At 39.9% G+C, this 72,089-nt stretch overlaps 2 protein-coding genes across 4 annotated transcripts; both read right to left on the bottom strand.

Moving 5' to 3' along the window:
• Positions 1-20,982: 20,982 nt before the first annotated feature.
• On the bottom strand, positions 20,983-21,218 carry LOC107512110 (40S ribosomal protein S27-like). The gene is given in 2 exon segments (XM_036223549.1): positions 20,983-21,159; positions 21,162-21,218. Coding segments are annotated over 2 exon segments (234 nt in total).
• Positions 21,219-38,023: 16,805 nt separating this feature from the next.
• TFAP2B (transcription factor AP-2 beta) lies at positions 38,024-67,299 on the bottom strand. Of its 3 annotated transcripts, XM_016147311.2 has the most exons (9): positions 63,961-65,124; positions 62,295-62,753; positions 57,413-57,473; positions 49,586-49,805; positions 47,924-48,042; positions 45,668-45,809; positions 42,617-42,876; positions 41,503-41,565; positions 38,024-40,282 (listed from the first exon to the last, which is right to left on the bottom strand). In XM_016147311.2, exons 1-8 carry the CDS (start codon positions 63,985-63,987, stop codon positions 41,504-41,506), a joined length of 1,350 nt encoding a protein of 449 aa, XP_016002797.1. In that variant the 5' UTR covers positions 63,988-65,124; the 3' UTR covers positions 38,024-40,282; position 41,503. The 3 variants fall into 3 exon arrangements, with proteins under 3 accessions (XP_016002797.1, XP_016002799.1, XP_016002798.1); XM_016147313.2 differs by lacking the exon at positions 63,961-65,124 and adding an exon at positions 67,030-67,299 and having other exon boundaries at positions 38,024-42,876; XM_016147312.2 differs by having other exon boundaries at positions 38,024-42,876; positions 63,961-65,121.
• Between the last annotated feature and the right edge of the window lie 4,790 nt (positions 67,300-72,089).

The raw sequence follows: 72,089 nt of genomic DNA, 5'->3' as shown, positions 1-72,089 counted from the left end.
CTTAGAACTAACATAGAATTTGCTTAACATTTTAATTGTATTATTTTAAGAAGTACAATGTCTTCCAAATGTTCCATTACTCTGCATTTTTTTCATTCAGTATTGCTGTTCATGCATATGTGCTTCTCAGGGTCCTTGGCACAATTTTGTGTACCTCAAAACATGTGCAGATGGTTACATTTTAGTTTTTCATTCTGCACATATAAGAACTTTCATGTGTTTAATGTAGAGCAAGGCTTAGCATGTCAAGTTGTTTTGTGTGACAAATAGTTGTATATAAATAAATTCATCAGATACACTCTAAAACAAAACAGAAATGTTTAACTCCTCAGAAATAGGGTATCAGAAATCCAGGAGTCTTTCTTCCATTTGGCAGATGACTTTATAAGATTCAGGTTCACTATTGGCAAAGTAGTTATATCTTCATGGTTTAGACAAATACCATATAATCTCTGCTCAGATTTAAAATGCATGCCAGTATAATATACATTTGCAAATCTGTCTTAGAAATCTTCTGCTACAGATCAGATGCCTTGTTACTGAGAAATCAAAGTTCTTTAAATAGAGGTTGAAAATGAGGCAGAAGTTAATTTTTGCAGTACAGAGCTAATTGTGTGTTTTATTTTCATTTAACAGATTAAATATAGTTCTACCCTTTGCTTGGATTCCTTTTCTGTTCCTTATAAAAACAACAGTGTCAGAGTATACACGAGGATTCTACTTAATTTTTTAAAAAGTCACACAAAAAAGAAAGTAAGGAACAATGAAAACAAGACAATTTATAGGATTCTAGTTACTGGCATTTAACAAAAGGCATTTCTAAAGAATTTTTAGGGAGCTATTTTATAGTTCTCACAGTGGATGCTATATATCCCTTTATTTTTACACTGTATTTATTTTAAAATCAAACATGTACAAGAGAACCTGTAAAAAAAGGAAACCAGAAAAGAGAAGAAATGGATGACTGCCTTTGTGACATATTTTCTCCCTCAGCCTTGCATATTTGCATTAAAGTGATTGTGAATAATGTACATTTGACCAGTGCTGTCTGCAGAACTAATGCCTATTAAAGGGATGGGAAGTAGCATATGTTGTGCCTAGGGCAGAGAAAGTCCAATCACCCCCACTGTGAGAGTCTCCAACTAAAATGCAGGACAGCCTGGGATTTATCCTAAATGAACCCAGCAGGGAGAAACAGGACACAGTTCCTGGGTCCACATTTAAGCTTCTGAACTAAGAGTTTTATTAGGGTTTGCTTCCAAAAATAACACATAATCTCTATCACTTCATTCACACAGAAAATAGAATTTTCTCCTTTGTCTTATCTACCCATCCTACAAATTTTCAAGGAAAATCATCACAGCAAGAAATCGGACACAAGCACTCAGTTGTTACACAATCAGGATGTATGTTCTTTATTACCATTTTAGCCACATTCTCCTCTGCTTGAGCTATTCTCCAGCAGTATGTGACAAGGCACAGTTTCATCAGTAATTGCAAAATGTTTTAGGTTTGTAGTTTCACTTTTATGTTCTTGCACTCTACTAGAAATGCTTTGCTATTTAAATATTTTGCAAAGCTTCTCAGTCCTGTTACATAATCTTCCTCTGACCTCTAGCATCGTCCTGATTCAAAGTAGCTTTCTTTCTACCTGTGTTAACTTGATAGCTGAGAAACAGCAATTAAAAAAAAAAATGGATGACAATAACAAAATCAGCTGAACTAGGAAAATAGAAGTTGCCAAATTGTGTTTAGATCAGTAGGATTGCCTTTAACCTCATTAGGTGCAGAATTAGAGAGAGAAAAATAAGAAAGGAGGGAGGGAGGGAGGAAGAGAGGGAGGGAGGGAGGGAGGGAGGGAGAGAGAGAGGGAGGGAGGGAGGTTAGGAAAATGTATTTTCAGATCATCCATTTGGTATTTATGTAATCTAAAAGAGGGAGGGAGTAAAAATAAAATACAATTGGAAAACCTGTAAACTGCATCACAGAATGATATGAAATAGTCTATGTAATGATGAGAATAATAAAATTGATGTAATCTAGCTTACCTTTTCTCCTGCTTAGTGTTTAATTTTTATTCAAATTCCTGTGAAGATACTGTCATGTTTCAGAATGGAAGAAAGCTCCAAACCGTTGATTTTAGTTTGGCCTACTCTTTGGGAGTGGGAGGGTGGCAAGGACTGCCCTGTTTTGACAGTTTATAAGAACTTCATTCTTCAAATGATTAGCTATTATGGAGGGTTTGACATTCACAGAAATTATTTTGGGTGTTTAATTTTATTTCTTTAGGATCACAGACTGAGTTTTACAGATCAAAGATCTCCTTCGCCCTACCACTGACTTCACCCTCCTGGTTTACCAGATGCCCATGATGATTGGTTTCAGGAAGCTGGGGATCTTTAATTTTTTCCCATGATTTCAGTCTTCTCTACTGTCACCCAAAGATGTTCTCTCATAGTGTACAATCACAGTAGTTCCTGAGATCAACAAAACCTGCTCAAGAGAAATTTCATTTGGGGCCATGCTTCAACATCTTAGATTTAGAAGACATTAATCCTCTATAAAGATTAAGGAGCAGCTTCAATGCACTCTATAATGTTATAAGCATTTATAAATTATAGAGAAGGAAGTTAATGAATGGGCTATCTCCAAAACATGCTACCAGAAAAGTAATGTAAAAATTGCCTGACATTAGTCTATCAGAGACTCAAAATACTGATTGTTTGATAAATTAATTGAAGCAGATAAATCTTCATCTTATACATCAATATTTTCTATTATAACCTTACTCTGTCATTGATAAACCAGGGGTTTGGGGAAGGTAAGTATCATTCATTCACTCATTTTTTTCCCAATTATTTATCAGGTACCTGTTATATGCTATATGCTGACATAGATGAAGTTAGAGGCCTGTTTCCACTAAAATTAAAGCGAGTGCTGGAGACAGACAATTTACAATATACTGTGATCATGCTATGACAAACTAATACAAGGTTTTATGTGGGAGTGCAAAGTAGAGAATGCAAAAAAAAAGGATAAACTTTAATTATTTTTTAGAAGAGCTTTTCAGCTTTTATTACCAAATGTACACATGCTTTACTATCCTGCTCCATGAAAGCTACCCTTATTAATGTTGTTTTACCAATAATTAATAATATAGCTTATTCCTTTCTTAGCCACTCAGAGCTCAACACTGCAAGTAAATTGAGGGGCTGCTGAGCTATTCTCTAGAGAGCTTCATAGCACTCTCCTTTTTATGCTTGCTTTCAGAGGCTTTGGTCATCTCACATTTTGCTGCTCAGGCTGAGAGAAGTTTGTGTTGTGATGTATTACATTTGTCATCATGTGCCCCAAAACCCCCTCCTATTCTTGCATTGCTTTACTGCATCACAAAGCCTAAAATCCATGAATCTTGCTGTCTTTCAATTGCCCCCTTCTGTAACACTGTGACTTATATAAAATTAAAGCTAATAATTCATACCAAAAAGGATAAAAATTATAGAGTAACTGTCTTTCTCCCAGATTCCATAGTGACATTTTTAAACCCCAAATCAAACATTTTAAGCAGTACCCTTTGTGAGGCAGAATTAAGACTGTGTGTGGCTCAGTCAGGGGCCCTGGGTTCTAGTTTCACCTCTGCTATAGATCCAAGACGAGCATAAGTCCCCTCTGGAACACAATTCCCTCATTTCTAAATGGAAGAGGCATGGAGTGCAAGATGCCCTAACATTAATGTCAACTCCAATATTCTATGAATGAATTGGAAAATAAGTTAGATGAAGTTTTTGTTCTTTTAATATTCGAGCCCTTCATCTGTCCAAACTGCTTCAAGAACATTTTTAGGTAAGATTTCATATATCATTCTAACATATGCAAATAGCTGATAAATAGGATATATTCCACTTTTCTGAACTAAAAATTCTGAATACCAGAGAGGTTAAGTGACTTTTCTAAGAATATACAGTGACTGAGCAAAGGAAAATGGAATCAATCCTTATTTCTCAAATTTTAAATAAGAAATCAATATATTACATAAGAAAAAGACATTTTTTTCCATAATTTCCTCTGATTCAGTTAATAATCTGCCCCTCAGTATGCTTTGGTAAAATACTTTGCTTTCTGGCAGGTAAAGTAGTTTTATTGGCCGAAATGCAGTGTTAAAGGAACTAGATGTTCATTAGAGCACCAAATGGACCACACAGAAGGAACAGATTGATGCTCCAATTTCTATATTTGATGGTGGCAGTCACCCTGGCTAGCAGAAAAGCTAGGCCAGAGGTATCTAAATATTCGCTCCTCTCTCTTCCCCTCTGAATGCTAAATATATTGATATCACCATTTGGTCTGCATGCTTGGACGTTTCCCTGAATTGGTTGGCAAAGCAACTATATGGCTTCGCAAAGACGAATCTATGTACTCTTAGAGTTTCTCTAGCCCTCAATGGAACACTGAGAAAGGTCAGAATTATTTTAAATTTCACAACTTTATGACCATAGAATCCAAAGTTCCAAGACCTTAGATTCCAAAGAGGTAACACAGATAATCTTCCAAAAGTTCCATATCTCTTGTCTCCATCCTGTTTTCTGCATATTTTCAAAGTACATGCAATCAGTTAAAAACTGCACCAGGAAAAGATTTGTAATAATGCTATATTAACTTGTGAGTAGGAAATCAGGGTTGGATACAATATATTTCTTGACATCCTGCCTACGTATCAACTAGGTCCTTTCATAGTCACTTTTTCCTTGAGTTGTAATTCAGTCATCTAGAAAAAATAACTACCTAGTATTTGGAAGTTTAATTTTTTAAAACATATTTCCAGTGGCAATTATCATGTCACTTTTGTCAAATGTAATCATTTTGTAACTAGTTCAAACCTCAGAGACTATTTTATCGTTTGTGATTCACCTGCTGTCCAGTGCTTTTGATCTTGCCAAATCCCCAACTCCTAATCTGTACTAAGATTAAAGTTTGGTACTGGTCACTGTGATGTCTGTCTGCAAGTGGAGACAGCCGAGCAATAAATAAATTCAAAAGAATGAACTCTCTACAATCCAATTTTCCTCAGGCAAACAAAACAATAAGACATACAGGTAATCAAATATATTAATTCTTTTATGTTGAAAGCATGTAGGGTCTTCATTTGAAGTGTGATTCTATATTCATTCCAAGAACAGAAAACAAAAAGAATTTTAAGGTTTGCTTGTGTTGAAGTTATTTAACAAGGTTTCACTTTTAGAAACAAAAAATTTTATGTAATTACTTAATAAATATTATATAGAGATTACTATGTGCTGCATACTATTCTAAATAACTTTATAAAATTTTATTTAATCCTCATAATAACTTCATCTGGTTCTATAATTATCCCCATCTTTTATATATATAAGGAGACTGAGAAAGAACTTAAGTAATTTTCTGAAGATCAACTAACCAGGAAGTGAAGGAGCTGGGATTCAAACACAGGTAGTGTGGCTCCAGAATCTACATTCTTAATTCTCAATGAGGTGATTTAAATATTGATAAGCTAATGTAAAAATTGGAAGCATTTTATTTCCAGTGAAAAATGGGCATTATTTAATTTACTGAACCCTGGAGTCATGCTTTCTCATGACTCTTTTTCAAATATTTGAGAGAATATTCTGAGAAAATAGCTATTGTTTTTCAAAAATAATTCTGTAGTCTTTCTCCAAACCTATAATTCATGCAACTTTTGCCATTAATTTTTAGAAACTAAAGAATAATTGGGGAAGATGATTTTCTAGGGAAAGAAAATGGAGAGCCAATTATTATTGTTTATCATCTTAATTTACGTGGTTGCAATAAGGAAATACAAGAGACTGCAACAGAAATTGAAACAGCTCTGTACAGCATACAAACCAAATCCTAATTCTACCATTCTGGGACCCCGAGCTATTTGTTCAGGCTGAGCTTTAATCTTTCTTTTGTAAAATATCTTTAAAATACCTACCTCACATTGATATTGTATGAACTTAATGAAATAATATATAAAGTGCTTAGCAAAATTTCTGGCACTAATAAGCCCTCCACAGATACTCAGACTATCCTCATTGTAGAAACTAGCACTCTCTAGTTTATAAATACTGAAGGAGAATTATTAAGCTTTTAAAGATGCAGTTGAAGAAAACAGTTATTCGATCATTTCGTAAATATTTATCAAACACTTACTATGTTCCAAGGACTATTACTGTTTCAAACACAATAGGCTAGAATTCCAGAGGGTTAAAAAGTCCCATGGGTATTTGTTTCAATGTTTCATTAGAAATAAATGTGTAAATGGATAGTGCCACCATCTCTGCTGTTTCTTTGAAAGAACACACTATTTAGTTTGACAAGAATAGAGTATTTTATGATTACTTTAACTATTCCTTGACATTATGGGAAAATTTTTTCTAAATAGTTACACAGCTGAATAAAGGCATAATACTTGATCTTGAGTAGCAACTACAAAGTGTTCAAAAATAACAGGCCAATGAGGACTCAACACCATTCAATTAATGGTCATTTCAGGTAAGCTGTCCCTAAAGATCAACGCCAAAAGATCCAAACTCCTTTGTAATACACAATGTCTAAATCTGATCATTGGTATTAAGACAGTGCCTTTCTAGTTGAGTGTCCTTTGCTAAAAACTCGAAAACAGTCATTTTCTTTTAAAAAATGATCAAGATTTGTTTCTTGAATTTCTAATACAATTATTAATGAACTTCCAACTCCAGAGGGAAGTACCTCAGACTTGAGAGCTGTTTCTTCTAGTTCTCTGATCTGCCCCTGAGGTAAGAGGCAACTTCTGCCTATATCAGCTACCTGTATAAAAAAAAAAAAGACACACTTTGATTCTTCTTAGGCTGTGACTCCTTCCATTCATAGCTACTGTGCCTGTTCACAGAGCTGAACACTATTAACAGTTCAACTCTTCTCCTCAGTATCTTTCCACTTCTCTCTTATTTCAAGAAATACAGCCCACTTGGTTGGTTCCCAGCAGTTGTGCACATCATCATTCCACAAGTAGCTATCAGGCACCTAGTATGTGTTCCATGCTGAGTACTATGAAGAAACCACAACAGTGCCAAAAACAAAAGGCTATATTCTACCTGGAAGATAAGACTTAAACAGATAAAGCTTTCTAATAACAATGCAAGAGGGAACATAATTAAGGACCACTGCACACCAATGTTGCCTGGTTCATGGTTCTACTCTGGTCCTCTCCAAAGTTCCCCTCACTCAAGATCTCCCCATTGACACACCTACAGCTGAACATTCCTCATTATTTCATCAATAACAGTCCCTCCAAACAGGAAGTTGCTGCTTTGCAACACTTTATATTCTATCCAGATTTCTTTCATAATATAATCTCTCTCAGAGTTGCACCAGGGTTTCCAGTGTCTTCATCTGAACTCCAAAATGAGATCTCTAGAATCTATTTCTGCTGCTAAATCTGTCAGTATTTCCACAGATGGCTTGGAAGTTTAGACTTTGGTTGTACAATCTCATTTAAGATAAGAAGATCTTAACAGGAAACCCCCACTCTCTCACACACACACACATGCATAAATGAATTTTGTCTACTCAATGCAGAAAATATAAAAATATCAAAAAAAAAATCTAAAATTTTAGAACCAAGATGGGACACAGCAATTATCTGGAATAATCTTTTAAGAAAATTATTAGCCCTATTTTACAGAAGTTCTGAGGTTCAACAAGAATGGGGTTTATCTGAGTTTACAGAGCTCGAGGATATTTGTAAGTAAACATACTTATTTTTCTCTTATTTGTACTATGAACATATTTAATATTCAGAAGAATTTTTCACTTACCATATAAAAGTTAAATGTTTCAGGCATAATTTTTGTCAATCCACTTTTTCTTCTACATCTCATAAAACTATTTCCCTGCTATTTCTCTCCAGACAAAATTACTGGTTTCTTACATCACATCTGAATTCAAATGAATTCAATTAAGCCAATATTTAATGAATAATTATGCTAAGCCCTAAAAGAAATGCTCATTCTATAGATATTAAATCCCTAGGTCTGAAATATATGATGAATGAAAGAGTTGACAATTTGTAAGTGAATGTGAAGATACAAGCAGTCATTCTGAATGGTTCAGAGCATGTCTCTATTTACCATCTGGTCTGAGATCCTATAACGATTAGTTCATTAAGAATGCTTTTGAGGATTGGACTATATGTAGGAATTACTAAAGATAAACATAGACATTCCCAAGCCCTCTGATCACTACCCTCTGGAAACTTAAATTCCAATTATGGAGACATGATCAAATTACTTTGAACATCAGAAAATAGTAATAGCTTACAATTAAATACTACATTGAGTTTACAGACTGGCAAGTGTTATATAAAAACAGAAAAATTGAAATGAATAAGGTCTGGAGCTTCTGAGAAGGCTCCAGGGAATCAAAGGGACTTGAGTTTAATTCCTCTACAGGCAGAATGAGAATAGGGAGAAGGGAGAGTAACATACAAGAAAGCTGCATGGTCTAAATCAGAAAGTTTGGGCGGCTACTGTTCTATGAATAGTCCCTTTGGGCTGGCTACTTTTCTGTGAATGGTCCATGGATCTAGTCATGTTTCAAACCCTAGAACTTTCCTTTAGAGTGAAATAATTGCTTCAGTGTTTTACATCTAATGGGTCCTAACTGGAATATCTATGGAGCTCTCCATGGACTCAAAATCTAATTAAGGAGAGAATCTTTAAAAAAAGAAGAAAGAAGAGATGGGGAGCAGCAGTATAGAAAGTCAATACAGACTCCACAGGCTTTAAAGATTTTTAAAGGTTTTTTTTTTTTTTTTTTTTTTTAAGGCAGTGGAATTATCCTGTATAATTCGGTAGATCCACATTGTTATACATGTGTCAAAGACCACAGAATGTACAACACAAGTAGTAAACCCTAAACTATAGACTTTTGTTAATAATATTATATAATATTGATGTATCATTTGTAACAAATGTACCACATTAGTGCAAGATGCTAATAGGGGATACCGTGTATATGTAGAGGGGTAAAAGGGTGTATAGGAACTCCATACTTCCCACTTAATTTTTCTCTAAATTGAAAATTGCTCTAAAAAATAAGTCTATTAATAACTTTTTAAAGTTTTCACTGTCGATACTCACTAAACATAATTTTGGACTCCTTCCACTGCATCGGTAATGTTTGAAAAAGAATTCCACTGATATATTCCTAATTTGTCTTCTAGTCTTCCAAACAGAGTGGTCTTGGCAACCAACAGGAATTCTTCTTATAAAAAGTTCACACTAAAATGTCTGTCCTTCATTATACTGTCTGTATTCAAGAGGTAAATAATTGTCCCAACTTTGCGAACATACCAGTAAGTGATATTGTGAATGGGGCAGTGGGCTCATAAATGTCATCAGGACATGCAGCCTCGCTGGATCTCTCCCATCCAAAAAAATGCCTTCAGTTCAGCAGAATAGGTATCTATTCTCTGATCTAAAAATGAAATGTTCATTTTATTTTCTGTGTTATAAAAGTAATTCATGTTTATGTGGAAAATTTAGAAAGCATAGAAAAGTTTTTTAATTGTCTATTATTCTGTTTAAATATATTTCATTCTAGAATTTCTCCATATATATTTTAATTAACAGTATTTTAAATATTTTACTATATATTTGATCATAATTGGCAGAGTTGTGGTGATTTTTTAAATTATAATAATCTAAATAAAATGCTTGAAACTCCATTTTTTCTGATCTTGTCTCCAGTTTCCTGATACTGCCTCCATATTTCACTTATGAGTAAAATAGCACAAAGCAAATCATAGGATATTCTATGATTAAAAAGCAAATATAACAGCTCTCTGAAACTTCTAAAGCCAACTTTTCAGCAATATAAAAACTCTACAGCTGAAACCACATCTCTATTACCAGGAATTGGCTTCCTGAATCGGTTGAAAAAAATATTGTTTTGTGACTAGAATATTTCTTTCTTTACTATATAAAGGCACTTGAACCAGAGTACAAATTTGGAACATAGCATTACTTCATTATTAGTGACTACCATATATTTTAAACCTCTAAAAAATTATATTACCTGAATATAAAATATGACACAATGAACGAGCTTTTGAATGAACCAATGGTGGCCCACTACAGAAACAAATTAAAATGCAGCAAGACCATTATGTATCACAGTGCACCAGGCTCTAGGACAACTCCTGCAAAACTGCCTGCACTAAAGGCCTTTAGTGAGAACATAGCCAGGAATAAGAATTCTCTCCCAAGGTAGGCCAGTTTTCAGTACGGTAGAGACATAAAAAGCAAAACTCATAAATGTATAAAGAAACAAAGAATTAAATGATCAAAATGTTAAAGAATATAAAAAGCCATGGAAGACCAAAAAGAAATGTGAATTATATTCACACAGCCAAAACCATCCCTCTGAATGGACTCTCATCTGTAGAACATTCCCTCAAAAGGGTATTTCTTAGGAAAATGCAGGAAACTGCTCTTTCACCATGGAGTCTCTAGATGAAGGGATGAAAGGAATCTGGCTCTGTTGGCCTTTCTCTCACATTAGTATTGGTAAAGAGGAGGCAGGATGGCTCTGAGGTATGGCACGGTGTGAGCTCAATGAAGCAGGAAAGCAGCAGAAGACCTGGGTCTAACTGTTCTATTCATGTGACCACAGGAAAGTGAAGTCAACTCTTTGAGCCTCCTTTCTGTTATTTTCAAAGTATTTATTGTGCCTCATTTTTCTCCATTATTTCAAAATTCCTTAACTTTCTTCACTTTTCTTTTAGCCATAGTGAACTATTCATAGTTCCAGAAAGGACCATGTTCTATATTTTGTTTTTATATCTACTATCCCACTGCTGGAAATGCTCCCTGTACCCTTCTCATGCCTCCTCACTCACTTGGCTAATAACTATTTATGATTCACATTTCAGATTAGATATTACAGCATTCAGGAAAATCTCTCTGATGCACTGATACTGGCCTACATGCACCTCTTATGCATCTCCATCTCTGTAGCAAAATCTCACCTCATTCTCCACTGAAAATACCTATGAACTTGGCATAAACTAAGCACTAAAAAAGAAAAATTCATATATATGCACACATGTTTATATAGAGGAAAGAAAAAAGGAAAGGAAGGGAAGGGAAGGGAAGGGAAGGGAAAGGAAGGCCAAAAGTGAGGAAGAGATGGAGTGTCAGGAGAAATAAAACCTGCCCTTTTTTCTTCACAGGGCTGTTATAAGGATGAAACAAGACAATGTTTATGAAAGCACTACAAAAATTATATGTATCAAATGAAATGGAACTTTTCCTATTCTCTAGGAATTTGGAAATTTCTGCCCACTCTAAGCTGAAGACAATGGATGACCTAACTAACCATAAATAACATATTTATATATATATATATATCTCTATACCTATACCCATATCTATACTGTATCTATATCTAGTCTCTTATGTTAAAGCACTATTCCAAATACTCTGAATACATCAGTGAACAAAACAAAGACCACCATCCTTGCAGAGCTTCCATTCATAAGAAAAAGATAGGCAATAAAAAAAATTATTAATAGAAATTTTACATATATTAACCAGGATAAGAATAGTGGGGGAAATTTTTTAAAAAGAAGAAAATGAGATCAGCATTAAGTCTACAGGAGTGACAGGGGTCTGTGGGTTTGTAATTTTCAAGGGATGATCAGGGCAGTTTTTGTTGCATAGACAGTCTTTGAGAAAAGTCCAAAGAAGAAAAGAGAGTCACATGGATAACCAGGGGGAAGATAATCCCAGGCAGAGAAAACAGTCAGTGCAGAAGTCCCAAGGATTCTACTCATTTGTCATGACTGGAGAAAGAAAGAAGGCCACTGGGGCTAGATCAGGGGACTGAAAGGTATAAGTAGTAAGAGATGAGCAGCAAGGGGAAGAGGGCCAATCACATGATGTTTTGTAAGCCATTAAAAGAATTGTCTTCTACTGTGACTTGGAGTCACTACAGGGTTTAGAGCAGAGAAGGAACATTATCTGAGTTATATTTTTAAAAGGGTCACTCTTTTTATTGCTTTTTACTCATTTTCACTGCTGTATTAAAAATAAATTATAGAGGGGCAAGGGTAGCTGCAGGTAATCAGAGGAGGACATTGCAGTAATTCAGGTAAAAAGTGGCAGTGCCTTGGACCAAAGTGATAGCATTAGAGATGGTAAGAAGGGTTAGATTCTAAATATATTTGGAAGGTGGAGCTAACAAGATACCCTGATCTATTCCAAGTCTTTAATTCTGCTGAAAGTGAAAGACCTGAAACATCTTGAAAAGACTGGCCAAGATGGCTACCTGGCAGCTGCAAAGGTATGTAGAGAGCAAGAGGTTACTCTTAAAATGGTACTAACAGTTTACTTCCGCAGGGGACCCTTCAAAAGAACCCTCTGTATGACAGCAACAGTTTTGACTCCTGAAGTGACAGAGGGTAGACAGCAGCCAAGAAAATCTACAAATAGTACCAGGTAAATTAAAAGGCATTTGTCCCTTTCTTATCATCCCTTTCCTATGCTCTGCAGAAGTCAGAAGCAGCTTAATGAGTAGGGGAAGAAAAATAGATAAGAAAGGTGGAGCGACAGTCTAAGGAAACTAGTTTCTGGTCTGCAGACTCACAGATCAGCCCTGAATCAGAAGGCAGGGAAGTTTGAATTGGATGAAAGACTGATATTTTATATTGGACTGAACTTCAATACCTAACAATCAGATGAATGACTGGGAATGAATGGGATCTACTCAAGATGCAGACAAACTGTAAAGAAGGGAGATTTAGCAGAACATGTTTGAAAACAATAGAAGAAAATTTAAAAAAAAAAAAACATTTTCTATTCATATCCCTATCAATTCAAGGTGGTTTACTAAACTAGTTGGTTACATACATTTATATTAAATAGCAACTAGCACATTCTGAATAATTACTATGTTCCATGTCCTTGTCTAAGCACTTTTATGTACTACATTTTTTTTAACCTACCAGGAGGGTACTATTGTTATTCCTAGCTTACAAATGAGAAAACTATAGAACAGAGAAATTAAATAATTTACCCAGGGTCAAATAGCTACTAAGTCACATTCTCTATGTAGATGTCTCTGGTTGATGCCTTTCTTAATTGGCTCAGGCTGCTAGGATAGAACACCATTAAATAGGTTTTGAGATCAATTTAAATTTGTGAGGAGGGGTATTACCCCCACACCAACAAGCAATTCTCAGACACCAGCAGGGTATCCAAGAAGTCAAGTCAACTCAATTCAATTCTGACACTATCTACCCATAGATAGCATTAGGTTCCACAGGCTAAAGGCTTAACCCTACAATACTACAACCCCAACCCATTTCAGATGCCAGTCACAAACCCATATTGTTACCTGTACTTCTGTCCAAATAGCTACAGATTGGAGGTTCCCATGACCTCCTCCTTGGGTTGGATTAATTTACTAGAGTGGCTCAAAGAACTGAGAAACATTTTACTTACTTGACTATTTATTACAAAAGGATATAACTTAAGAACAGACAGATGGTATGAGGAAAGGCTGCAGAGCTTCTGTACCCTCTTTAGGCACACCACCTTCCCCACATCTCCATGTGTTCACCAACCTGGAAGCTCTCCCAGCCCAGTCCTTCAGGGTTTTTGTGGAACTTCATTAGGTGAGCATGATTGATTAAGTCACTGGCCACTGGCCACTGATTCAATCTCCAGCCCCTCTCTCCTCTCCGGAGGTCAGTGAGAGGAACTAAAACTTCCAATCCTCTAGTTAGATGGTTGGTTCACCCAGCAACCAGCCCTCATCCTGAGGTTGTACAAGGGCTTCTAAAAGTCATCTCTTTAACATAACAAAAGATACTTTTATAGCTCTTATCACAGGAAATTCCACGGGTTTTGAGCCAGGAACTTTGGAAGACCAACTATATATGAGAAATATATTTTGGTCATCTGAATGACCAAGTATATATTTCTTACAAATCACAACTTCACAACCATAAACTGAGTGGTTTATAAACAGAAATTTATTTCTCACAGTTCTGGAAGCTATAAAGTCCAAGATAAAGATACTGGCAGACTTTGTGTTTGGTTCATAGATGGCCTTCTTCTCCCTGATGGCAGAAGGGCCCAAGGGAGCTCTCTAGGGTCTCTTTTATAAATGTATTAATGCCATTCACGAAGCCTCCACTCCCATAACCTAATCACCTCTGAAAGGCCTCACCTCCAATATCATCACACTGAGGGTAATTTATGTTTCAACATACAAATTTGGTGGCTGGGGGGATGGCGGGGGGGCATGATGAACACAAACTTTCATTCTATATCAATGCCCCAAATATATTTTGTTTGGTTCAAACAGCATTTTTGTCTGTTTTATGTTGAATGACTTTTAACTGGGTACAACTATTCAGGTCAGCACAGTCCCACTACTCCTAAATGTCTTACATGCCTATATGCCTGCCAATTCATTAATTTACTTTACCTACCTAGCTCATACTGCCCGTTGGGTTTGCAACTTCTGCCAATCATCCTAATCTCATTCCTGTCCCTTATCCTGTCCTTTACCCATCTGCTTATACTTATCCTTCTCAATCTGGAACATTCTCCATAGCTTCTTTTACAGACAAACTCCATACTCAAATCTTGCTAGAGACCTAGACTGAAGGCATACCAAATTAATCTCAGTAAACAGTAAACGTTTAAATCCTTTCAATTCCAACAATATTTGCTAGTTGTAGATTATCCTCTTGCTCATTTGCTCCATTAATACATACCTTGTCTTCCCCTTCCCCCCAATCAGAGTATAAATGTAGAGTGACGGCTTTTTGGATGTCTCAGCTTTGCTAGGCTATGGTCTCTTTTATTCAGTGAAATACTACCTACATATTGCTGTAAAGAGATTTTGTAGATCTTCTCGGCATCCCTAATTAGTTGAAGTTAAGTAAAGTATTCTGGATAATCTACATGAGCCTAAGTTAATTATTTGGGAGGCCTTAAAAAAAAAAGAGTGAAAATTCGAGGGGGAGGCAGGAAAGGAAGGAGAGGGAGGGAGAGAGAAAGGAAAGAAGGAAGGAAGGGAGGGAGGGAGGGACACACAGACAGAAAGAGAAATATTCTACCCATGGACAACAGCTTTGCCCTGTGCCCATAGAGCTCTGCCCACTCATGAGCTTGCCCTATAGATTTTGAACTTGCTTAAGCCAACCCTCACATTCACATAACGATTCTTTGTTTTAGACACACACACACGCACACATGCAAACCCATCCTACTGATTCTACTTCTCTAGCTGAAATCTGACTGATAGAGTAAGTGTAAAGAACCATCCTTTCTTTTTGAAACTCCTACCATACATAACATACACACACATACATATATATAAACTCACATTTGGGTACCTAGCTAATACCACTGAATAAACCAAAGACACTAAAATTGTGACAAAGTATTACCAGCATGGAAAAATATGCAGAATAAATTGAATAAACAACTGCTGAGCAACAACAACAACAAAAAATGATAAGAGTAAACCAGTATAAATCATGAACCCTGGAAAAAGAAAATTTTGAGATGAATTCATTAAGGTTAGACTGGTAAGGATAATGACAGAGAACGAAATGAGAAAAACACGAAACAGTCAGTACAAGTAAACAGTAAACTATATGTATGTCCATATATTTATTCAAACAGAGTTCCAAATAATTAAAATGCAATAAACATGTATTTTATCTAAGTTCCCAATATTTTTAGTTCATTCTATCAAGCTGTCATAGTGATAGCAATAATTGATGTTTACCATTTTAATATTAAAGTTTTCTCACTAATGGTATTAGATATAAATGACTTTGATTTGTGATTTTCCCCCAACACTGTGCTTGTAAAATGCATGACATGATTATGTATGAAATGGGAATTGAAAATTCCCTTAATATCCATGAGCATGTATTTATTCAGTCTTTAAAATTTAGAATTATGTAGGTTGCCTAGGCACTAGATCTGAACATTCAAGTATAAATGATTACATATATATGGTAATTGTCCCATATATGAAGGAATTACAGGGAGCAGGGACAGGAGCAGTGAGTACAGAAGTTCAAGGTTATAACTCTCTGGACATGCCACTATCTACAGAGTATGCACATTTTTAAAATATTCTAAAGCTTATAGTTAGTATGTTATGACTCATACTTGGCATATAACATCACTAAAACCAAAGGACATGCTTTTGGTTTGAAAATTGGTTTCTTGTGTCAGTTAAAATTGAGAAACACATTTGCTACTCCATGCCAACTTTATCCCCCCCCCCACTAGTATGTAAGTTATTCAACCAAATGAAACTATGTAGATCAAGCTTAACTTTTCATCAAGTTATAAACCCTGAGTTCAAGATGTTAGTCTTTTCATTATATTATTTTAGGAGCTAGAGAAGAACTCCTGCCCCCAAAACATTAAATTTAATTCGAATTCAATTTAGCAAATATATATGAAGTGCCTACTATTTTCTAGGTGTTGACAAATGTGAATACAACATAGTTGTTGCCCTCAAGAAAATCACAGTATAATGGAAGCAACAGTTATGAAATAATGTGACGAGTATAATAATAGAGATCTAAACAGAGTATTTTAGAACCAAAAAGTAGTCCCCTAACCTGGAAACAACTGGAGTGTCAGGAGTGACTTTCCAAAGTGGTTATCCCTGAACTGAGTCTCAAAAAGTGAGAAGATAGTCAAGCAAAGAAAAGGGAAGAAGCCCTTACAATAGGGGGAAGGAGGGGAACATGAGTAAAGAGCAGAGCCAGCATGCTGGATTTATGCTACTAAATAATTCAGACTTGTTGGACCACGAGGAGTGAGATGAAGAGGGGCAAAGGGTAATAAATATCAGCATTTAAGTCCATATTGATATAAGTCCATACAGAATTATACATATGAGGGATAATGAAACTTTTCTGACTGAATAGACGTCCTTGGCATCTGAAAGTGTAGAGAAAGGGAAAACCAGTACCAAAAGGAAAAACAATAAAGACAAACATCGCTCCTTTGTAATTTTGGTTAGGCGGGTCCTAAGCAGCTGTAGAGACAGATAAACAACTTCTCCACTAACATCAAAAATACAATATCCACATATGATTAAGTTTGTCTAAAACATAAACGGTGAAGCCACAGACACACTCAGACAATCTCGAAAATATCAGTAATGTTACGATGAAGTCCAAATATTATTTTGACGGCTATATTCATTCTCATTACAGAAAAAATAGTCCAGGATATATAATATCTCATACTCCTAAGTCATTACAGTGGTACATATCTCCCTAGGCATTACATTCCCTAATTATTTTCTGTGAAAACAATGACAATGCATGTGACAAATAATGCTTTCCTTTAAGAGACCTTAACTGTTACATTTGATGTTACTAGTCTGGAAATTACCCCTGACAGGAAAATCTACTTGTTATCATCATAAATTCTAGTAACAGTCTAATGATGGATAGAACTGCACAAACATAATGACATGACACTCTTTACAAGTGATTTCATTGGAGAGCAAATCTACGTCTGATAAGTAAGAATGTGCAATAATTTTGCTCTTACCTTCTAACTATCTTCCAGATTGGTCGGTTTCGAATAGGTATAAGATTTTCTTAAGGAAAATATACAACATAGGCAAGCATTATAACCTAGTAAAGTGGAAGGCCTTGGGGGTCGCACAGACCTGGATTAAAATCCATCCTCAGCCTCTATCAGCCCTGCAACCTAAGAGATAAATTTAACTTCCTAAACCAGTAGATAATGAAAGAGATAACATTTCATAAGGCTCCTCAAAAGTCCCAGGAGGATTAAGTCCCAGTCGCCCCCGGGGTTACTAAACAATAATGCATCCTACTGTATCCTTGAATTCACTCACCGCATTCCCTGTATCAGCCCCATCTCCAGAACTCTGGCTCCCTGAAATGAAAATGTCCAAACAAAATACTTCTATCCAAACTTTTGTCACAGGCTCTGCTCTCAGAAGAACCCAACTAAGAGAGTAGCTTAGAGCAGTTGAAGCCTGTGGCCCTTAACCATAAAGTAAAGTCAAGAGTTTCTGGTCTCTCACCAAACCAAATAGGTCCCCAAGGAAACTAGGTCTTTCAAAGGGCTAGAAGAGAAAGAGTACTTCCAAATTAGATACTTCTCATGCCTTTCAGGGACTTCTTGTTTCTGCCAGATGTTTTCTCCAAGCATCCAGAAAAAGCCTTTTCCAGCTACATTGTACTCCATTCTCTTTCTATGTCCCCTCCCCATGAGGGGTGCCATAGAATCCACTCCGAGGCATGCATACACCTAAAAGTACACTGTGGTAAATACTCTACTGTCAACTCAGGACCAACAGGATAGGGAGCCAGGAGATATACAGAGCTTTCTTTCACCTATTCTGCACATAGTCGTTACTGGTTCCCTAACACACTAATTGATTGAACAACTGCTAAGGGACATTACACCTAATACACATTTTTTTTAATGTGAGCGTAGTTTTCATTGGGGGTTGGAAGGTATTAGAATAGGGAGAATTCACTAAACCAGTATGGATTTGAATTTTGTTATTTGCCAGGTATTGTGCTAAATGGTTTATACTACCTACTAATTTAACCATTCAGAATGTTCCTATAAAGCAAATATTATAAACCCATTTTGCAGATGAGAAAGTTGAAGCTTAGGTTTTAAGCAACTTTCTTTACATCGAACAATTAGAAAGTAGTAGAACCAGACAGATCTGTTTGACTCCCAAGTTGCTATTCTTTTTTACTACTCAAGACTGCTCATCTTTCTTTTCAAGTCAGGGTAAATTATTACCAAACTTTTAATTTATATCACAGTTTTCATCAGTGGAGACATAGTATTTTCTCTACAAGGATGCCAGAGAGTCATATGTATCATCTGGCTAGCTTAATAATAGGAAGGACAATTCTTATAAATATTGACACATACATTTAAAAAGGTAGACCATGTTTCCGAATTATGTAGAAAGTGACTGAAAGAGGCCTAATCTAATGACTTTTGAACACAAAGAACTTGGAATTAAAGAATTAAATGTTTTAATTTTATATTAAAGAAACTTTTTGAAGAGGAATAAATAGCCAGGGCTGGTATCTTTCCTTCAAGAGAAAGAAAGCAAACACAGAAAAGAGAAGAGTCATTTCCAAACAAAAACAGAGCAGAGAAATGAAATTTTAGCCCCAGATCTTCAATGATTCTAACTTTAAGGCCACTCTCCAGAGAATAATCTGGAGGGCTCTCTGCTCTGACCAAATCTTTTTGGAGACAGCTCTGCATCTTCCCATTCAACTTCTTCCCTTTCTAAAATTCTCAGCTTGTCTTTGAAAGATTTGTGACATTAAAATGCAATTCTGTCTTCCCTCTTGCCTTTTCTCTGAACAGTAGTCCATAATTACTCCCTCTACTACTACCTATAAACCCCTAGAATGTCTGAAGATATAATGTATCATGTATGTGCTCAATGGAATGTTTTTTCTACATAGAGAAAGCCTTGGAAATCTAACAAAGTCTTCAAGTTTCTGTAACAGAATTTTAAGCACAGTATCCTCTTTTTCTGCATTTAATATTGACCCCAGGCATTTTCTGTGGCTTTAAAGTCTACAAAATTATTATTCAATTTACATTCTTAGGGTTACATGGATGCCAGTTCCTTGAAGGCATTGTGGTTGGCTTGTCCTGAGATACTTGAGTTGTCTTACCCCCATTTATCTTGCAAACTTAGTCAAAACTTTTAAAGTTCATGATTTTTATTAGCCTTTTGGATGTTATGTTTCACAGAATACCTCATACATGATCTGGAGTTCTAAATTGTGTGCACAGTCACCTGCATCATTGACAGAAGCAACTTTGCTTAGGGTGTTACATCACTTGGGAAAGCTCCTGATAGAGGAGAATTTATCACAATAATAATAAAGTTATTTGCACAGAAATATATTACCAGATAAATACCCAGCATGGATATCAGGGTGGATTAGCCCTGCATGCCATTTAAAGAAAGAAAACTACTTTGTAATAGGAAAATTATTTTTATATCTCTGATCTCACCTAATGCATTTCCCTTCCATTCTGCTGATAATTTCATACACTTTTATGAAGAGCAATTCCAGACTCCATTATTGTTCCAAGCTCTGACATTCTCGTAGAAAATGAAAAACTGCCATAACCTTCCCTCCTGCTCATAAAGTCCTAGAAGAGGAGGATCAGACCAGAGAATCTTCCGACTTAGGGTAAATTTTTTATTCCTTTACATAAATCCCCCAGGCAGGAATAAGGAAGAAGCTTCAAACCCAATTCCAAATATTTCACTTGGAATTGCTCCCTGAGAAGAATGGACAATCTGCCAATCAGCATATCTGCAGATCTTCTGAACAAACTCAGTTATATTGTCATTAATAAGTTGACTGAATAGAGCCCCGGCTATCATCTGTGTACATACCTAGAAGAACAATTTTTAAAATAAAGAAAGTTGGGCGATTATTTCTTAAAACCCCTTTGTAAAGCATGCAGTCACAGAGCTGCAAGGGTCCATAAAGTCTAACTAGTCCACCCTAGCTCTCTCATTTTACAAGTGAAGAAACTAAGGCCCAAGAAGGTTAAGAGAGCTGTACAAGAGACAGCACTGATTCTCAGGTATTTTGACCACTGATCTAGGGTATTCTCACACTGATAAAAATAATCACTAATATGCTATTTCATTTTTTCACAGCTTAGAGATTTAATACAGTGATTTGTTCTGTTTTTCTCAAGAGTTTAAGCATACCTAGTAATCATACATCATTGTTCTTTTAGACATCTACTGAAACAAGTGTACTGTCACTAAAATGTAATTGTTATGGTCCCAGTTTTTTTCTTTTTTATCCAAAGTGTGTTTAATGGAATAGCTTCCCACACATCTTGATTCAGGGGGCCTTTAGTGCCACTTTCCTCTGAAGAAGCACCCTTCTGTAAGCCTAGCTTTTCCTCCTGTAGGCTGGCAGAGAACAGTGGAGCAGCTAACACACAAAACTGCCCTTTGTGCATGGCTACAGGCAATGGTGATTTTATAGCATCCTGGGCATTTCACATGCATGAAATATTAATTGGGCACTACTCCAGGCACCTCTTCACTTTTGGGGAGGGATGAAGGAGATCCTCTGTGAGAGGCATGTTTTCGTGGACAGGTCATCACTGCCAAAAAGGTAGTGACCACATTTTCTCAATAAGGAAAGTTCGACATCATAATTAAACAGCTTAGTCTATACTCTCTCCACAATTTTCCTATTAAGGAAATGGAACCATTAATGTACCATAACGATACCTAATTTTCATTGTTTCATATTGCTCTCTGATTATCTCATGGATACAGCAGGTCCCCTCTTATCATGTCCTCATGTTTGTGCATAATCCTTGACCTATAACAGGCATCTTTTTCTTATTAAAATAAATTGAATTCCTATATGAGGTTTCCATGATAAGCGACAAAAAATAAAGTCATATATTCAAGAATGTTTGAATATCTTTATAATGTTTGAACGACAGAATACATAATATGGGGCAAACACAGGACCATGAAAGTCTTTGGGGTAGCCACGAGTTCAGCAGCCCCTGCATCAAGCTTCAGAGGAGCCCAGTTTGGGGATCCCCAAACAAAACCAAAATATAGATGGCTAAATGAAAGAAACATTTCTTTCTCCAGAAAAACAAGCTACACTGTTTTGCACTACCATTAAGAGCCTTTGCAAGGAAAAGAGATGGCAGCCAAATCAATGCAGGATGCACCTAAAGTTAAGTCAAAAATAGCCTATTACCTGAAAAGTCATAAAATGGTTCTCTATCCAGGTTCCCAGGGCACACTGAGTTCCCACTGCTCTCTACCTCCAGAATGCTTTCACAAGTAGGGGAAGCCAACATATCACAGTATTCACCTGGCTTTCAGGTACCCTCAAAAATAGAACCAGCTTTAAATTTCAGTATTTCTAGGACATCCAAAACTCAGGCTGAGATCAAATAAGACAGTTCCAGAGGTGGTCTTTCTGAGCCCCTTAAATTAGCAAGGAAGTTAAGCAGGAGCCAGTAAGATACAATGTCATAGGTGTAAATTTACCCAACCTAGAAGGAAACATCAGTTTGGACTACAGGTTTAAAAGTAGAGGGGATTATTTCAGGGAGTATTTTAGCTCGGCTTGCTATAAGAGAACTATCATGGACTGTGTGGCTTATTAACAATAGAAATTTATATCTCACATTTCTACAGTCTGGAAGTCCAAGATCAGAATGCTAGCATGGTTGAGTTTTGGTGAGGCTCTCTTCCAGGTTACAGACTGCTGGTTTCTCCTCATATCCTCACATGGTGGAGAGCAGAGAAGGGACACAAACACTTTCATGCCTCTTATAAGGGCACTAATCTCACTCATAAGATTTTTCTGTCCACGTCTAATTCCAGTTACCTCCCAAAGAACCCACCTCCTAATAATTTCATATGGGGGGTATAGAGTTTCAATATAGAAACTTGGGGGGACATAAGCATTCAGTCCATAACAAAGAGTGTTCACTCAATTATGCCTATATAATATGAAGCTCAAAGCACTTCAAATGAACTTAATTTTATTAGTCACTCAAGTTCTTTGGGAAAAGGGGAAAATCTCAGCAATTAAATTATCACTTTCCAGGAAGAGAACATACTATTTAATATTTCTTTGGATGTCATTAAATTTCTGTTTGTGCTCTGTACTTCAGTTTTAAAACATAGCCAGATACATCCTTTTTAGCCACTTCAATCTTCTGATACTTCAGATACTGCCCATCATCTGCTCCAATTGAAATGCTCTTATTTGTACATGTCAGCACAGACAGAACTCTTTATAGATAGAAGTTTTTTCTTTTCTTTTAATGCATTTGTAACTCTAGGTCATAAACTCTAAAGTATTCTATGAATATCATAGAAATAAAATTAAAATACGATATGGCTAATATCATATTACCAAAACCCAGAAAAGGAAATATGTATAAAATTTCAACCATTGTACCATGACATACATTTTTAGATTAAAAAATTATATCTGTGAATTCTAATAGTTTCCAAATTACCCTTTGATGACAGACTTCAGAGACTGAATCAATTGGGTTTTAGTAGCAGTAGGTACTGCGATGCTGTGTTAATAGAAACAGTAAAGTGGTCCCTTCTTTTAACAACATCCTCTCCTTTTAACTTAGTGCCAAATAAACACAACTCCTGAAATAAAGATTTAATAGGAAAAAAAGGGAAAACTTCCCAACAAATAATAGCAGCAGCACTTAAAGCACACGAGGAATTAAGATACATTTCTGCCACCGGATTAGTAATGAATAAATAGGGCCCACTAATTTTTACTGTGCTTGCAGTAAAACAGACCACACAGGCCTTCTCTTCTGGAATCTATAAGTAGTGTTTTAAAATCTTTACATGGCTTTAGCACCTGTAATGACTTAGGATGTTCAGAGATGTCTAGAGGAAAAGGTACTCAGCATTTTCTTACACAGTTAAAAATAATTTCTTGACTGTTAGCTACTATGACCCAAAGAACAGCTTCAGGCTCAAACACCAGGGGATTATTCTCTCCTCACCTATTATCTACATTAGCTTTTTTTGAAATGTGACTCATCAATTACCTCTATATAAATTAATCCTCCAGCCCTAATGATTGATATAAATTGTCCCTATCTGTGTTACAGTACTAACTTCCTTTCCTCTATAATTCTGCATAGGTTTTTGACTTGCAATAAGATCCCATACGACTTTAATTTTTCATATTGAGTTCATTTCAAGAGCTGTACACTTGGATCCCTTCACATGACATCTCATTTCCAGGACAATCTGTAAACACTATGGCAATCTGTAAGCCAGCCTGATAGGAGGCTATGTTTATAGAGACCCCCAAGGAACTGTTACTGCTGAAGGGAGAATCTCTCTTACTGTGTTGCTGCCCCCCTATCTGTGACAGTTCCTGCTAGTGGCTGTGTTCTGACTGATGCTGGTACTGAGCTAACGCAGATATGGCAGAAATCACTCTCTGGTAGAGGCTTGGATAGTTGTACGACCTTTAGTTCTCCAGGAACAAGGCAGGATCGTGAGGTTTATACACAGGCAGAAAACCCCTACATTCCCCTTCTCAATCCTCATGTCCCCTCTGCCACTGTACTATTCAGCTGTGTTTTTGTTATGGTGAAAATCTGATAGCAAAGAATTTCAGGGGAGTCCCACAGATTCTGTGCATTTGCAACTTTCTTTTCCCCATAGCTCAATCGTAAACCTGCTGGTTTTTCAAATAGTCATGCCTTTAAAAATCGTAATTTGGACCTAGGACTTATGTCATGAAAAACTCACTGAAATCCCTGAGAGGCATATATATGACATTTTTAAGTGGGCATGAAATAGTTAAACAGCGAAAGTCTGTCAAGACACCCAGTGAACAGCTTTAAACCAAGGGCTGCTGTTGTCATGGGTGGGGGGAGGGGCGGGGGAGGGGAATCTCTGATAGCAAAACACAGGAAATAACTATAAAATAAGTGACTCCTGAATAGTGGGGAGGCTTTTTTGAACTAGTGCTTAGCCTGAACTTTGTTCTATTTCTTTTCCCTAGAATCCAAAAGAATCTTCTACTGCAAAGGAAAGATACTTATTTATAGGCAGCTATAGAATAAGTAAACAAGTACCAAATAGGAGGCTAACCACATTTCTAGCATTAACATGAATCCATAGTAGAAGATAGGAAGCTCATAGCTAAAGCCATGAACATAGTACATAAGGAGTTAGCACTTCAAACGTGAAACTTCCTGTGGCAGAATAAGAATTCTCCATAATCATATATCAGCCCTGACACAAATAAGTGACTAGCCCTATATAGGCCACTGTAAAATGGAATCATCAACAGGAGACATAGATCACTGGAATACCAGGTGATAATAGAAAAAACAAGTTGCTGGACCTGCACCAGATCAGAGACATTTTGTCACGCTTCCCATGGATTTAGCGAGAAGAAATTGAAAAAGAACACAGAACTACAATATAATTATTTCCAAATATTACTTAAGAGTTTTTTTCTATACCTGTGCTTAATTTAATGATTTAGTAAACACATCTATTTCAGCCTATTATAAGCATTTAATTGTTAATTTTTTATCTTTATAAGAAATCTTTATAAATATTTCAATAATTCCATGTGACCTTTTTAAAGAGAGGAAACTCTACCAAAATTTCCCAAATTAGGTTTTCAAACAGGATCTTTATGTCCAGGTAAACATGTTAAATAAAATAATGTGCGACCTAGGCTTAGCCCTGTGTGGCTATATCTTACATTATATCTTTATGCTGAGACACAATGTTACTTCATATATTATAACTGTGTGAGCTATGCTGTCTGACCAAACTGAATATTCAAAAATGACTAGCATTTTTTATTTTATGTAAATAAATATGACATTATCTAAGCCTATCACTCGTATTGACCAGTGAGAGCTGCTAAGTTATCAGTTGTAGAAACACAGCCCAAATGTATTCAATTTTCTTTTCAGCAGAAGGAAATCCTCTCTGAAAAGAAAATGCATTCTCCACTTTTTAAAAATTTTTTTTGTAGAAATATTATCAAACGTACATAAGTATTGCAAGAATGAAACAACTTCTGTACTCACCCAGATTCTTGATTTTATCACATTTGTTAACTTCCTCCCTTCCTTCCCCCTGGAAATACTTGAGAATAAGTTGCACACACCACATGCCTTTATCATAATACAATTATCAAATCACAAACTTTAACATCGAAGCAATACTATTTTCTAATATATTGATCATGTTTAAATTTCACCAATTTCCCCAGTAAACCCTTAGAGCAAATTTTTCTTTGATTCAGGTTCTAATATGAGATCATAAATTTCATATGACTGTATATCTTAGTTATCTGTAATCTGAAACAGTTCCTTGGCCACTTTTTATATTTCACAAAGTTGCTATTTTTTGAAGCATACAGACAAACCACTTATTTTGTATAGTATCCCTAAATTTGGGTTTATATGATTGATGTTTCCTTGTGACCAAATTCAGATTATGCATTTTCTGTAAGATATCAAAGTGCATAGTGACATCTTCTCAGGGTATCACATCAGGGGACAGATGAAACTGGTTAAGAGAGTGGGATTCAGTAGCAACTCCATCCCATTTTCCAAGGCAAAAAGAATATTTATTATAAATACTTCTCCTATATTCAAACAAGAAATAAGCTAAAATCATTCTTTATACTTTGACTGAAAATCATTTATATTATGTACTGTTTTATCTGTAATTTGTGTTTAAAATCTTTATTTTATCATAAAGAACTGGAAAATTTTGCCTCATATCAAAGAAATTTCTGGCATCAAAATCAAATAGAAGAGATACTTGAGAGGAAGGAAGACTCTGTATGCCTCAGAGTCTTATTAAATGTCTGCCTGACTATAATTTAAACATAATATTTTAGGGTCCTAAATAGCAGGCTTTCAGTGAGAAAGAACCATGGTATTACTAGCCATTTCACTCATGTGCTCATTTCTTAATCCATTCTTTCCTTTATTTCTTCTTTTTTGTCTGTCTGGCTTTCCTTTCTATCCTTATATTCCTTCATTCCTTCCTTCTTTAGACAATCTTTTAACCTACTCTTTGCACTCCTTTGCTCCAAAGTCCTGACAGTTATATGCCAGAAAACAGTGATATTTCTCAAAAGTCAATACCCTCTCTTTCTCCAGTACCACTACCCTTCCCTGGACATAAAACCTCTCTTTAGGTACTAGATGATTGGAAACATGTACACACATACACACACACATTTAAAAATCATCTAATTCATTCTTTCATTATTCACCTAAATAGTGGCAAATTGATAAGTGTTTATGTTCTATTCTCATTTAGGAGACTCTGGGGCAGCAGGATGTCCAGTGCCAATAAGAAGACTTCCAGAGAATCAGCTGAAAAATCTCTTCATTGCTTGTCACTGGACAAGCCTATATTGACTTTCCCCATCCTCCCTTTATTCAACCAACTTTATGTGATCAATAGTATTTCAGAGAACTTATTATGGGGGATTAAATGAAACAAAACATGTAAAGGTACACTATAAACTGAAAAGTTAAACAAATATAAACTATTGTGTTCATTATACTTTTCAACAAAAGGTTTTCCTTTGAGTTTGCTTAAAGCCCAAATAATATGTTTGCTTATACACTAATTCTGAAAATATTAGAAGAAAAAGATATAGTTTCTCAACGGCAATGATAAAATTGCAAGATAACTAGAAGTATGTTAGATTTCCTCTACATTAATGCTAAGAGCCCTAACTCTGAAAGTGAAAATTTGCTTAGCTTGGTGATCTAGTAGAAGATTTGGTTACCTTAGAGAAAAGGATGAAGAAAATGAAGAAGAGCATTTTATAAATCTATATCTACCTGTCTATATATATATATATATATATATATATATATATATATATATATATATAAATAAAATAGAAGGTTGATTTATTGATAGAGTGAAAGAGAGATTGAGGAAGAGAGCTTGTCTTGGCTTCACTTATTAAATCTCCCTCAAAAAAAATAAGAAGGAAGGGAGGAGGACAAAGAAGAGGAGAAGGAGAACACTATAAGACAGAATACTCCTGGGTCTGGTAATTCTGACTAAATACTGAAAATTTCTTATATAAGGAACACAACTTTAATGCTGCTTCTACAGTATACCTGACAACCCAGTGTCTTTTGATGAATGTTAAGTGTTAAGTTGCCTGTTTTTCTTTCAACAAAGTCAAATGCATTGTCTGTGCTTTGCTTTCTTTAATGCCACTGTTGTTCAGGGATTCGCCCAGCAAGCTAGGGGAATAGCATGTGAATATTGAAAACAAAGAGGCAGCAGGTTCCAAATTCAGCCTTCAGAAGACAAGGCTGTCCCTGCACCCTGCATGGGATGGAACGAAACTGTTTTGTCCAAAATTTAAAGGCTTGACCTGCAGGATCTTAGAAGAGAAAAAGATTTCCTCGAGGTGACATCTGGATTCCTTCCTTGCTTCTGCTACAACTGCTGTTTTCACCGCCATTATCTATATTCCCCTTTCTTTGCTGCAACTATCAAAATGGAAGTTTGAAAATATTTTATCCAGCCCTCTTGCACTAAATAGTTCAGGTAAAGGGGAAGCTTACAATTTATCAAGCAAATATATTTTAAAAGGGTTTAAAGGTCCCACCATTTCTTCCAGAAATTTAATAAGCATATAGAAATAGCCAGCTGGCTAATCCTAGGAATATGCCTCCTCCCTGTTCATTTTATAGAAAGATCCTGTGGTCAGGAAATATAAAGCTTTCAACACATTGACCACAGCTAGGATTATAGCCTCATATGGTAGAGCTTTTTCCCACTGTCTTTTTCTGGGTGTTGGCAATATCCAGCCATCCTCTCATCGGTGTCGAAGTCACCTTCACCCTTCACTCACCGGGGAAAACTTCAAGATTGACTGCACTAATGAGGGAGTCTGGAATTGAGACATTACATGTAAATCCATCAGTGTGATTAAACTTAGCATGCACACTGTGTGTGCTTGGTACTTTCAAAGAGCCTGGCTATTAAATGGCTTCATATTTTTATACCTTTTGGCACCTTCATAAAAGGACTTAAGGAAACAGAATTTTTCCTCCACCACTACAGATGGACTAAGGCAAATCTATGCTAAGGAGCTATTAAATAATTTGAAATGTCTCAGGTTCACTGATAAATCAAGTTGTAGCTCTGCAGAATATTTTTAAGTGTACATTATTTATGCATGTATATATTAATAAGGTTATATGTGTATGTAAAAGCAGATATATGGTACAAAATTTATTAAGTTGCAAATAAAGTAAAACCTCATTAATTGAGACTCACTTAAATCAGAATTTCTGCTCTAACAAAGGTCCAGCTGAGCAGAAGTTTGCCTTTACCATATCAATGGATAAATGACTTAGTGAAGAAATTACTAGTGTAAATAAATATTACAAGGAGAGTACATTAACTGTTTAAGACAATACACTGTTTTTTAGTATCCCCCAAGCATTTAGGAGCACTCATTTACATACAAATAATTGAGAGTATAATTATAAAGCAATCTTATATATTAATCAAAATTAGTATTCTAAGGACTTCTAAAAAGAATCCTTAATTAGCACAGGTCCACTTCTTCTATATACTTGAAAGAAGTAAAGCTGCATCCTTTTTAAAGATCAGTACAGTTCAAGTTCTCACAAACGTATGCATATCTTTGTCCAGGTGATGTAAATTAGTAAGCCGTTAAAATATAATGTCTTATTTATACATTAATATGCTAGACTAGTTGTTTTTACATTTCGAGTAGTGTAACAAAACTTGATATGTCCCTATTTCTATGGTATGTATGGATACATACTTACATTCATAATGTAAGTATGGCAGTGTGGAATGGTATAAAGATCATAGAATTTACCTGCTCTGCCACTTTTCTGCAAGGTAAGCTTGGGTCTCATCGAGAGCCTAGATTTCCTTACCTGTAATATCAAGAAAGGTTCTTTAGTACCCATCTTACATCTTACATTTGATTCCTGCTGTAAGAATCGAATGCAATGATGTTACTTAAATTAATGAAAATGCTTCATAAGGTGAAATGTAAATAGTTTATAATTATTTTGCCTATATAATGGATACTTACCTTTGATTTAGAAAGAAAGGTTGGTGAGGATATTAAAATATCCAAATATAAATTTAAAATTCATTATTACCTAAAAAAAGAGACTATGTCCTAGCTTGGGTTGAAATATGCAGTCATATTCAAGGATGTGTGGTTTCATGACTTAATGAGGACTGGCATGATCTGAGAAGCCAAGACATTAACTTTATCTGCCATAAGTTACAATCACAATCATACCTAGTTAACTTATATTCACTTTAATTTATAATAAGTAATCAACCTGGTACACCATATTAGGAAGCAAAACAATGGAGATCTTTATCTTATTCTGACCCTCCAATCCCAACTAAGTTGGAGGAACAATTTTCACCCTATTCTTATAATTAATGTCAAAAATTGTGATACCAAAAAGTATTAATTATAATGGATCTCTTTTTAAAAATACTGTACTTCAGTCCTATGAGATCAAAATTTTGTAAGGCCTCTTCTTCAAAACTACTGAAAGATGAATAAAAAAATTTCATAGAATACAAATACTTTAATATCTAGAATATCTATTCTTATATCTAGAATAAAAACCGAAGCCCTCAGCTTTTTTGTAGAGGAAAGAGCATTTTAGAACTAAAGTTCTAATGGCAGTTCACTCAAGAGCTACATGCATAAGATAGGGCGAGCCATTCTCTTAAGCATCTGTAAAATGAAGTGGTCAGGCTGATAATGTTAAAAGAATTTTTTCTATGCTAACATTCTACCCTATTTTAAATTCACCCTAATAACAAGTTTCCAAATGCATCCAAGACAGACAAAAGAATATCCTGAGGTAAGAAGCCACCAAGCCTCCCCCTGATGCTTTCACCTATATTTACAGATTCCACTATTAAAAATCATTTGAAGTTTAATTTCATCACCATCATCTTTCATGTGTCACTCTAAGTATCTAGCACCCAAGGTAGCTCTATTCTGACCAAGTTCTGAAGAATCCTGGAAGATTTTTTACATATATATAATACATATAACTACTTTTTATGAGCATAGGCAGCCCATTTGGACTTGCTCATGTGCCCTAGCTCTCTCCGTAAGACTCTGCATAGATAAAATGAAGGGGGTGCTAGGTAGTAGAAGGCAACATACAAAATGTAGTTATCATTATTACTGTTTTAGGTCTCATCATACTTATTCGAGGACTATAAATAAATGAATAAAAAGGGTACATGAATAGAATGACAGAACAGGTCAGTCTTAAAGACAGTTATACCTTCAGGCCCACCATCAATGGATCCAACAAGTGCATTTATTTCAACGGTGCACTTACAGAACTAATAGAGCCTGAAAGAATTCATGACCACTGTTGCCCATGTAAACATAAAAAAGGTGCTTCTTGGGGAGGATAAACTCCTTCCTCTAGCCTTATGTGCTTCCAAGGTCCTTCTCTCAAATAATTAAATTTTGGACATTACCTACGTAGTCCTAAAACCTTTGCCATACACCCTTTCTGGCCAGGTGCTTAAATATCCAAAAACTTGTCAAGGAACCAATTGAACAGAAAAGGAATTTAATGTCATTTGATCAGCATCATGAATTATATTATTAAACAAACCCAGAGTATGAATGATGGCAGGTCCAAAGAAGAATTAATATCATCCAAATCCTCCCATAGCTGAGATGGGCCACTAAGGACCTAACTGATTATAAGGTTAGAAATTACATTTTCAAGTTCCCATCTGGAGGCATGTTTGTTTCTTGCTGTGTAAGTTTGCTCCTGAGTTCTTCAGTGGTCTGTTTTGAAAGAGTAAGACTGACTGAAACAAATGCCTCTTAGGACATTAAAAAAAAAAAATCACCGAAAACAATGTAAGGATATAAATGTCTGTGCCCACAGCCAAGATAAAAAATGCAAAGTCTGGGCCACCTTGCCTTTAATTTTCTAACTGCTGTTTTGTAAGGCTGTGTCATGCTTCTCAGTTCAAACACGCTTTGGCTCTTTATTATTCATGGACCTTTTTCTCAGTCAGTGGTGTTGAATAATAAAACAGCCCAGGATCAAATGGGCCAATTCTCCACGCCTGACACCAACTGCTACTGTTCGCTGGGCTCTGCCAAGCGTTGCCTCTGATAATGAGTGGGATTTGGTTAAACAGTAAATTAATGAATAATGAAATATCCAGGTTGATCAGTTTGAGAGCACGCTTGCTTTGCCCTGGGCCAAACGCTTGGGGCAGAAATTACTCTCAAACGGCACTTGCCTGGCTGCTGGTCTGGATAACTATTTTACAGCCTATTGCTTGACAGAATGCTGGGGAGGAGGAAACCAGTGGGGAAGAGGAAAGGAAGAAGGACAGAGTTATTAACAGCAAAAAGAGAGAGAGAGGAAGAATAACCTAGTTATCACCTTGTAGGTTTCTAAACTGCATGTGTAAGAACAAAGTCACAAATATGATCTATAGCAGTCAGACTTCCAAAATTCCCAACACATGTTTAAAATCAAGGAGAAATGATGAATGGAAACAGTCTTCTGCCTGTGCCTGTGCACATATGTGATTAAATGTGGAACAATTCAACTGCAAACTCATGTTTCTGTATAGACTTTAGAATGATATGCAGGGAAGTCATCCAGTGTCCAGCTGACAGGAAAACTCCACCCTCATTTAAAGGTTTCATGCTCTGGTTCTTAGACACACCCCCTTCTACAAATCTGAGAACACTAAAAATAGGACAGCTTCCTAAATGAACTCCATTAAGAAAGAAGTTTCACTGCAACTGAGATTCCAGGAGATACACAGATATAAACAAAGATATAGTTTGTCACTTTTCAACTTTAACTTCAACCAAGAGTTTTAAATTATTACATAGTTTCATACATGCATATGTAACAGGTTTACTCATTTAAGATCAGGTGTGCCTCCTCTATAAGAAACAAGCTTTGGGTTATAAAAAATCCATAGCACAGTGCCATAAGGAGAACATATACTAAGAAAACATGTTACTTCACTCTTGATATTTGTTTTCCAGACAAATTTCTCTAACTGGTTATTTCTGGAATGTCTTATTCTTTCAGAACCCTTCCAAATGGCCTCAAGATTGATGGGTTTCAGTTTTGCACACTGAAAACTGAAACACTTTTCAATAAATCGATTAATGTAGGGGTTTATATTTTGACAACTTGTTTGGGTTTGGTTTGATTTTAGTTTGTTCTTAGATGGAAGAAAGGAGCCTTCAAAAAAGTGGTGGGAGAGTGAGAATGCATTCAGGAACCTATTTTAATAGTCTTCACGGCTGAAAGTAGACTCAGAACAAGACAGGAATAAGGTAGACATTATCTTCCCTTTCTAGTATAGAGGTGGCAAATGACAGGACTGCCAAAAAAAAAAAAATTGCCCACAGACTAACAAAGAAAGAAAGAAGCAATATGAATTACCTATAGCTTCAGTATACATGCTTACCACCCTCAAGTCCCCACCGCCTGAAAGGCAGCAAGGCCTAGCGGCTGTTATTCCCTGCTTTCATCCTGCAAAGCAGTGTCATAGACAAAGTTTTCGTCTTTCCACACTGGCACCCAAACCCCTAGCCCAAGAAAAAAATGAAAACCTCTAATTGTCTTTATTACTTTCAGACATTAGCCACCAAACACAGATGTTCACTATTGAGAATTAAAGGAAGGGGAAAAGGTCACAGGGACCAGGATCAGCTTGATCCTTCTTTAGATTATTTGGCCCCATTGTCTTGAATGGCTCTTATCTTTGAAGAAGAAAAGAATATTTAGATTAAACATAAAAGTGAATGAATCACTCTATGGGGCCCATCTTGTTGGCAGGGCTTACACCTGCCCTCCACCCAAAAAACAACAAAAGGGAAACGTGGGAAACAACTTGTAAAAAAGAGTAAGCTGTACTTCTGCCTTAAATCTTGGATATTTGTATCTTGAATTCTATCTTGAAAGCAAGAGCTCTACTACCTAAGGAATGAAAAAATCTTTTCTTCATTCCTTAACACATGGGACTCTCATGACAAAAAAAAAAAAAATCACAATGGTAAATATTTTGTTGTGGTTTTTTGTTTAGTCCAGGTATTGGGGAGTTCCTATGTTGTGATATGACATTCTCATACTGTGTGTGTGTGTAAGTAAATAGCCCTAACTACAATCTCCAAACAACAAAAAGAGACCTCTCACTTAATTTCTTGGTAGGATCACTTGTCAAGGAGGATAACATATACACAACATTCATCCTGCTCCAAGACTGCGCTGGCACGTGTGTGTGTGTGTGTGTGTGTGTGTGTGTGTGTGTGTGTGTGTGCTGGCTAATGGAATACTGGGGTTTGGATTGATTTTGTGCTTGATTTCTTCGTATTGACTGGGATTTCCCCAACTATTTACTACGACCCCAAACCTTCCCCGCCCCTTTCCAAACCTAGGCCGGTTGACAGTGGGCAGTAAAATCCACCGCTGTGTATAAACTATCTAAAATCCTATTTCCTTAGAAACTCGGGTTATGGTTGCACTCACTTTGCCCATTTGAACAGCCACAGGCTCTTCCTTGTAATCAGGTGTTTCCCAGCTGCCCACCTCTAACTGCATTTCCTGATGCACGGTTCTAGTGCCTAGGATCCAATGGTTCACACGGTGAGCGCTAGAACTCATGGAGTTGATCCGATCCATCCACCTCAATCTATGCAGTATATCGGTTTGATTTGGCTCTGAGTTTCCACTTCGGAAAGACGTGCATGCCCAGTCCCAGTTAGGCTTCGGTTACCACGATTTTGTTATTCCACTGCTCATGTACTAACTTCTTTGCTCCAGCCATTTGATAAATGTACAGTTCAGAACATTTCGCTATTAGAGTATATTCTCACCGCCTCAAAATATTCTACGCATATATGTCTGGCCATACCCTCCTCTCCATTAAGTGAGTTAGCTAATGACATCTGACAGCCACATCCTTGAAATGTTTGCTAATACCTCCGTGAAGCAGGCACGTCCAGGACGTTAACTGGAGGTGGAGTCACAGATGATTGCCAGAACTGCCTTCCCTGCGTACTGGGCAAGTCACGCTTTGCTAAGTTCATTGGCTATTATGCTGCTTTAATTTTTTTTTTTTTTTAAAAAAAGAACATTTTTATGCAGAGGCCTCTCCCGGCAGCAGGTGTGACCCCTATTTGGGCTTGGAAGCCTTTCGCCTGCTCCAGAAGGCTGCAGCCCTTACGAAAGAGAGAAAAAGCGAAAAGACATGGGGTGGGTAGGAACCAATAGGTTTCAAACAAGCGGGCAAAAAGTGGCGGCCTGACCTTGCTAGGTTCTGAGCAGCGTGGAATGTGCTAAACTTCTGTGTCAAAACTGCTCCCTCATTCTGAGCACAAACAACTTGCCCACGCGGCAGTCATTTGCAAACTCTACGCCCTGACCCCGAAGGCGCGCAGCAGAAACCCTCGCGGGCAGGTGGGTGAGCAGGTGGGCGGGCAGCCTCACCCAGGTCGCCGTGGGGGATGGAGTTACGCCCTAGGGCACCGCGGTGCGTGCGTGCGTGCGCGTGCGTATGTGTCCACGCGTGCGCGGTTCTTGACACACCGTCCTGCTAACTCGGGGCGCCGTGTGCGTGAGCTTGTGCGTTTGCTTGGCGCAGGCTGGGGCGGCGCACGCGTGATACGTGCGCTCGCAGACACTGTGCCTGCGTGTGAGTGTCATCGCGCTCCTGCCGGGTCTCCACAGTACTCCGCGGCTGCGTTCTGGCTACGTGCGGGAGAGGCGGCGGCAGTGCACCGACCTATGACCTGGGGGAGGGGCATGCAGGGACTCAGGCGGAGAAAGTGGACCCGGAGAGATGTGTGAACTCACCCAAAGGAAGCGTCGAGGTTATTTATGAGGCCTGATTTAAAAGTAGTGGCTGCCAGGAAAGTGAAAAAGGAGCTCACCCCAAGCTATGAGAGCTATAGTCGCAAGAATGCTGTTTATGACAGTATAAATCAACATGGAGCTTGTGATGGGAAATATGGAGAGCCTGAGTTTGGGATAAAAACAAAGTCAAAAAGAAAAAATGAGTTTTCATCCCGTTTTCCGCCTCCTCCCACCCCCGCATAATTCCTTCCTTCCACAGGAGCCCACGATTCCAGCAAGGAAGCTGGGGAGCGGTGAGCCCCGCTCGTCGCCTGTCGGGTCTGCCATGGTCTTCCCTAAGTTTAAGCTGAGGCTTGTTAGAAGGTGAGAGGGAATACATGTAAATAAACAACTTGGAAGATTTATGGGAAGGAGTTCAATTTTATAGGACTGTATTTATAGAGCCAATGCTGGCTCACTTATAAATAGACTAATGGGAAACTAAAATTAATGGACTTGTGAGCTGCACGTTTAATTCCTGAGTCTTCAACATGACAGACAACCGCCTTCAAAGTCCAAGCTCAAACAGCTTGTGTCGGGAAAGGGAGACCGCCCTCAGGACAGGTCCCATTGGGCCAGTATTTCTCTAGTGGCTCTAAACTCAGGCCGCCCTTGTCCCTGGAGGAGGATCCCACAGGGCTGTTATTTGCAAACGAAGAAAAAGAATGTGGCCTCATAAAAAAAATAATAATAATAATCCGATCTTCCTCCTAGCATTATTTTTACTCAGAGCCCTTAAGCCGCTAATGCCGGCGGGCGAGGAGGCGGGCTTCTGGGGCACTGTAAACCGCTCGCTCGGGCTGGCTGCCTCCTGGCTGGCAGGAGCGTCAGCAGCACCTCCTCCAAGGTCACTTAGGGTTCCCGCGCTGGACCTGTGATCAGGATCCACGGCCTAGCTGTTCCAGCTGTGGCTCTCTCATTTCCTCCATAGCCTAGTAAGACAGCAACAAAGGGTCTGAGGAGCTGTGACGGGCAGCCCAGGGCCATTTTGTTAACCAAGATTGCCTCAGGCTTCCTACCCCTTTCCTTCTCTTCCCAGTTTTTCCTTCCAGGTCTTTCCTCCAGTTCTTTTCCCACATTACAGCCCCTCAGGACCTTGAGTTTTACCTAGTAAAGATGATTGTCTCAGATCCTCTCCTTTCAGTTGGTGGGAATGGAGAAGAGGGTCTATAATTTACATATGAGATAATAAATGGCAGATCTGTTTCTCCAGAGCTAGAGCTAACCCTTCTGTAGGAAAATTTGCCCTAAGTTATGGAAACCACTCACCACCCCCTTTTGTGTCATCCCAGTGGTAACTAAAACCTCTCTTTCCAACAAGCAAATGAAAAGGAAACCCAATGTAATAGTTGAGCCAAAAACATACACCTATTTTTTCCTAGATAAATGGATTGCATGCCCTCTTAATCACGCTTCTTTCCTTTCTTCCATTTCCCTTCCTTTTTTGGGGGGGAGGCTTTTCTGTGATTCAGTCATTTATAGTTCTTTGATACCTCGCCTTTTTTTTTTCATTAGTAAGGAAGCCATGAAGTGAAAAATCTCACATAAAGCAGATTCCATTGTTCCTTCTGTCTTTCCCTATAAGGAAGTCCAACTGGGAATGATTACCTGAAAAACAGAAAATTGATATGGGAGGCATATTATTAATTAACTGAGCATCAACTATATATTAAGTACTTTCAGAATCTGAGGTTATCAAGATTTAACTTAGCTGATTATCCTCAAATTTATATACACATTGCTGTTTCTGCTTTTTATAATTAAACTAGGCAATGTTGATGTTGGAAAGGATCTTAGGAGGCCCACATTTTATAGATAAAGACCTTGAGGTCCAAAGAGAAACAGTGACTCGTCCAAACTGTGTAACATCTTGGACGACTTTATTTTCTTAGCCTCAGGGAAGACGCCCAAGCCTTGCTTGGGATGAAATACAGATTGAGATGATGTTTGATCACTGCAGCCCATTAGGACTGACTGGGCTGCAGCCCATTAACCCAAATGAGAAAAGCTCTGGCTTCTCTAAGAAGCCTCTGAGCCTGAGGTAAGAACCAGCCTCCTAAGACAGCTATGTTTCTTTCCTTCTCTGGGTCAAGAGATCTTTTCCTCATTTGTTTATGGAGGGTCTTGCATGCTGGCGAGGTCAGGGTTGGTTTCAATCCTGAAATGAGCCAGTTAACTCCCCCAGATCCCAAGGTATGGGTACAGCGGCTGATACATGGTTCTGTGAGCATCTCTCCTGAACCATCTTCTTCTTTGAGGAACACCGTGTGGAATGCTATCCCACTAGCAGTGGGAGGGGAGCATCATCTTTGACTTGGACCCAGAGCCCTTTAGTTCCTGGGACAGGGAGTCTTTTAGTTACCTGGGAAGTAAATTTTATGCCTCATTTTTTTAAAGGGCAAAATAAAACAAGAGATACCATTAACATCAGCTTTTATTGTAAATCTGGTTAGCAATAGGAGAGGAGTGTCCATTTAGAATTTTAAAAATTTAAAAAACACCTAGAAAAACAAAAATGTCCATTTTTCTGAGAAGCAAAATTTATTGTATTTATGATGCAACAAAAACATTGCCTGTGTTTCGATGAAGGGGGACAAAAAAACCTTCTTGGCTATACTCGTTTTTTGGGTCTGTTGAATTAAACAATATCCATATTCAAGAAACTGAAAATGAAAACACACAAAAAACACAACAATCTTTTTATTTATGTAAATCAGATCAACACTGGACAATAAACCAATTTCTACCCATTACCATAACAGCTTGTCTATAAAGAACAGAAAAATTCAGATAGGATTCTACCTAGGGTCAAGCATTTTTTTTGTTGTTGTTTGTTTTGTTTTTTTTTTACCACCCATTCACAGAGGTATAGATTCACAGATAAATAATCCCAAACTACTTGCTCGCCATATTTACACATTTCCATTAAATTAAACATAAATAAATATATACAAACTTAACATGGATATCCTCCGGAGCTCTTCTCCTGAAGAGTCAATAGATTAAAATTTCTTGATTGTGTGGCAAAAACGTTAGTGAATTAGAGACCAACTCAACAGAGGAGTTGATTTGGGCATTTAAAGAAGAATAGCATCCATTCCACTTTTAAAAGAAAACAAATTTTGATATTTTTTTCTTTCTCTTCTCCCCCCCCCCCACCCCCATAATTTAACATACATCCGCACAGGAGGGGAAACACTGTTTGGGCTCTTGAGGCAACATCAGATGGTTTAGGGTTATTTCCTTTCCATATAATGTATTACGCATACAGGGTATCAGATGTGATGACAAATTCTCCATAAACACTCCAAGTAAGAAGGAGTTGCCCTTTTCAGTAAGGCTTTGTACCAGAGGAGCAGTGTGTAGATAAGCTCAGGGTTTCGGGTTTTCCATTCGACCAAAGTTTTCTTAGGTTATGAAATAATTGCTTGAGAGAAAATGGTTTCTTTGGCCAAAGAAAATAAAATAGCCAGGTCTTTGAAAAGCCTCTATCGGTTCTTAATAAAGGGATGGAAAAAGCTAAGAATGTGGAACCAAAAAGAAAATACAAGATAACTGGTGCGAGGCGGGGTCGGAGGGTGGTTTACCTTCCCAGTTTTGGGGAGCAGTTAAAGATCACTTCGAGATGGAATCATCACCAAGTATAGCACTGTTTTTTTGTTTTGTTTTGTTTTGTTTTGTTTTGTTTTCTCTCTTGAGACCCACAGTACCCGTAGGAAGAGGCAGTGTGGACATTCTCTTTAGAACCGCCAAAGGAACTTGCAGAGTGGAAAGCGTGAGGGCGGCGCTGCCACGTCCTGACTCCTCCTTTCTCACTTTAGCTCTTTTAGTTTGGGACACAGCATTTAGGAGGGGCATGAGAAATTTTCTAAAGAGTGTAGGGTAGGGGGAGACTGCAACTCACCTATTTGATATGAAAACAAAGTTCAAAAAGGCTTTCTTTAAACGTTTCCCTTGACTTAAAAGGCAAACTCTTGCGTTAATCCTACTGTTTATTGATTTACGGGCCCAAGGAAACCAAATCTTTTAATAACTCAATTATCAGATAAACGTAGCGGGCCTGGCTAACGAAAGCAAGGGGGGAAGGGTGGTACATGAAAGGAGAAGTAAGGGAGGGAGAGCGAGCAGCCCGCTCTCTCCACGCAGGGAGGGCGGTGGAAGGGGCGGAGGCGGAGGAGACGCGCAACGGGCTCTACTTAGCTGGGGCGTGGGAGAAACGCACGAATGAGGACGAAGGGCGACTGAGGGAGCCTGCTTTGCCAAGTAAGCCAATTCCTAGCCTATCATCCGCCTTTAGGAGCGCGAAGGTGGAGTTTTTGTCTTGGCAAAGGTGAAGGAAGCTTCCGATTCCCTGGACTTTTCTAGGCCACTCGCCCTCTGGGAGCAGGCTCCCGGGGGTGGCAAAGGGCCTAGGCAGCGCTGAGCCCCCTCCGTGCTCCTGCAGCCCTCTGGGTGCCGCCCATTACCTACTGGAGAATGGGATTTTCTCGGTCCCCTTAGCCCCTAAGATGAAACCGAGAGCGGGAAGGGCCCACGCAGCCTGCGGCCCCTCCAGCAGCTGATTCTATGTCCTCAACACGACTGGGCACGAGTGGCCCACACGCTCTCAGGACCTGCACAGTAAGAGCAAGGCGCGTCCATAGCGTCTCTCGCACGTCACACGCGTGGGACGCGTTGCCCTGCAAGGAAAGGAGATGATGGTTTTCAGTGTGGTTTCTCCCGGACCTTCGCAATCAGAATACATCTAAAGCAAGTGGCCAGGCCCTCAGACAAACGCGCAGGCTTCTGAGCTGGGGAGAGGTGGAATGTCTACATTCTCCTTAAGGTCTAGTTCCTGGCCTTGGTACTCCTTCAACTCGTCTAGGGCTGAGCCGGGCACACCCAGAGCTCCCACCCCCACCCCCAAAGGGGCTGGCAGTAGAAGGGCTGGAGTGTGACAATAATCTTCGCTTTGGCTCTCTTGGTGACTGGAAACCAGCTCCCTAACTCGCCCCCCCCCAAAAAAAATGTCTTCACAAAGCTCTCAGCAGGCTTCTAAACCCCACCCTTAAACCTCCTCCAAGGCTAAGACCCATACAGCAGAATGAGAGTCCCAGAGGGTTTAACTGTAAATCCTGAGGAACAGACATCTGGCACTTTATCTTCAAGGGATGTTGCAAAGGTCCTAACGTCTACTTTGTATAAAGAGGTGCGGTGTATCGATACTAAATTCAGAGACCTATCTCACCCACCCCATCCCCTAGGGATTTCCCACTGCTTTTGAAAGGGTGGGGACAAAGGGTTCCAGATCTTATTTCATAATAATGCTCAAATGAAGCCTGAGAAAGGAGCTGAGCTGACAGAAGTGAACATATTAAAAGTATAAAACTTTATCCACTGGGAATAGTCACAGTGTATCCAGACGGTAAATTCAAAGCTGAAATACGTCTCCTTTCACTTTGCATTATTTTACCATTATACGCCAAAACAAGTGCACGTCTGAGAGGGGGAAAAATGCCTCGTTCATAAATTATCTTGTAAGAAAATAATTGTTGTTGAAACACAGGAGCTTGCACCATTCTCCTGCCCACCACCACCCTCAAAGCAGCTTCATTCCTGACTAAAAGAGCAATCACCAAAGAGCCCACGGAAGTAGAATCCATTTTAAAGGCAGGGCAATATTGTTAAAATATTGGATTCCAAGACCTTTACTCGTCTACCTTAAAATTCATTTTGCAGTTTCCCTGTCCCCCAGAATTCCGTGTTGAGGTATCTGTTAGCAACTAGACTCAAAAGATGCTTCAATCTTATTGGCCACTTTCTAAATTATTCCCTTTGAGCTTCTTTAAAGAAGTGCACCTGCAGAATTCTGACATACAGGCTTTGATTAAAAAGGGATCAGATTTTTTTTTCTCTGTACCTTATAGATTGTGTAGGAAGCCCCAGTCCTCTTTGAAGAAGCTCATAAACCATGCGGGCAAAGCTTTGGAAAACAGAAGAGAATGAAATGGTACATACCCCTTTGAAGGAATTACATACTAATCAACGTATTCATATTGGTTTTTTTTTTTTTTTTTACTATTCTTAAAATTGGTAGATGACACAAATATAACAAATGCAAGATTCTCTGTATGCAGATACTGGCAAGGCTGGGAACTAGTAACATTTCTGAAAGGAACTGATGATGAGTCTGAATCAACTTATCGGTCCGGATTTTCCTCAGCCGCGGGAGCCTCTGTTCGGCCGGCCCGCACCAAAAGCAGCAGCCAACGCCTGCATCTCCGCCGGCCCCTGCCCTGCCCGCCCTCGCCTTCCCTAAGTACACAAACGGCTGGGGAGCTGGGCACCGGTGAGTTTAAAATGCAGAGTGGGATGGGGCGGGGACAGGAGGACCGAGGGGACTGAAACACAAAGCAAAAGGGCTAACCACAATCGTGTTCATCCTGGAAGATTCCCGTGACAGCTTGAGGAAGGGAGGGCAACATAGAAAAGGGTGAAAGGGTGGTTGGGAGAGGGGTGAGTTAAGAGGGGGAAGGGCAGGGACATCGAGACAGTTTCCTAAAAAAATATTAAAAATTAAAAAGTTCGTGCGTCTCAGTCAACCAGCTGTCAAAGCACTGACACCAACAGTTTCTCCGATTTCCTTCCAATAAGTTAGCGTTTTCTCATGTTTAGTCTTATGTTTATTTTCCAAAGGGGAAAAAAATCATGGTTTTCTTTTATTATCAGTATTACTAAGCTCGAAAGAACCGAAGTGGAAAATCCGGACGGTTGTCTCCAAGTGTATCTTGAAATAGACACTGAGAACCGATACTGTTGCTCCGTTGTATGCCTCAGTTTTTAAGTTACTTAGTTTTTTTTTGTTTTAATTTTGATTGTATGTGTATTCTATCTAATATTATTCTTCCAAAGCCAATCCAATATTTTAAAGCTAAAATTATTTTTTTCTGTTTTCCTTTCGTATTTAAAACACTTTTCCTTTTTTTTAAATTTTCATTTCCTGTGTTTCTCCTCCTTGTCGCCAGTTTTACTACCTGGGCCTTCCCCAGACGTGTGCCTGTTAGTGGTGGTGTTGTTCAAGAACATCTTGTCCATGCCTTTGAGCGCCTCAGTGAGATAGTTCTGCAGGGCCGTGAGCGCGGCGCAAATGGCTGGGGCGCCGAAGCCATGCGTGATGAGGCTGAAGTGCGTGAGGCAGCTCTGGATCCCTGGCTCCAGGATGGGGCTGGGCCGGCTGTTCCCGATCGGTGTCCGGTCCTGCGCCAGCAGATCCGTAAATTCTTTACAAAGTTGCCTACAAAGAGGTGAGAGAGGAACAAAAATTCACCCTTACTGTCGTTGTCCTCCGCATTAGAAAGGAGACGCTCACACAAACCCAGAGGCACCCGGACACCGTAGAGCCCCAAGAGCGAGGCTAATGTGAGCGATTCCGCCCTGTTTCCTTTCCCAGCGCTCGCCTTTCTAGAGCAGCTGGGACTAGAAGGAAAGAAGAAGTGGGGAGGTTATGCACCCCTTCCATCCCGAAGCCTGGCCTCTTCACCTCTTCCAGTCTTTTCTCCTTCATTCCAGAACCACTTAAACTCAGCTTTGGACAATCCACTAGCCTTTAGCATTTGATTTTGGAATATTGTCATTTTTAGCTCTTACCTGGCAGTTCTTTTAAAATCCCTTTCTCCTCCTCTCCCCTGCCTCTCCAACCTCTTGGTGATCAAGCTCAAAAAGCCCTGAAAGATTTAGACCCCTCGGCCACAAGCCCATCCCTAGCACAGAAGCAGATTGCTAGAGCCTTGCATGGCCCAGGGCAAGCAACTGTTAATTGCAGAAGAGAACGCTGATTCCATTCGAAGCAAAAATCTGTTTACATGCGGTATTTGGGAAGGGAGGTATTTTTTCTCCCCACCCCTTATTTTTTCTTTCAAGTGTAGGTGACTGAAAACCTTTGTACTACAGAATTGTTGTCCATATAAAAGGATTCCTGCATTGTTTAGATAAAAGCTAAAGTTAGATGGTTAACACACGAAGAAGGGTAGATCTTTATTTGCTGAAAGTTTTTTTTTTTTAATTTCTTCAAGGCATCTACAATTTAGAGGAATCTCCCAGCCTTAGAAATCCAGTGGGTCTGTGGATTGCGCTTATTTGAGAAATTTTTATTATAGGAAGTGGAAGGAGGGTGTTTTAGCCCAGAAGGTCCAATGGCTTGGATCTGCTGACGGTCAGAAGTATGGCATTCCAGACTTTCACAGACTGGCAGACTTATCCCATCATCCTGCCTCCACCCAATCATCAAGGAAAAAAAAAAAAGAACTATGGAATCACAGTCCTGGGCCACCCTGGGATGGCCTGACACTTGCAGACACCTAGCCTGGCCAACAGGTAAACAGGGCAGGTACCTGGAGAAGCAATGTGAGTGACCCTCAAGCATCCTTTCCCAGGGGATAACTCTCAGTGTAATGGCTAACCTAGATGGTGAATACCTCCACACACCAGGCATCCTCTCTCTACGCTCTCTACCGGTTTCTCCATTCAAAATGCACACATACATCTTCACACTCAGAAAGAAACAGGTAACAGTTCTGACCAAAATAGGCAGTTAGTTCTTAAGCCAGCGATACCTTAGAATCACCTGTAGGGTTCAAATGCACACATCCAGGCCCCCACTGATTTCAATCCAGGGGGCTTGAGGCTAGGTCCATGAATAAATATCTTGAAAAAGCTCCCCCAGATGATTCTGATACTTAACCCAGGTTAGGAAATGCTGGCCTAAGAGAAGCCACAAGGCTTTAGGGGGGAAGTTACAAGCATTCCTTAGGGAAATGACAGTCGTTTGTGGAATCCTATTATCTAATTCATACAGTTTGGTTTTATTTTTTTCCCCCGAAGTACCTTTCCTCTTTTATAAAGCATCAACTGGTCCCCTGCCACCAGACACCAGGGCAAGAGGTAGGAGGGCAATTTATTGGCAAAGATCTATTATATTGCTACTTGTTACATCAGAGAAAAATCTTCTAAAAAAAGAGTAGGTACAAGGTTTTGATGATTGGAAGAGATGGTTAAAGTTTTTCCTTAAGTTTGTACCCATTACCGAAGTGCCAAAAAGGAAATTCTGAACTGGGAAGAACAAATGCTTAGAGTCAAACATTTTAAATCTTCAAAGCCCAAACCAGGGTCTGTAAGCAATTAAAGTTCTGGGACATTAATATTTTTTGACCCTGCGGAAAGGGGCAATCAAATTCCAATCACGTCTCAAAAACATCTGGACAAATTTGAGCAAATGATTTTTCAGCCTTCCATATATTTCTTTAAATTACGCTGTCAACGGAACAAACCGCGTCCTCCAGCACTAAATAAATGAGCGCCGCTGTTCAGGCCGCGCCTGCGAGAGAAACGTGCGGGCGCACGCAGCGCCACCCACTGCAGGCCTGAGCCGGCCATAAAACACCAACAATATGACACGGAAGCCAAAGACGGGAGTAAATCAAATAAATAGAAAACCCACTGTAAAAGTTCAAATGAGCTCTAGACCTAAATTTAGCCAGAGATTTACTATTTTCCCCTCTGGAGTTGTAGTAAATTTTAGGTCTGTGGAAGATGCCAAACAGCAAGTTGGAAAGAGTAATTAGAGCTGCGGGTAGAGATGGGCACACGCGGGTGACAGATAGACACCCAGAGTGAGCACACGTGGCTGTGTGGCTATGACAGGGAGGGGTGAAACCCAGGCAGAAATATACACGTAGGGATCTAGGGAAGAAACCTAGAAAAGGTCTGCCTGACATCCCAGGGGTGGGGAAGAGAACTGTAAAACGCCTGGATTCAGATTCATAAAACCATCTTCTCCCACCCCAAAGTTTGAAATAGAGGAGACAGAGACAAACCCACAGCCCATAATCAATTCTGGGGGCATGGGTGTGGAGTAGGCAGAAGAGGGGCAGCCAGAAAGTGGGGAGAGCTTCCTAGCCAGCAATGGGCAGGCTGCAAATACTACTTTTACCACTAAAGAAGTCTGCATTTTGCTCTGCCTCCTCCTAAGCCAGGTGGGTCAGCAGAGTAGGAGACAGGGACAAAGACCAAGGGTTTAGGACACTCACTTGGTGGCCAGCAGCATATTCTTTCGGGAGTGCAGATCACTGGGGTCTGTGTGCTGCCGATTCAAATACTCAGAAACTGCTTTGGCTGGAAACTCTGTTTCACAGATGTACCCAAAATCTCGAGCTAAGTGAACAGCTTCTCCTGAAAAGACAGCAGCAGAGGTAATAATCAGCATCCAGTCCCTAATCATCCCAGGGCAGGAGATGCTCCCTGGTCAACTCTCTCCCTAGTTATTTATAGAAGAGGCTGGTTGTTAGGGGCAAAAGTAAAGGTGAGACAGATACTCTAAGTTAAAATGTTTCTCAGGCTGTAATTGAATTTGGCGGAGCAAACTTTGCTTCCACCACTCTTTCCAACCTCTCCCTGATCATCCTTCCTGCCAAGTTCTAGCGAGACAGTCCCTGAATAGCTTCAGGTCTCCCATACCACATACTTTGTCTTGAAGGAAAGGTGTGCCAATAAATTCAAGAGCCATCTTACAATTGCACCTAGATACTAGGATGAGTATTCAAAACAGATTGCCCTCTTCTTAGTAGCATCTGTTATACTGCTTTAAAAAATGTAAAAGTCTTCCTATCTTTTGTGTTATCTTTTGTATTTTCTTATAATTGTATTGGGGGAATCTCTTATTAATAACTAACATAAACATGAATCCATGCCTGCGTATATATATTAAATTATCTGTGTAAAATGTGTATGGAACAAGTATTTCTATCCAGCAAAGAAATATGTTATTCTCCATTTCAGTTTCCGGCTAACTTTCAGGTTTCTCCTTTTCAGAGGTTCCTGTCATCATCCTCCTACATCAGGACTTTCTACTGCACAAAGGTGACATAGCAGCTACACAATCTCAGAAAGTCTTCTGCTTATGTGGAATAAAGCATTATGACCCTTCAAAGCACAGCCTTAGGGGTTCGAGGAAATATCCTAAACATGAAAAACAAATATGGTGAATTAGCCCAGAGCTACTTTATTTTTAAAGGCCATGTCTTAGTTTTAATTACCAGTATTATAACAATGGCAAGACCTCAGACATGATGCTTACAACAATTCATAAAACCGAAAACTGCCAACCAAATATTAAAATTTCAGTGTGTTTTTCAGTTTCCTCCCTACTCCACCTAAATCCTTGTCTTGGGCTGAGATCACCTTGACTGCTGTTTCAAAATGAGGATTGTGATATTAGCAATTTCCCAAAGGGCAAAAAGTAAAACCCCTAGGCTAACAGTCAACCACTAATAAGTATGGGCTGAATATTTGGTGACTACTGCCCCTGGAGGGTAAATTTGGGCTAGGCAACTTTACTTAAAGCTAGCAAAGTGCATTGCCTATAAATGTGATGACTTACAGTTGCTGCTTAAATATTTTAAGACCCCCTCCTTTAAAAACTAACTCTCTACAGGAGTGTCATAATATCATACCCATGAAAATAAAAGGAAAAAAAAAGTCTAGAGAAACTCTACAACTTCCTCCATTAGGACTATCTGGCTGTATTTCCTGTGTTTTCCCAACTGCAAATCCTCTGGTTCTAGACTGTGTAGAAGATCTTCTTTATCGCATACCATAAATATGATCCCCAAACCCAAAATGATGAGCAAATTATAATGTGATTGTTATAATTATGTCCCTTTAACTGATGGATCTACATTGAAGCTCATCTGTGACTCCCCTCCATATTTTCTCACCTCTCTCTCCCCCACCAATTTTCTACTAGGCATCATTGGCCTTTCTAAGCTATAGTTCAATAACAGTAAGTCCCACATAATCAGCAGGAGATGGGTTCTGGGAGTGACATGAGTTTTAAACTAACCATTATAGATTATGAATGTAATACTAGTTTCATAAACGGACAATGTGTTTTCTATTACTGATTCAAAGGTAAAATCTGAGGAGAAGGGATATAGAACAGATTGATGCAAACAGAGTTTCTCTTGCAAGAGTTCATACAGAGGGTGTTTCAGACACTGTGTGCTGCACCTGGTGGCAGAGGTGACCCCTGCCCTGACTTAGAGGCTGGACCTGAGCACTCTTCACAGCACAGGGACCCTCATAGCTGTCCCTTGGCCTCTCTACAATTGCTGGCTCCCTCTAAATAAAAAGACCTTTGAACTTCTCTCAGGCAGTTGCTTGACACCCACTCATAAGGGCACAACAATTTCAATGATTTCCAGTTAATCATGAAATGTGTAAAATGTCAGCCTTCAGCCGACAGTTAAGCTCAGCCACTTCATGAAATGGCCACATGTCTTGCTTACCTTCCACCAGGGAGGTGAGTAACGTGACATTTGCTGCTTTGCGCCTGCCCGCGGGTAAATTCAAACCGATTTTTTCTAGCCTTTCTCGCAAAGATCTCCCCCCATTTTTCGATTTGGCTCTGAAATTGCAAGAATTAACATTCTGATTAACCTCAGAGTGTTTCTGAAACAAAGTTTAGACTTAGCAATCTAAAGCCCAGTGGAGCTTGAAGAGGTTTTAACTTGAGGTTAGCACATTCTTCCCCCTCCTTTTGGTTATTTGTTGATAGTTTGCTGAGGTTTGCTTAATTTCTGTAATACAGAGCATTAAAAAAGGAGTCGTTCCTTTTTTATCTGGTGAGGAAAAAAATGATGCCAGATGGGAATAATTAGGGTGTAGGCTATGGGTCTAGAGAAGGTAGAAGCTGCACATGCACATGTACAAGTTCCTCTCTTGTCATGAAGCCAGGTAGGTGAGCAGCAGAATGAGGAAAGTACTGGGTGGTTCAGAGAAGAGAAGGCACTAGCTGAAACAGGTGGGCTTTGCAAGCAAGGGGTTAGGAGTTGCTGTAAAATGGAGTTGGGTTAAAAGGGAAGGAAGACTGAAACATGAAACTAATGATGATGGCAATCATAACAACAGTAAAACTAACACTTTAGGGAGTTTAGTTATGTGATAAGCACTTTATATTGATTATCTCACTTAATCTCATAGCAAGTTTTATACACACACACACACACACACACGTTCAATGCCTAGGGGGTAATTGGAAAAAACTTCCACATTCTGGGGCTCAAAGAACTCACTTGAAAACTGAACCAAAGTAGAGCAGACTAAGAAGGTTCAAAGTGAGAAAAGTCCATGAGTCACACCCTTACTTTCTCCCAAGGCTCTCCCTGTATGTGCTAAGGTCTGAACAAAAATAGAAGAAAAAAACCAGTTACTCTGATCTCTTGCTGTACTGTTCACACAGCCACTTTTAGGAAAGAAGACTTTCAAACCCTAATACGGACTAACTTGAAAAATTCATCTCGTACAATGTCACCTTCACAACCAGGGACACTACCAAAGAGTTGGCAGGGACTTTTGCAGAGGCTCTAAATCTTAAGATAAAAGTTACCCCCTCCTCCATTTCCCACAAGGTGTCTACGGATTGTCTTCCTGCAATATTGGGGAGCATCTGAATGGCTCCAAGGAATAACTATTAATAATTCTAAAATGGTATTATTATTACTAGTAGTGATGTTACTGAAGAAAGGAGGTTACACGTCTATAAGAGAGTTTTTCAAACTGCAAGGGACAATGCATTAGTGTGTCCTTCATGAGCAACTTAGCCACCAACTGCACTTTAGCTTCTAGGTCTCACTCTGGCTAGTGAATGCCCTGGAAGTGTCCTGGGGGTAGGAGGGAGCTGGACGCTGCGGCACAGTCTGGGAAAGTGTAAGGTTCCCAGGCTCGCCGCGCGGGTGCGACAGAGGGTGGGTGCGCAGCTTGATCCCGCCGCGCCGGGTCCGAGGGCGGCGATGTTGGCGCGCGCGGCCCCAAACACCTGTCCACAGCTGCTCTCTGCACTCTCAGCGCTCAGGCCACCTGGTTGCTAGGCAACTGCATCCAGCTTCAAGTCAGTTTCCACGTGAGCCGTTTTCCCCCACCCCATAAAAACTGCTTTGGGCGGGGGTTACCTTCTGAGGACGCCGCCGAGAAGAGACGCATTGAGGCATTCGGGGGGCGAAAGCCGTCTCTGAACTTCCCCCACAGTTACTTTGTACTTTGAAGTTGAACTGAGCAGAGACAAACGTCCAGGGACAGAGCAAAACACTTCGCCGGTGTTGACTGACATCCCTCCCAGGAAGCCATCTTTATTCATCATCAGAGAAGTCACAGATTTGGGAGGAACCGGAACTAGAGGGAGAAAAAAAAATGCCATAAAGGTGACCGAGTTTCCATCCTGGTGACCAGTGGATAAATGAGTCGGTGCGTGTGCAGGAGTGAGGCCACAGGACAGGTGCCAAGTGAAAAGCTGGAGAAGGAAATGTTTGTTCCAGTGGGGCTGTGGTGCATTCAGATCACTGTGTACAGACAAATGGAAAAGCCATAACTCCTCTGGAAATTTACCCATGTGTGTAGACATATGAGTGTCACTTGCCACAGTCCTGCTCACTATACAAATCAATAAACATGCAACCAGGGAGTTTGGGTTGTGCTGTGTATGAAACCTGATAAATCCTATTCCATCACATGCTGGCTGTGTGACCTTAGACATCTCATTGAACCTCTTTGAATCTTAGTTTCCTGAAAATAATAATCACATTTGGTGCTGAAGCATGAAAGTGACTATCGTTATGAATGATATAAAATGGTAATACCAATGGTCTTTACCCAAGCCCCTTCCTCTTCTCCTGATAAATCCAAACCTTGGCTGTCTCTGGAGAGGGTAGGGAGTGCCCACCCCACCAGATGCTGGGCCCAAGAATAGACAAGTAACACCATTAAACTGTAGAATTGGGTCCAAAAGAGCTGCTCATTTCTCTAAAGTGGATCTCCTTCTTTCTTTATAGGATAACGGATTCATTTAGAAATGAACCCAAATGCTCCTCTCCAGTGAGAGCAATTCCACAGTGACATGAATTTTGTTTACAAATTAACATAAAGCACTGGCTGGTGATTGTTCAGAGTAGTTATGATTTACAACAGGTGCCCTGATCAATCAACCAATCACTCTAATTCATATGAGCCGCGGTCTTGCCTTGCCCCAGTTGTTTCATTTCAGCAAGTAATTGATAACAAACCGCACTCAAGGTATGTTTTATGCAGAAGTTAATAAGAGCTGACAGCTGGTTGCCACTGCTACCCAGGCTTACTCAGTCTCTCCAGCCTGTATTTCTGTTTAATTGCGTTTCAGTGTCATCTGCACCTCAGGAAGATGCAGGGCTCAGTAGAACCAGAAGGCAGAGAATGAAGAACAGTGAAAACAGCCTCTTCTCAGTTCCCTGCCAATCTCCCTCCCCTGGACTTCTACGCTGCTGAAATCCATTTTCTTTCTTCAGGCTCTAGAAGCCACTGACTTGCCCTACACTTTAGTGTCTCCCACTAGGCTATGAAGCCCCCCAATATTCAAACAGCCTTTGTTGATCCCCAATCCAGGGGATTTACTGAAACATGAATCTGGCATGAATAAGGAGGCTTCCATTCTCCCTTTTAAATAAAGACTCTGTCTCACCCTATAATCCTGGTAGTTGAAAAATATGCTCTTTCTACCATCTGGAGCCTAGAACTCTGTATATCAAATGAGTTGCATAATCTCCCTTGTCTAGAACAGACTAACCAACACTACGTATTTTTGTATTGGCTTATTCCCTGTACCACAGATTCCAGTATTCAGAACACCAAGATTGTTTAGAGACTTCCAAAAGCCAATTGGGTCCCAAATCTTTTATTTACTATGAATTGCACTTAGGCCTTTGACAAACATCTGTGGGAAATGGCTCCTTAGGCGAATGGATGGGGGGAACTGCAGTATTCCCTTTTGCTACTTCTTAGTAGATACTTAAGACTTCTGTTCTCAGTGTCCAAGACCTTATCCCAGGGTAGATAAATGATGTTAGATAACAGAGCGGATCTTCTGCACTGACATGTGGTGGTGGCTTGCTTTTTTCTTATTTCCCTCACCATAGTCTCATCAGTGATGCTGATGCTGCTTCCCATTTAAGAGTGAACCAATGAAAAATCTGAAGTGTGAAAGTATTAATTAAATTTAAGCAAAATATGGAGTTAAATTTACTTAGCAGACAGTGATTGGGATGGGAACACTTATTATTTAACTCTCTTATAGGACATCCATATCTGTTTTAGCGTACCTAATTCCTCGTGGCTGTCCTGATATCTGTATTTCAGATTCATATTTAAGCACTATAAACAAATAATTATGATCATGGGAACTGGCATTAAATAAACTTGGAAAACTTTTCCCCAAAATATCGATGGCCCCTTTCAGTTGTAACATAGCATAAAATATAGAAATAAATTGTATAAAAATCTCATCTTTGATACTCAGGAAGATTTTTATATTTAAATACTACTTAGAATATTTTAACACAAAAAAACTTCTACCAAGCTGAAAATAGTAAATTCAGTTCCTATTTCCCATATCAGATAACTGAATATCTCCTGAGGATAAGAATTTTACCTGCTTCTCACAGTCCCAGAGGCCAAATCTCTTAAAAAGCCAGGCGTTTAGAGACACTTTATAACTGGCCCTCTAATTTCACCATTGTTAATTGCCTGATTTACCTGACAAGAGCTATTTCCTCTGGGGAATGAATATTGCTCCCTCCTGTGAGCTGTACCTTCATTTCTATACATACGATTATCATCTAAATATCACCAATCAGTCAGCTTCTGTCAGCACACTGCTGGTGGTGGAGACAGAGGTTGTTTTTTGTGTGTGTTTTGTTTTGTTTTGTTTATCCATAGACAAAATCTATTTTAACAGACATGCTTCAGACTATGTTTCCATTTTTAAATTTAAGTATCAATATATTTCTATCCTCAGCTCTCTCAGCCTCAGGTTATCATCCTAACCTTAACATTGGTCCTTTAGACCAGAGCCTACATATTTCTTGTCTCAACTTTCCTTCAAGTCCTTGGCACCGTTATCACCTACTTTCCCCTCCATTCTCGCACCTGCTTAGCTCAGCTGATTAACCCCATATTTTATTCTCTTGGTCTTTTTCTTCTGCTTTCCTCCAGTTTATCAATAAACCCAGAGAGCAACAGGGCCTCGGTTGATTTGTTAGTAATTATGAGCACACTGTTTCTGCTCAAGGAACCCAGAGATGACTAAGATAGGTTTAAAGCGACAGCAGGAAATGGTAAGGAAATGGAGCATAGCGAAACTCAGCATGAAGCTTTCAGTTCTTTACATGTTTACAATTTTCTGTGCATACATTAAAACTGTTTTTTTTTTCCCTTCAGTTCTCAGTTGGATAGCATGGCCAACTTCTGGATATAATACCCACAAAACTTGCTCCCTTCCCTCCTTTTTCCTTGCATTATTTTGGAGAGAAGAAAAAGGTTTAAAAACTGATCGATATTTCATTACAGTGACTGGAGTTTTGTTTAAGAAAGAGGAAAAAACTGATTAGAGAAAATATCATTCATTAGTGGACTATATAGAGCCAAGGTGTTAACAGGCTAGCTCTTAATCTGTATTCTTTAAACGTAAGTGTAAAATTATAGCTTTGAGATCTTTATGTTTGACTGGAAACAACCCCTCCGTGAATCTAATCTCCCAGTGGTGGAGAAGGGGAGAAATAGATTCAAAGGTAAGTCCCTCTGAAAGGTACTCAGATTTAAATATGTAAACTGTACTGGGAAGACTCCTAGAGGTGGAACATTGCTTGTAATAAATTGTCTTACCAGCAGATAACCCCTTTCCTCACACTTGCATTGTTTCCAATCTACCTGAAGGCTAAATTTTATTCCACATGTATATATAACAAGTATATAAATGTGAGCACTGAAATCCTGGAGAGAAAAATAGAAGGATTCCCACAAAGAAAGGAGGAAAACACACACACACACACACACACACACACACAATCTACAATCATCCAGTGTTCCCATCCTTAAGGGGCAAAGTCTAAGAGGCTGGAAACAGAGTTGGGTCTCAGCGTTTACTTGACACATGGGACCTTGAGACAGTCATTTATCTTTTCTCTGCCCGCGTTTCCACACTGGGGGTGGGGGTGGTGAAGGTGTTGAAGAAGAGTGTCTAACCTTTCTAGTTTTGAAAATCTATGAGCTCTGATTGCTCCCTGGGTGGCATGTATCTCAGAGTTCCAGTACCTAGTTGAATAAATACTTATTGGGATCCAAGTCAGTTTTGGAAAGGCAAACCTACTCGGTTGAGAGAAAACATATCTTTTCAAAGGCTCTGGCATGACAGATTCTTGGTGTTTTCTGCCTTTTAAGTCAGAAGGAAGAATACCAACAAAACCCATTATAATTGAAACTGGCAATTTTTTAATTCTCTCCCCACCCCAAAAGAAAATCTACACCAATCAAAGTGTTTATGTGGGGAAGGGGCCAGAACTAACTGGAAAAAAAGTGGGAGAGAAAGGAGGTTGAACTGAAACTAACCAAACAGGATATCCCTAAGACCAATGAAAATGCCCCACAGTCACAACATTTGAACCTTGGACCCCAGCCATGCTAGCCTTTCCAAGAAATTCCAGCATTTTTTCTGCTGCCTAAGGTGTCAAACCAATTGCATATTGGCCTCTAATCACACCAAAAACTTTTTCTTAAAGCCTAGGTAAGCCTTTTTTAAGTTAAGCTGTAAGATGTTGGCAGTGATCATTTATATTAGCTGGGCACCACCCTGCCCCCTCCCCCAACCCAGATTCCCAATCTTAATGGGACTGAGAGTTAAGAATGATTTTTTAATGTCTCGTTGGATTTTTAGACTGTTAATGTACCGAATCCTTCTCATTATTACTTTATTGATTGCTCATTGACCAGCCCCCTTCAAATCGTATTAACCACCCTCTGCCGGTTTAGATTAGAAAGGTTTAAAAAGCACCTTTCATTACTCCTCCCCCCCATCCCCCCACCCCACTCCTGCCATGGAGTTGAGACTCAGCAGCTTAATGGGAGCTCTAATGGGGCAGCTAAGAAGAGAGGGGCCACGGTCCCTGCCGATTGCATTAATAGCTCAAAGGGGGCCAATACAGAAAATTAGCCGTAAACGAGCTCTGGAGATCTTCAAATGAAAGAGCCATTTATCACGCTGGCTACCTTCACTCCACTCGTTTGCTCTCTCTACTGGGAACAACTCATTTCCTCTTAACTAAATTACTTCAGAAATGTCAGCTAAGCCCAGATAGCAAACATAACGAGAGAGCTAGCCTATAATCTATGGAGTGATATCAACATGGGTGAAAAATTGGACAGGTTAAATTTTAGAAGGGGGGTCCTTAAATAATAGGGAGAAAGAGAGACAGCAAGAGAGGGAGAGCGAGAAAGGGAGAGCGAGAGCGAGAGTAAGAGCAAGCACGCAGGGGAGAGCATGAGAGAGAGAGAGCGAGAGACATCTTTATACCTAAAGCTTCTGGCTTCATAAACATAGAGGCAGAGACACCTAAACCTGAGCCAGTTGGGGCACTTTTATTAATGAGGTAGAACTTAAAAATCTCTTTAAAAGCCCATTAGAAAATAAATTAAGCAACCGAGTCCCCTGCCAGTTGTCGGTCGAATTTAGAATGTTTAGTTCAGAAAACTTTCTCACCTCCTCTTTCATGAAATTAATCTCTTGGAGACAGTCCTCATAAAGGTGGGAGAAGGGACAAAGATGGGAGACCAGAAAGGAAGGAAGGAGCTAATGAACCAATAACCTTATTTTAGGTGGTTTATAGTGATTTAAAATAAAATAATTCAACCATTTTATTCCTATTTTGCCTATGGCCCTCCAAAGATAAAAAATATGATATTAGGATTTTTTTCTTCATGTAGTAAAGCTAATACCTGAAACATGAAATAATGGAATTGACCTAACACTTCGTATTCATAACATACCCCCTAAAACAACAAAGTGATTAGAGTACCACTTAGACGTTTTAAGTTGCTCATTAAAAAAAGAAAAAAAGAAAAAGGAAAAGGAAAGAAAAGAGAAGAGAAAAGAAGGAAAGGAAAAGCTTGTTTGGCTAAAAAAAGTACTCCAGTTTTCCAAAACAGAACCGGCAACTTTAGTCAAGATTCTCCTTATTTCTGGCGGTGCCCTTGTATGTGAATACTCACATTCCGCTGACAAACATATACAAGCCCTGAAACGAAAGCATCCCACATCTAAGAACACTTTCAGCTCCCTTCTGTTAGGCAACCTAAACTGCAAATATTTTTATTGGCCTGGCTGTTAATCTATTAATAACATTTCTGATTGGTCATCTATTGGGCATGCCCCACTGCCAGCCCACATGCTGTTTCTAGAACATGGAACCCTAAGTTGAGAAGTTCTAGCTTTCTGTGACAAGAGAGGAGGAACTAAAACAAATAAGAAACAACAAAAAAGCCAGTGGAGACGTGCTTCCCTCCCCCCATCTCCTCATCAACCAGCAATTAACCAAAAAGAGAAGACCCAAGAGGAAATGGTGAAAGTGAGCTGTCAGCACAGTTGCAAATCTAAGCACTGGAGACACCGATGCAAATCCAAAAGCTGGCATTAAAAACCGAAACGATACTATCTGGTGGAGAAAGGGAGAGACGCTTGAAGCAACACTTAAATAGTTCTACTCCGACCCTTACTAGTCTTCTTCAGGATATTACATTCCAAAGCCAAATGGCATCATTTCAAGTACAGTTTCCCTCTCCCACCTCTCAAAGCTACCTTTTCTGCCTTTTAAAAGAAGAAAATTTAGAATACCTCACCCTTTTTGGAATCCTTATTTCACAACCCTCCTACTATGCCAGCTTGACTCTGGATTACTTTCCAAAGCCTCTTTTCATCGTTTTTGTGAATGTCATGTGGCTCCAATGAATCATAAATGACTGAAGCCAGGATTGCCGACACCAAACATAAGGACAGGTCTTCTCCACCATCGATAATATAGGGTTACTGTATCTCCAAACACCAGTTCTTGTGATGATTAAAGATTGTACTGTTTACACATTCGAGCTCCTAAATTTGTGGCATGTGAGCGACATTCAGGCCTTTCGACAGCCACACTAATTGCCAAGCATCCTCTCAGTGACTGTCAGAGAAGAGGGGGGGTGAAATTAAGCAGCTGCAATACGCCCGCAATGAGTTATTGTAATTACATTTAATTAGTTTAATTAGTTAATTATTTTGCTTACAGCTGTACAAGAGACTGCAAACATTTGTTAATATCACATGCCCTTTAACAGTATGGGGTGATTCCACAGTCACACTAAATCATGAACGCATATGTAGGAAGATTTAGAAATGTGCATAGGCTGTCTCAGCTTCTAAGGATGCGCATATTTAGCAACACATTTGGCACAATTAAAAAAATGAGAAACAACTCATAAAACACAGAGAACTGGGAAACAAAATTACCACCAAAAAATCAAATACAATAACAAGGAGAGAAGGAACTGTCTCAATGACACAGGGTTTAGTTCAGCAAACTCCAGTTATCAATGAAATAATTATGGCACATTTTTTAAAGCAGTATTTCCCAGATAGTTCCATACATTATGGTAGTCCCATTATTTAAGATTGTATCTAGAATCGCTACCAAATGTATCATGAGAAAAATTGCAATAGTCTCTGTCCCTGTGTCTCTCATCTGGGTTTCTGCCTGCAGATTTCCCTTCCTCCTCCCCATGTCCTTCTCCCTGACATGCCCTTTCACCCAGACAGCCAGTGTCCTATAATTGTGAACAAACATTTGTGTCTTATAAAATAATGAATTCCCCCAAAGTGAAAACTCATCATAAAGACATGAATGCACAGGAAACTTTGTTTACTTTTGGGGGGAAATAATCCATACCTTTTTTTATGACAGACTGGTCCAATAGATTCATGCCGCTGTTATTGGCATCTTCAACTGACTGTGAATATAAAAACATCACTATTCAAATTGACTGGATATTAAAGAATCGCACACATAAATCATGTCATTCCAAACTGGAGTTTCTGTTATTTCCATTTATATTAATTCACAAAGGGAGGTTTTATTATTATCATTATTACCTCCAAATTGACATAGAGATGAAATTCACCCAAATTATAAATTTTTCCAATGGAAGAAAAGGAAAGTGGGAGAGACAACTGGGATGCAGCATTGGTTTAGTTATTATATTAAACACAGATATCACACAAACATATAAACTTTTTATATCATTTGCTCTTATGAATAGTAAAAATTTGGCAACAGCCGAAAGATTTTCACCAATATTAGTAAGAGCAATTTCAGTTTTCTATTCTGTCCCAGTGAATTTTTACTCCAGAGTCATTTCACAAATACGTAATAGTTTATATTATGGGATTTTAATTAAAGGCTGAGCAATTTGGAATGGAATGCAAACAGCAACACATAGGAACATATCTGTAAGCCGCCAGGACCGCACACCCACTGGTCTCCATACACATCCTTGTGTACTATGAGCTTCTTGCTGTACAACAGTCCCTATGAGGAACCCGCACAATTTGCTCCCCCTCCCAACTCTGCTTCTGCAGCTTCCAAGCAAGGAGCACACCTGTTAGGAAGGGAGTAACCACAGACACACACAGAGGCCCGGATGTTCCCAGTCAGCACCTAGGTAATGGCAAAGAGCATTCATCTTCTGTGCCACAGTTCCATCTCTGAGAAGGAAAGTTTCCACCCTGGGTGCTGGCAGCACTTCTGAAGGAAAATAGCTGTTGGAATGAGTTTCTTACTGTCGGGATGCAGGAGAACAGAGTTCCGGCTGTGCATCCCAGGACCTCCAAAAGCAGAGGATTCTCTCTCTTAATTCCCAATAAAAATAATGCTAGTTCTTTCTGAAATGTACAGCTGCTTTTCTTGATCTACAGAAACTTAAGTTTGAACCAAGTTGTCACCCACTGTACGGAGAAGTAAAAAGCAAAGAGTTGAGAGTGAGAACTGAGAGTTTTCCAGCATTTCCCACCCACTCATGCTGTATCCCAGACAGAGTGTGTGGTCATCACAGGGAGAGGCTCCCAACCTCAAACAAGTAGCATATTAGAAACGAAAGATCTAATTGTGGAGGGACATGTTAATTTGTTTCTTTTCGTTTTTGCTAGTCACTCTTTTGTTCTCAGAAAGGTAAGGAACATTGTTATTCTTAATAAGAACCGTCTTCCATGTTGCAACATGCTATGTGCATCTTAAGAAATACTAAAAACCTTTAAAAAATACTTCATGTAACTTGTTCGAAACTCCTCAGGAGACCCCACCACGCACACGCGCAGGCACACACAAGATTCACGCTTTCTATGCTCACGTGTCTACAGTGGCAACGTGTCCACGCGGGACAGAAACATTGGCCTGTGTCTGTGGGCGGACAGACCACGATCTCACGGGCGGGGACCCGTGCGTCCCCACACCTCACACTCACGTCGGTACGTAAATATGTATATACGCCTCATCAGCGACGTGGGGTAGTTGTGGTAGTTAATGAGAAGGCTCTTGTCTGATTTTCTATCTAATTACGGCCGCCTGCTGGGTTTTTGTACAGGATATTCACGCAGCATGCTGGCGCTTAATCGTCACAGGGAGGATCGTAAAGATTTAATTAGGACTGCATGCGGAAGCGCAGAAAAACAACTCAGACTCGTAATTACTAGACTTCTTTAGTTAAAAGTGATACCAGGGGTTGCTTTAAGACACTAGGGTGTGTTTTGAGTGTGTGTGTGTGCGTGTGTGTGCGCGCGCGCGCACGCATGGGGGGTTTAACTTAACATCCTTATATGTTTATACTCATGGGTGGTAGAGGTGATGAGAGGTTAGAGAGCCAAGATTGGAAGAAAAAAAGAGGTGTTCATGGCAACTAAACCAGCTCCAAAATAGGTGTCATCTCAACTCTCTTCTGTTGTTTTTCTGAGTTTTTAGCACCATCCCTTCTCACCACCTCTCTCTCTCTCTCTTTCTCCTCTCCGCCCCCCCCCCCACACACACACAATGGGTGAAATGTAGCATTCCCAGAACCCAAACAGCGATTTGCTAGTTTAATAGCCCCTGTGAGTAAATTGAAGTAGAAATTGACAGGGTTTTATAGTTTCATTTAAAAAAAATATTAGAAGCATTTGGTTAATTAGCTCTTCTCTTCTCTCATGGTCGGGGCTGTGGCTGTGAGAGAGAGAGAATGAGAGAGAGAGAGAGAGAGAGAGAGAGAGAGAGAGAGAGAGAGAGAGAGTGTGTGTGTGTGTGTGTGTGTGTGTGTGTGTGTGTTTGAGTCACATAACAGACCCCCTCAACCTTCAGCCAGGTGAGTACCCCTCATTGTCTGGCCCACCCGGCCGGCAGCGCCCTCGGGATGTCTGGTCCGCGGCTGCAGAGCGAGTAGAGGGGATCCGGAACACACACTAGGCCCTTGACATGGAGCAAGTAACAGAGGTCGAGGCTGAGGCACTTTGGTCCCTTTTAAAGACTCGACACAGACCAACCCATTCCATAGCTGCAGGAAACATTGAACCCTCGGCCCATTCTTGTAACTTTAGCCCCTGCCCTCTAGATTCCAAAGTCAGAAGTGGAACGTCTGAATTCGGGGGTCTGTTCCTAGGTACATCTCCTCCCCTTTCTTTGTCACCTGCCCTGTGTCACGTGAAGCACGCCTTGGCCTCAGGAAGCCTGTCATCACAGTGGTGGGAACTGAGATGGTTCTTGTCTGGGAAAGATTCGGGGTGTATAGCTAGCGACCGCCCGCACTGAGGGTCACCCACAGAAATTCCCGCGGGCCTTCCAGACTTGCCAGACGACTGGCTGGGACTCTTCTCAGGAAGAAACGGGGCAAAGGTGGCGGGGGTGGGGGGAGCATGCGAGGGCCAGGGCCTGCACCTTCTCTGGTCTGTGCTCTCTCCACGTCTGCGGTCTGTGTTCTGACGCAACAACTCCGCCTGCTGCGCGACGCTTTGACAACAGTATTCTCCCAAATACACACTGCCCTGGCCCTGTTTTCCTGTTGCCTTTTGTATTTGGCCAAACACTCAAAACCTCTTACAATTATATCTTCTTTAGAACCAAATAAATCCATTCCCTCTTTGTGGGGGTTTCCTGGGTTCAGTCACCTGAGCCACTCAGCCTGTAGGGTTGGGGTGACACAGTCAGTGTTAGCATTGCCGATAGCAATGGTGATGAGCTGATCCACTTTCATTACCTAGCACTTTGAACCGTACTCAGAAAGGTTAATTTAAAAACTGCCCCCCCAAGACACACATTACTCCAATGCATTAAAAAAAAAAAAAAAACCACACAACTATTAAATATCTCCTTTCTCATATGATATCCTGAAATGAGCGATATTTCCAGACAGGGACAGCCAAACTCGGTTAAATCAACAAAACTATCATCCTTATTACTATGGGTAAATACAGCCACAAATCAGGTGGCATCGTCATTTTTAGAAATAATAAATAACTGAATTTCCTTTAAAACGATAAACCACCACACACCACACACAGACAGCATTTGATGCTGTCACCACATTTTAACTGTTCAAAATACATTTTTTTTCCATAAAGGTAAAGTAGATGAACTTGTGCACTTTCTCCTTTTCTATTTCATTTTCCTTTGCTTTAGAGGTATGTCGAAAATGATACCTAATGTATGCAACTATGCCAATGAGACTGAAGTGTCAGTTAAATATCTTTCAACCATATTTACCCTTTCCGAAGACTATTTAAACTAAGGAGTGAAAGGAGACCTGATCAAAATCATACAGTTTTTAGAAACCATTTCTTTGATGTTTCTTTGTTTAGTTTAACCAAGTATTCAGCCAAATCAGGCTCCATTGTGTAGGTTGCAGATGGGATAGTGGGTGAGTAGGGAGACTGTTTTTGAGCCTTTTGTTTTAAGAAATAAACACGTGATGTCTCTTCAATTGGGATGATGGCACTGGGGAGAGGAGAGTATTAATGGGAGGGGAGGACTGATGAGGGACATGAAGAATATTGCTCCACAGTCGTTTAATGGATGAAAAGCTGAAAAGAATCTCTAAAATTGTATGTGTCCTCATGGACTGCCAAACAGAATTATAGCTTTCTAGGTCTCTCCCCACAAATATTCCTTTTCTCAGGTGATGACTCTGGAACTCAAGTATCTTGGAAAAGGTCTCTCTGCAGCCTATGGGACATTCGAAGTATTACCTGGCTTTGACAAACATAGCACATGTTTTTCTTCCAATGTGCACTGTCATACTTAAAGTTTTCACAAATCCAGCAGGAACCTCTGGAGCTTACAGAGGACCCTGTGCCTCCATGCCGCAGCCCCAGCCCTTAGGCAGCTGGGTCTTCACCTGCCATGTCATGTGGCCAGGCCTACTATGGGACATGCATGGCGGGGATGCATTGGGGAGGGTATTCAGCTTGCTCACACAAAGCACAAGAGAATGGAAGGAGCTGTAGCTGTGGCAAGACAAAAACATGTAGCCTTGATTCTGATTATCGAACTACACATACATATGCTTCTCCTTAATGATTTCATTTCTTGTGGTTCTACTATTCATAATTGGACCTCCAGAAATCACCACTATACAGCCATACACATACGCACATAAAGTTATATATGTCGTGTCCATCCTGTCCTAAAGGTGGAAACTACCTCTCCCAAAAGAAGAGAGAATTGCCCCCACCGCTGTCTCTCCTCCCTTCCCTTTCCGGGGCATTCCTTATTTATTGTCTCTTTTGTTTGTTGTTTGTTTGTTTGTGGTTACCTGGACGTCTTCCATTCCCGGATGGCCGAGGCCATGCAGCGAGAGGCTGTCACCCATGCCCGCGTCCAGGCCGTGATGCGCCGAATGCAACAGCACGTCCGGCCGGCGGACGGAGTGGTAGTCCCTCCGGGGGTCGAGGCCCGAGAGCTGTGGCAAGGCGGCCCGAGGCTGGGGCAGGAGAGAGCCGGCTTCGGAACCCACTTCTTGACGCTGCCGTTGCCCCCAGGGGTGCTGCTGGGGCTGGTGCAGTGGGTTCAAGGAGTAGGGATCGTTGACGTGGGAGTAGGGGTCCTGGCTCTGGTGGTAGGGGAGCGGTTGGTAGGGGGGCGGGAAGTAGGGCGGCTGAAAGTCTGACGACGGGGTGTGGGACAGCGGTGGGGCGCTCGAGTAAGGTCCTTGGGACACCGAGCCCAGCTGGGAGAGCCGCGAGCTGTGGCTCGGGACGCCATCGTGCCGGTCCTGGGAGCAGAGAGGAGAGAGAGAGAGAGAGAGAGAGAGAGAGAGAGAGAGAGAGAGAGAGAGAGAGAGAGAGAGAGAGAGAGAGAGAAGGAAAAAAAAAATACAAGCGACAAATGGAGAAGCCCAGCTTCCCTATGTTTTTCTCGGGACAGGGGAAGTAAGTGTCTGAAACTAATACTGCCAAGTTGACTCAGAGGGCACAGGATTTCAGCAATTCCACACGCAGGGCTTTGAGGGGGAAATGGGGAGAATCATCCACTTAGCCAACATCTGAGCCTTCATGTGGGGATGCAAAGCCGGCAAAAGGACTGAGGGTAAAATAACTGTATGGAGGGAGAATCTAAACTTTTTAATTAAAAAATATAGAAATTGTACATATAGTATTTGCTCTTCCGAGTGTTTTAACTATTTTTTCCTAACTCTTCCAGAGATCTAAAGCATAACAAATAAAACTTCATACTGTTTGCTGTGCTGTTCCTCCAATTCAATACCAACCTGTCTTCCCTGGCAACCTAGCCAGCTATCCAGGAGCTCCCACACAACCTGATAATTCCAGGAGCTCCAAGGAATCTGCTTGATTTGAGTTTCCTGCCACCACTCCCTCCCCAAGAAGAATTAATTTAAATAGTGTTTGATTGAAATGGATCTCACTGGAAATCATATCCTGAGCACATGTTGAGTTGTGGTTCACAGGAGTTATTTATAATGTTGCTTTTCTATATCTAATGCTATTATACCTCAAGGTGTGAAAATGAAGGACCTGAGGTTGGGGGCGGGGGGCAGGGAAAGCCCAGACAACTTATTGTTGGTCCTATCTGGAGTGGTAAACTAAGTGAAAGAAGAAGGTATGTGTGAGAAGGGAGTTTAAGTTTCTCCCTCTCCTCTGTGGAAATGCCATGGTAAAGTCCCCACGGTTCTTTTTGGAGAAATAGTCACCTAAATTTCCAAACTGTGATGGCAAATAAAAAGTTTTTCTGTATGGCCTTCCCCCTTCCCAGCTGACTCATGGAGCTCAGACGGAGAACACACAATGCAGAGAGAAGCAGCTGCAGCCTCGTCCAATTATGGTGCTAAATTACCAAGCCAAAGGCGCTCAAAGGAAGACAGAGACAGAGAGAGTGAGGCACGCACACAGAGACGAAGAGACAGAGAGAGACATTGAGAGGAGGGAGCATGCAATTCTGGTACAACGTGAATCCAAACTCACCATGGATGAATAGGTGTGGACTAACATCTGGAAAAAAAAGCCTGATTACTGCTCAAAATCAAACAATGATTTAAAAAAAAATTAAGGAGTCCAGCAGAGAACCGAGCTGGACACAGGAACCGAGCTTGAGGTGTTTCCAGGACAAGCCATCAAAAAAAAAAAAAATACCCCCCTCCCACTCTCAAACGAGATAGGCGCTGCCTGTCACACACAGACAGAGCTGTTCATCAGTCTCTTGCTGTCTTTTTGGCCTTTTTTCTTCTGCCGTTCCTAGGGGCTCCAGATGCAGTCCTCTTCCACCCGAAGCTGGGCTCAGACTGCTCCGGCGCCCCTTCCTCCCTCCGCTTGCCTACACCGCCTCATAATAATTGATATTCATGACTATTAATATTACACGAGTACTTTAAAGGGAGAATGGAGGACAAATGGAGCGTGAAGCAGCAGTGAGCGCAGAGCTCCCCTACTATTGTAAATGACGTTCATTCAGTGGAGAATTACTAGATGTAATCAGACGAGGGGGCTGGCAAAGGCGGACTGGGGAAAAAGTTTAGCAGGAAAGAGGCAGAACTTCAATTAACTGAGCTGGGGACACGCGTAGAGCAGCCTCTGCTTCCTTGGACAAGGCAATGTCCAAGGGAGAACGTCGCTGGGGGCTTGTATAGAATGTAGGTGTCCTTGTTTCTGGAGAGGGACTTTCCTGATGGGAAGAACTGATCGCCCTAGGTGTTTTGTGTGCAGATTACAAAACAAAACAAAAAGGCGTTGCCTCATCATTTGGAGGGGAGAGGAAAGTACACCGGTGGGCCGGGTTGTTTGCATGACGTTCACAGAGCTTCGCTGAATATTGGAGATTATGCTTATTTATTAAAGGACGGAGGCAAATGGGGGCTTTTCATACCTTATGCAGCCTCCCCCTCTTTAATGCTCATACAGCCTGTGCTTTTTACCTCAATTTAAAATATATGCAATCAATCTTCAAGTACACTAAACTTATCCTTTCCAGGCAAAGCCAGGGGCAAGAGAAAACCTTTTCGGATGTTTCAGGAACCCGTTCAACTGGCTCGACTGCCATTTCTGTTAAAGTTCAACCTTCCTCCGGACTTAAATAAGCTTCTTCCACCAGGCTGCGGGGTCTCCTATATTTTTCAGCAGAAAATCGAGGCAGCTGGGAATACCTGCAATATTCCGTCGTTTTCTCCGTCTTCCTCGCTCCTCTCTCCCTCCCACTTTATTCTCTTCCCCTCTTCCACTCCACCCCTTCCTCTTCCTCTCTCCCTCCCTTCTTTCTCCCTGACTTTCTCATTTACCTAGTTTAGTTTTCGTAATCAAAGAACGAGTTACATCCTGCTTACTTTTTAGAACGCAGTGAAATCCCTCCATGAACACCCCGAGTGATTTACACCGTGGCCCCGTCCCCGCCACTGCCATGCACACATCAGCCGCTCGCATTCTTTAGAGTGCTTCTTTCGCCTTCTACTTTACTGTCATCCCTCCGGGTCAGGAAAGACGAGGAGGCCGAACCGAAACAAGCCCCACAAGGAGGAGGCGCGGCTCTTCGTTACAATCAATACACAACCACAAAGAGGAAAAGAAAACCCCAATCATTTGCAAAAAGAAGAACCTCCCTCCCCCACCCCCCAACCCCCAAAAAGAGAAAAAGTAAAAAAAGAAAAAAGAGGATTCAGGGCTGGCCAGAGCTGGGGGGCCCTGGGCGGCGGCGCTGTCTGCGGGACGCGGCGAGAGAGCCCATCCGTCCGGTAGGACTGGGCCAGTGGTGTCGGTCGCCGCCGCTTGTGTTCTGTGCGCGGCCGGTTCCTCGAATCCGCAGGGCGGCTCGGGGACCGGGCTTTCCGGAGTCGTCCCTGAGAGGTGGGGTCGCGTTGCCCCCACTGGCTGCGGGAGCCACTGTGCGCCCCGCCGCGACCGCTTCGTGCGACCGACCACTGCCCGCGTTCGCCGCCCTGGACTTTGTTTCCCTTTCTCTCTCCTCTCTCCGACTTTTCCCCTTTGCAATCTCCACTGCCTGGTCTCCAGCTTCGATCTTCTTCCCTAACTCCTTCTTGCTTTTCCTTTAGACTTTCTCCAAGCTTTTCTTTCTTTCCCTTCCCTCGACGTCCCCTCGGAGTCTTCGCCTTTTTTCCGCCCCCTTGCACCTAATTCGGGTCTGCGAGGCCAGCCCGCTCCGGAGCGAGGCTCCACGGGCCGCCGCCGGCCGTCCCTCCCTGTCCCGCCGCCGCGTACCCCGCGCCCCTCCCGGCTGCCCGGCTGGCCCGCGGGCCACCCCGCTGCCGCGTCGCTCGGCGCCCGAGACTGAGAGGGCATCGCGGGCACGGCCTGGCCCCACCAGCTGCAGGCACCCGGGGCTACGGGCAACTTCTCCAGCCAGAGGGAGAGTTGCGCTAGCCTCGGCGCTAGAGAACCGTACGCACTGAACAGCGGCAGAACATTTCGCTACAAATGTCCAACCGTGGGGTGATTTGGACGCGCTAACCCTCAGAGAAGCAAAGCACAAGAAAAGAGAATAAAAAATCTAAGAATACGGCCCCTTGGCTTGCGCTCTATCGACATCCCTCTATCCATCTATCTCCCTCTTTCTGCTTTTCCGTCCTCTACTTGGATCCGTTTGCTATCGATTTCAGAAATTTTATTGAAAATAAAAATTTAAAGCCCGAGTTTGTTATGAATGAGGGTTGAAAACCTAAGTCTCTTCCACACTCAAAACGTGGAACCTCTGCCTTTATACAGTCTCTATTTTTCTCTGCCCATATTCAGTAGCACCACATTTCCCATCAGAGTCTAAGGGGGGGGGGGCGAGGGAGAGAGAAAGAAAAATAAAAGAAAGGAAGAGAAATCTTCTAAAAGTTAAAGTAGTCAGATTTCAACCTTAAAGTCCTTTTTCAGAATAGCGAGGTCTCCCCAAGCCAGCTTTTCTAAAAGTTAGAGGAAGCTGAGAAAACCGACCGGAAATCTACGAGTAAATAGCTTAAAAATATATATCAGTTGGGTTGTCAAGAAGCTCAAATTCTCTATCTGCAAAGCTCTAAGATGCATCTGGGGGTGTCGGCTCACCTCATAGATATCTTCGTACTTGACATTCTCCACGAGCTTCCAGAGCATGATGGCAGCCTGGTCTCTAGGAGGTGAGTGCATTCATGTGAGGAGCAGATGTCTGGCTTCTCAGGACTCCGCTGTCTGTAATGATCCATCTATAATTGGAAATGGGGGATACACACCAAATCCGACGCTCCTCTCCCATCGCAACTTATATCTGTTGTCTCAAACAATAGGCTGGAGAAGTAAGCCTCAGCAGAGAGAAAAACATTATTACACACACAGGAGTTAGATGCAACCCACGGACATATATATTATAAAAATCATAAACACGAATTTACACCCAAACATCCACATTTAGTTATATAAGCACCCCTGGGTCACACAGAGTCTACAGACTCTAAACATGCATTTAAAGGATAGATGGTTGTTCAGCGTGATTAATATAAATATACACATTTAAAAACCTCTATATTGAAAATGATGAATCATTGTAGGCACTAACTAAAGTCCTTAAAATTCATAATGAGAAATCAGGCAGCCAACAGCCCCCCCATTTCCATCTAGATTTTAAAAGGGGGACCATTACAGAGATTTTTATACACGAAAGCTCCTATTCATGTTTGTTCAGCAGGAGGGTAGTTTGAAATCTGGATTTTGATGTTTTAAGGGTGAACTCTGTGTTGATGGCTGCGTAACTTTTTTAAAAAAACTGTACCTCTGTCACTGTAGAACAAAAAAGCCAGCTCACCACAGTGACCACGTCTAATATTTTCTGGTCATTTTGCCTAACATATTTGGTAACAAATACTGTATGAACACCTCATTCTGTACCGTTTGTTGTTTTAGGGGTCATTTGAATGTATTTTCAACAGATTCCATGTGCCATTCTTTTCTTGGCTGGAATCTCCATTTTATGAAGTTTTTCTTTTTTCAGATGTTGGCAGTAACATAGTCACACGCACACATTTACACGATGAGTTAGCCTTCTTTGCAGAGACTTAGGACATTTTATATTTGCATCTGTTGTCTATAACTTTTAAGTGGTTTTAATCATGGAGAGTCAAGAAATGGTCACTCAAACCTTTGGACGGCTTGAGCAGAATGTTCTTCAAAGACATAGTGAAAAAATACTTTGGAATTTGCAGGGTTTTGTCTGTCTGTTTTGAGTGTATTTTTTCATAGTAAGGTACAGTTTTTTTTATAAAAGGACAACATAAACAAGGAGAACGAAGTTGACCAAACCTCAAAAATGAGCGCCCTTTAAGACACAGGATTCAGAATTGCATCACGAAGTGACTATTCACCTCATCATTCTCCTTTTTCTCACCCCTTCTATTTTCCTACACCCTTTCAGGGTGCGGAAGGATCCCCACGGCCAGAAGGGAAGTCCTACAGAAGATCTCTGCCCCTGGGGCAGAAAATAAATGACAGGAGGGAATGAAGAAGGACCAGGGCAATTTTGGGTGGAAGTTATTAAACCTGATAAGAGTGAATCTGCAAAGGGCGATTGTCTGTAAATCTCAGGACCGCTGAGTGCTGCCGGGTGCGAGCAGAGACGGACACCCTTCAAAGAGAGGGCTCCGAACAACTGCGGTGGATACTGACTCGAGAAAAACCAAAAAGATGCTTCGTATAGTGAACAATGAACACTTCAGCGGATTTTTAATTTAACTTTTTAAACAGTAGATGAAATGAAAGGAACACAAAGAAGGTGCTTGCTTCAGAAGGAACTTCAGAAATAAACCCCATACTTATTTCCACTTCTAATTTTTATGTTTTGCCTTTCTTTTCATCCTTCCCTACCTTTTATTTCTTCCCTCTTCCTCCCTTCTTTCTTCTCTTCCTCCCTTTTCCCTTTCCTCTACTTTAAATATTGGCACCTTAAATTATACAAAATCTATACAGATTTTCTACTGGGAGCATGAGCAAAGATTTTCTCCTTTGCCCTTAGAGCTGATTTGAGCATGGGAAGACGTTCTTCCTAATTTTATTGTGTGATGGGACTTGAAACGGGTTTTACCCTACCTTTCCGCCCTTTCCATAACTGAAATCAGTCCCAGATCAATATTTTGCAAGATAAATGTTACAGACTTGGAAATTCAGATTCTCTAGACACAAATGTATTATTGAGAATAGTTGTCTACTCCCTTTCAAATCAATAACGCTATTATCTTTTTTACCTAAAGATCATTTCAACCCATTTGGAAAAAAAAAATCTTAATTTTTTTCCAAATGCTGTTAACAGATTTCCCATCTCTTTTTCATATATCATTGATTAGTCTAAAACAAACTGTAAAACTTAAACCAAAAAAAACCCTCATAAAAGATACTTTTGTATAAAACCAATTTAAAAATAAATTATAAATATAGCTACTTTGTAGCCTTATATGTGTATCATTTAAAATTTCGCATATGTAGCTTTATTTTATGCTAATGTTAAGTATTTTTAAAATTAGAAACGTCTTGAAATATTTGATTAAAATTGTATAAATTCTTTAGGAAAACTGAAAAATAACCAATCTGGTTTTATAAGAATAAAACATAAATTTAAAAATATATACATATAAAGAAATACCCAAAGAAATACATAACTATAATTAAAACCCGAGTCAATATTTCAACGTGGGCTTTATTAAAAAAAATCCTAGAAATTGCTAGGGAAATCTTTCCTAGGGAGCCGTCTCTGTCATTGAACGGGCAACAGCGCCCTCTGTCGGGGTTTTTTAAATAAGCAAATCTTGCACGGCCGCTCTATTATTTTTCAGCTATTTCTTTCGATTCTTGAAAACCTGTTATTACTAAGAGCATTTTAAAAGTTCAATTTCTGTTATATCCACTAATTTTAGAAACTATTGTTTCAGCATCTAAAAAGTTTGAAGGCCTCAAAAGTGTACAAATAGAAACTCAATCTTTACTGCGAGTATTTTCCTAACTAGAGCGCGTTTTACTCGCCCTTAATTTTCTGTTGAATTGTGTTATCCTACAATCACGCAATGTATGAAAAGGTTCCTGCAAGGACTCAATAAATGAAAACTCATAGGCAAAACAAACTCTAGTTTCAAAGGGAAGTTAAGGGGGTAAAATATGCAGTTTCATTCTCATTTCGTTTTTCATTTTGTCTTGCTTTGTGCCCGTATTTCTTTTTTAGGACACGCATACACTCGCTTAGGTAGAAGTGCGCTGGAGACCTCCCAGATACTTATATTCGTGCTTTTCCTTTACACTTATATTTATTTCCTTTTATAACAGCAGGAGAGTTGATAATACCTTCCTTTTCTCAGACTCAGATAGAGGGCATATTTTTTGATAAATTTAGGAGCCACTAAAAAGAAGCGAAAGCTCTTAGTATGGAGCCCTCTGCTGGCGAATTTAGGAGTAGGTTTATAACTTCTTTAAAACAATTTTTTTTTTTCTTACCGAAAAATATAATTACATTCAATAAGGGTCAACTATTAGCACTGTCATGTCTCATTTCTTCTTTGTTCTAAAAATCTAATTTCGAATTATCCAAATTTTCAGACTTCCTTCCTCTATTCCTTACCTTGGCACCTATGATTTAAAGCTTCATAAGCTATCTCTCTTTGGGACTGCCTGATGGATGACCTTTTCTTTTACACATTACACGGTTCACCCGAGTTTCTCTTTTTCATCTTCCTGAAATACAAAAATGATAATGAGAAGAGAAAAGACTTAGAATTAGGATTATTGTGTCTTCTCATTCTTAGGGATGGGGCAAGCTCTTTAATAGCCTGAACCACAGTGTACTGAGCTATGAAATGGGGATGATTGCGACAGTTCATTAAAAGAACATTTGTGAAGGACTATATTTCATACGGTAGCTTTGTAAAACAACTTAATTTCTCAACATTGACCCAAGACACGGAGCCGGGTGTCAGGAAAGTGAAGACTTCCATCAGCCAGAGACTAGTTGAGCTCCTGGTTAGAAAGTGGAGGTAAGAATCCCAATTTAGGTCTATCCATTATGTACTCAGCGTTTACCCCACAGCGTCATGATGCCATCTTCCTTCCTTCCTTCTGAAATTAAGAAGAAAGTATTTGGGGATGATTAAGTTTTTCCAGAGTTATTTTTGTCCTGGATTTATAAATAAGCAAAAGGAAGAGAGAAAAGAAAGCATTGACTTACTTTGACATACCCAGATACCCCTACCTCTCACCCATCAGAAGCATTATTGTTCACTGAATTGATAAATATGTCATGACAGCTGTATTTTTTATGGTGACAGTCTGACTCTATTTTTCTACCATGATTCTATCTTCAAGATTTTTCATGATCATATTTTTAAGAATTTTGATTATGTATTTTTAACCTCTATTTGGAAAACTTACTGTTGAATGTGTGAAATTAGAATTCAAAGAACTGCTCTTAGATTTATAGGACTTTGCTATTACATAGGTTTCAGTGATCTAGGTATGGAAAAACAAAATAGGAAGGACCAACGTTTGCATAAGTGTTTAAAAAATTAAATGAAAGTGGACTTATCTCTCGATTGACTCTTCATGATTATGCAGATTGAGTCAAACATTGCAAGGGAGATAGCATTTCTTATTTTAACCACAGCAGTCAATTATACATTTGTGAATTTGTGGAGTGATATTTAGTTGGAATCACTCGTCAGAATGAAAATCATTGTGATTGTGGAAACTTCTACTGTCTCTTGGACTTGTGAGGAGCAGCCGTAATTTTATTACATATTTTAGATGTTCTGAAGTCCTTAGGCTTTTCTGTTTAATTGTGGGGATGTAAAGTTGCCAAAAGGACAGTTTTCAAATTTCCGTCTTCTGGAGATAGAGAGGTTAGGGAATGGAAGATGGGGGATTTAGAGTAAATGATGCAAACAGCCACAGAACAATTGTTTCCCGTATCAGTGGATATTTCGCAAACGAAATGGAGAGGTGCACCTCTTCCCTAGCGTGACTAATGCGGGAGGACAGGTATTTCCATCACTGTGGACGTTTTCTATGTTATTGCTTTAAGAAGGAGCAATCTCAAAGGGTGAGAACACTAAACAATCTGGTTTCAAAATGCAACCAATAGACCAATACCTATCAGTGAG

Source organism: Rousettus aegyptiacus, unplaced genomic scaffold (genome assembly GCF_014176215.1).
Source record: "Rousettus aegyptiacus isolate mRouAeg1 unplaced genomic scaffold, mRouAeg1.p scaffold_m13_p_1, whole genome shotgun sequence".
Lineage (NCBI taxonomy): Eukaryota > Metazoa > Chordata > Mammalia > Chiroptera > Pteropodidae > Rousettus > Rousettus aegyptiacus.
The sequence above is the reverse complement of the archived record's forward strand: the minus strand, read 5'-3'. Positions and strand labels throughout refer to the sequence as shown.

Excerpts from the sequence above, each read along its gene's own strand:
- TFAP2B (XM_016147313.2), bottom strand. The coding sequence starts at position 67,110 with ATGCACTCACCTCCTAGAGACCAGGCTGCCATCATGCTCTGGAAGCTC. Across the intron at positions 49,806-57,412 it reads CCAGTCTGTCATAAAAAAAG|TTCCGGTTCCTCCCAAATCT; the intron begins GTATGGATTATT and ends TTCTCCCTCTAG. Across the intron at positions 42,877-45,667 it reads AATATGCTGCTGGCCACCAA|GCAACTTTGTAAAGAATTTA; the intron begins GTGAGTGTCCTA and ends ACCTCTTTGTAG.